Raw genomic sequence first — 72,089 nt, 5'->3', positions numbered from 1 at the left:
TAGATTAAACTTGTCCTCACTTTCTCCTGTGATTCTGCCCTTAAATTCTTTCCTGTGGTGGAGTCAAGAACCTGGTAAGAGGATGAAGTGAGTTGAGGCCGACTATTGCACACCCCCATACCCTACCTCCAGCATCAGATTTATTAGAACAAAATCTTTTTTTTTTTTAGAAAAAATGTAGTGATAGCATAGTTATTAAGCTGAATGCCAAAGAAATTTATGCTTATGTTACCCGTGGTTAGAAAAATGTTAAATTCTTCACAGCTGGTGTCTGCAAGCTTATATGTTTCAAAAAGTGGTAAGGTATGAAAAATGTTCAAATTGCAGGTGAGGCAGGTTTTCCAGATTAGAAAGCTGTGACCAAATTTCAAAAATACCTGTTTCATGTCATAGAGATAAAGCGTTAAGTAAAAGAGCAAGCTTTCAATACTGATATGACTGGCTTGTTTATAAGGATGCTGGCAAACTAACCTATATAATATAAATTACATATAACCCATATAACAACAAATGGTTTTGGTTGATAAAAATTTTGTGACCACAGGCTTGCAGGAATCTAACCCTCTATTTTTACCAGAAGCAAGAGTTTAGTATTGTTATTTCAGTATTTGAAAAGACTTTATGGACCACAATCACCACAAATAATGAGAATTGACTTTCTCTATATGTGATTATATGCATATATGTGTATGCACAAATATTTTGATACATAAATGCATATGTGTGTGTGCGCATATATGGATTAGTGTGCATATACAAAGTTTTCTTTGCTGTGCACTGACAGACCGTAGGAAGACCTCAAAAAAAAAAAAAAAAAAAAATGGAGTCAGGTTGAAATCATTCAGACGCCAACCTAAAAGAGCAGCCAAAACTGAAGAATTGAAATACAAAATAAACCATACCAGACTGTAAGCCATAGAATAAAATTAATATTTATGATTGCATACTATGGCGGGCTGGATCACAGACCCCTCTGCCCCGTCCTGTGCTGGTCATGAGTCAGGTAGTTGAACAAAGATTCCGATGGCTGATAACAGAATAAATATGCATTAGTCTTACTCAAGCTCTGCCGGCCAGCAGTTCAGAGCCACTGTCTCTTATACCAAAAATTACACAATGGCAAGGAGCCAAGGAGTATATGGGTGCGCATGTGCAGTCACACCACTGTTAAATGACTTGTTATAATGAATGTGCTGAATCATACCCAGCCGGATATGAGGTGAGGGGGCATAACTGTACTTACTCCATTTTCTTCACAATACTGTTGTAAATTAATGACTGAATAATTAAATAAAAGGTGGAAAGGGACAATTTTTTCTCATAGAAGAATGCCAATTAATAAATGCAGAAGAAATGAGGGAAATATAAAATCACCATCTTAAAAACACAGTAATAATTACTGCAGGCAACAGGTTTCAAGATGGCGGTGGATGCGGCAGCTGGCGCGGAGTAGCTGAGGTGGAAAAGGCGGCCACTGGACCTCAGGCAGTCGGGAAACTTGTGGACCTTCCTCTTGCCATCTCTTAAGGGAGGACCGCTGCTGCTGGCCGGTCGTGGGGGGTGACCACCACTTTGCCCCCGGCAGGAGAGGCTGCCTCATTTACAGGCAACAGCTTTGAAGTGTGGAGCAGGAAAAGAACTGTTTCTTAGCTGCAAAAGCGAGTCTCGAAACAGGGAACACGGCGCCAGGGCTGCTGTGGATGCAGCCAGGCTCCCGGAGGCCGGGGCCGCGCTGAAGGCGGCAAGCTGCTCTATTCAGGATTCGAGGTTTCAGGCCGGCATTAAAGAAGATTCCTGGGAGTGCCCGAGCCGCACCGCGACTGAACAGCCCGAGGCGGCAGCGGCCGAGAACTCGGAAGGCGACAAACCAGAGACAGAGAGCGAGCACCCGACCTGGCACAACCCTGTGAGTGACCCTTGGCCCAGTTCTGTTCGGGGGGCAAATGCCCACGCGGCTCCCGCCTGCACCACCAGGCCACTCACCGCCCCGGTGCTGCCTCCATTTTCCCAGGTGTGGGCAGTTCCGCCCTGCTCGGCCATCACGGAGACCTCCCACTTGCTTGGCCCAGCACAGGGCTTTCCGGAGCCTGTGAGCCGGCCTCCTCTCCCACTCCCTCCCCAGTTCTCTGGTGGGGCTGGTGGCGTGGGGCGTCCCTGGCCAGTGTTGGGAGGGCAAGGAAGTACGGGCGGGCCGACTGTCACTCCACCACACCCTGGGCTCCGGCCCCCGGTAAACTTCCTGTTACTGGGAGGCAGAAACCATCTCTGCAGCCACCAGTTTGGAAAAAAGCCTAACGAATTTCTGGTTGGGAATAGTGTGGTAGGAGAGTTCCCAGGTCCGCCTGAACCTGCCGGAGAGCAGGCTGCAGGCGGGCGCTAGACTCGGTTTATACCGGGGGGGATACAAAGGTGAACAAGACCCAAGAAAGATCTACACAGTGCTACAAAGGCACCCAGAGAGACTGGTCGTCTGTGCCTAGCAGAAACCTGGTAGACTTCCTGGACGAGGCGGTGCCGAGCAGGGTCTTGAAGGCCCAGCTGATAGACGAGGGGTGCAGAAGACACGCACCAGCCCAGCACAGTGCGCACAGAGTGGGGAGACGTGCGGCCAGGGAGGCGGAGACTCGACAGAAACCACACACCCGGTGGGGTCGCCACTGCACGATCTAACAGCCTGGGCCAGAGCACACGGAACGGGGAGAAGTCCTGCACAGGAAGTGAAAGCTCAACAGAGATCACACACCCTGTGGTATGTGATTCACCAGCCCAGCAGAGTCCAAGCTGACCAGAAAGGTGGCTCCCCGGAGAAGCCCAAGACCAGAGGCAACCACACACACAAGGCACTAGAGGACAACTGAGCAGCCACGGAGGTAGCCATACCAAATTGGCAACCATAGCAACATCCTAGTTAGTCATTAGTCTCAAACCGGTGGACTGTGAAACCCCCTGCCACAATGAATAAACACCAAAAAAAAGACACCAGAAATACAAAAAATCAAGAAAGTACACCACCAAAAATTAATAAATCTCAAACTCTAGATCCTATAGAACAAGAAGCCCTTGAAATAACTGACAAGGAATTTTGAGTGATAATTCTAAGGAAACTGAATGAGATACAAGAAAACTCAGCTAGACATCATGATGAAATGAGGAAAAGTATACAGGATCTGAAAGAGGAAATGTACAAGGAAATCAATGTCCTGAAAAAAAATGTAGCAGAACTTGCTGAACTGAAGAAGTTATTCAGCGAAATAAAAAACACAATGGAGAGTTTAACCAATAGGCTTGTCGAAGTTGAAGAGAGAACCTCTGAACTTGAAGATGGGCTGTTTGAAATAACACAAGCAGACAAAAAGAAAGAAAAAAGAATCAAGGACATGGAAGAAAATCTGAGAGAGATATCAACCTCAAGCGCTCAAATATCCGAGTCATGGGTATTCCAGAAGGGGAGGAAAATGGAGATTCCATTGAAAACATATTCAACAAAATAGTGGCAGAAAAATTCTCAGGTATAGGAAAAATCACAGATCTTCAGATCCAGGAAGCTCAACGATCTCCAAATGTATTCAACCCAAAAAGGCCTTCTCCAAGACATGTCATAGTCAAATTGGCAAAACTCAGAGACAAAGAGAGAATCTTAAAAGCTGCAAGAGAGAAGCGTCAAATCACCTATAAGGGAGCCCCAATCAGATTAACATCAGACTTTTCATCACAAACCCTAAAAGCTAGAAAGGAATGGGATGATATTTTCAAAATACTAAAAGACAATGATTGCCAGCCAAGAATACTCTACCCTGCAAGGCTATCCTTCCGAAATGAAGGGCAAATAGTATATTTCTCAGACAAACAAAAACTGCGGGAGTACACTACCACATGACCACCCTTACAAGAAATCCTCAAGGGAGTACTGGGTTTGGTTCCTGAAAAATAACTACCACTGCCATAAAAACCCAAGAAAAATCTAAACCCGCTAGTATAATAAAAATGGCATTCATGAAGAGAAAACAAGCTAACAAAAACACTATCTACAACCTAAGGAACCAACAAACAAAGAAAGCAAACAGTAAATCAGAAAGCAAGGAACAAAAGAAACCTAAGACACCCAAACAACCAATAAAATGCTAGGAATAAATCAACACCTTTCAATAACAACTCTTAATGTAAAAGGCTTAAATTCCCCAATTAAAAGACACAGACTGGCTGACTGGATCAAAAAACAGGACCCAACTATATGCTGCCTACAAGAGACCCACCTCACCCATAAAGATTCACACAGACTAAGAGTGAAAGGATGGAAAAAGATTTACCATGCAAACAGAAAAGAAAAACGAGCTGGAGTAGCTATTCTTATATCTGACAAAATAGACTTTAAACTAAAAACCATAAAAAGAGACAATGAGGGACACTACTTAATGATAAAAGGACTGATGCATCAAGAAGACATAACAATCATAAATATGTACGCACCCAATGTTGGAGCAGCCAGATTTATAAAACTAACTCTATTGGACCTAAAGAAGGAAATAGACACTAATACCATAATAGCAGGGGACCTGAACACCCCACTGTCAATATTAGACAGATCATCTAGGCAAAGAATCAGTAGAGAAACACAAGATCTAAACAAGACTCTAGACCAATTGGAATTGGCAGATGTCTACAGACCATTCCACCCAATAACTTCAGAATATTCATTCTTCTCATCAGCACATGGATCATTCTCCAGGATAGATCACATATTAGGTCACAAATCAAGTCTCAATAAATTCAAAAAAATTGGAATTATCCCATGTATCTTCTCAGACCACAATGGATTAAAACTAGAAATTAATAACAAACGAAACTCTGGAAACTATACAAACACATGGAAATTAAACAGCATTCTACTTAATGACATATGGGTCCAAGAAGAAATCAAGCAGGAAATCAAAAAATTTATTGAATCTAATGAAAACAATGATACATCATACCAAAACCTGTGGGATACTGCAAAAGCAGTATTGAGGGGAAAATTTATTGCATTAAATTCTCACTTCAGAAGAATAGAAAGATGGCAAGTGAACAACCTAACACTTCACCTTAAAGAACTAGAAAAACAAGAACAATCCAATCCTAAAGTTAGCAGACGGAAAGAAATCATTAAGATCAGAGCAGAACTGAATGAAATTGAAAACCAAAAAACAATTCAAAAGATCAACGAATCAAAAAGTTGGTTTTTTGAAAAGATAAATAAAATTGACAAACCATTAGCATGGCTAACAAAAAAAAGAAGAGAGAAGACTCAAATAACAAAAATTAGAAATGAAAAAGGCGATATTACAACTGATTCATCTGAAATACAAGGAATCATTCGAGACTACTATAAACAACTATACGCCAACAAATTTGAAAATCTGGAGGAAATGGATAAATTTCTGGACACACACAAGCTCCCAAAACTGAACCGTGAAGACGTAGAAAATTTGAACAGACCAATAACAATAAAGGAGATTGAAGCTGTTATCAGAAGGCTCCCAACAAAGAAAAGCCCAGGACCAGATGGATTCACAGCAGAATTTTACCAAACATTCAAACAGGAATTGACACCGATTCTTTACAAACTATTCCAAAAGATTGAAACGGACGCAAAACTCCCAAACTCATTCTATGAAGCAAACATCATCCTGATACCAAAACCAGGTAAAGATATAACCAAAAAAGAAAATTACAGGCCGATATCCTTGATGAATATAGATGCAAAAATCCTCACTAAAATACTAGCAAACAGAATACAGCAACACATACGAAAAATTATTCATCATGATCAAGTGGGATTCATCCCAGGGATGCAAGGTTGGTTCAACATACACAAATCAATAAATGTGATACACCATATTAATAAACTCAAACACAAGGACCATATGATCATCTCTATAGATGCTGAAAAAGCATTTGATAAAGTTCAGCACTCATTCATGACAAAGACCCTCTAAAAGTTAGGTATAGAGGGAAAGTATCTCAACATAATTAAAGCCATATATGCCAAACCCACTGCCAATATCACCCTGAATGGGGAAAAGCTGAAAGCTTTTCCTTTAAGAACAGGCACTAGACAAGGATGCCCACTCTCACCACTCCTATTCAACATAGTGTTGGAAGTACTAGCCAGAGCAATCAGAGAAGAGAAGGAAATAAAGGGCATCCAGATCGGAAAAGATGAAGTCAAACTGTCCCTGTTTGCAGATGACATGATCCTATATATCGGAGAGCCTAAAACCTCTACAAAAAAACTGTTGGAATTGATAAATGATTTCAGCACAGTAGCAGGATACAAAATCAACACACAAAAATCAGTAGCATTTCTTTTCTCCAATAGTGAACATGCAGAAGGAGAAATCAAGAAAGCCTGCCCATTTACAATAGCCACCAAAAAAATAAAATACTTAGGAATTGAGTTAACCAAGGAGGTGAAAAATCTCTACAATGAGAACTACAAACCACTGCTGAGAGAAATTAGAGAGGATACAAGAAGATGGAAAGATATTCCATGCTCTTGGATTGGAAGAATCAACATAGTGAAAATGTCCATACTACCCAAAGTGATATACAAATTCAATGCAATCCCCATCAAAATTCCAAAGACATTTTTCTCAGAAATGGAAAAAACTATTCAGACATTTATATGGAACAATAAAAGACCACGCATAGCCAAAGCAATGATGAGCAAAAAAAATAAAGCTGGAGGCATAACACTACCTGACCTTAAGCTATACTACAAAGCTATAATAACCAAAACAGTATGGTACTGGCATAAAAACAGACACACTGACCAATGGAATAGAATAGAGAATCCAGAAATCAACCCACACACTTACTGCCATCTGATCTTTGACAAAGGCACCAAGCCTATTCACTGGGGAAGGGACTGCCGCTTCAGCAAATGGTGCTGGGAGAACTGGATATCCATATGCAGGAGAATGAAACTAGATCCATACCTCTCACCGTATACTAAAATCAACTCAAAATGGATTAAGGATTTAAAATACACCCTGAAACAATAAAACTTCTTAAAGAAAACATAGGAGAAACACTTCAGGAAATAGGACTGGGCACAGACTTCATGAATACGACACCAAAAGCACGGGCAACCAAAGGAAAAATAAACAAATGGGATTATATCAAACTAAAAAGCTTCTGCACAGCAAAAGAAACAATTAAAAGAGTTAAAAGACAACCAACAGAGTGGGAGAAAATATTTGCAAAATATACATCTGACAAAGGATTAATATCCAGAATATATAAGGAACTCAAACAACTTTACAAGAAGAAAACAAGCAACCCAATTAAAAAATGGGCAAAAGAGCTAAGTAGGCATTTCTCTAAGGAAGATATACAAATGGCCAACAGACATATGAAAAAATGCTCAACGTCACTCAGCATCCGGGAAATGCAAATCAAAACCACACTGAGATACCATCTAACCCCAGTTAGGATGGCTAAAATCCAAAAGACTATGAACGATAAATGCTGGCGAGGCTGTGGAGAAAAAGGAACTCTCATACATTGTTGGTGGGACTGCAAAATGGTGCAGCCTCTATGGAAAATGGTATGGAGGTTCCTCAAACAATTGCAGATAGATCTACCATACGACCCAGCTATCCCACTGTTGGGAATATACCCAGAGGAATGGAAAGCATCAATTCAAAGGTATACCTGTTCCCCAATGTTTATCGCAGCACTCTTTACAATAGCCAAGAGTTGGAACCAGCCCAAATGCCCATCATCAGATGAGTGGATACGGAAAATGTGGTACATCTACACAATGGAATACTACTCAGCTATAAAAACGAATGAAATACTGCCATTTGCAACAACATGGATGGACCTCGAGAGAATTATATTAAGTGAAACAAGTCAGGCACAGAAAGAGAAATACCACATGTTCTCACTTATTGGTGGGAGCTAAAAATTAATATATAAATTCACACACACACACACACACACACACACACACACACACACACAAATACGGGGGGGGGAAGAAGATATAACAACCACAACTATTTGAAGTTGATACGACAAGCAAACAGAAAGGACATTGTTGGGGGGGAGGGGGGAGGGAAAAGGGAGGGAGGTCTTGGTGATGGGGAGCAATAATCAGCTACAATGTATATCGACAAAATAAAATTAAAAATAAATAAATAAATAAATTTTAAACAAAAGAAAAAGAAAAAAAAATAATAATAAATAAATAAATAACTACTGCAGGCAAGATCAGTGTAGGATGCTAAAATTAGAGAGTAAATGTTTAGGAAGAACACGGATATTTGCATACTATCACCCTATTTCCCCCAAAGACAGAGGAACTTTCACAGAATGGAGAAAAATAAGAAACATGCCATCTATTTTTTAAATTTTTTCTCAAAACATATTGATTGTATATATTTATGGTTTATAGAATTATATTTCAATACATGTATACAATGTGTGATGATCTAATCAAGGTAATTAGCATATTCATCATTGCAAAACTTAATAATTTCTTTGTGATAGGAACATTTTATCTCTTCTTGTCTAGTTGTTTAATAACATGTAAGAAATCATTGTTAATAATAGATTCCTGGTTCAACTGTACACACATAGAACTTATTTTTCCTATCTAACTGTAATTTTGTGTTCATTAACAGTCTCTCACTAGCCAACCCTACCCCTTCCCCTTTTTTGCCTCTAATAATTACAGTTCTTCTTTCTCCATTAAACAATCCAACTATTTGTTTGTTTGTTTGTTTGTTTGTCTGTTTGTTTGTTTTATTTTTAGCTCACACTTGCCAGTGAGGACATGTGGTATTTCTCTTTCTGTGCCTTGCTTATTTCACTTAACATAAGTTTCTCCAAGCTCATTCACATTTCTGTGAATGGCAGAATTCCATTCTTTTTTATGGCTGAGTAGTATTCTACTGTGTATATGCCACATTTTCTTTATCCAATCATCTATTGATGGACATTTATTTAGTTTGGTTTCATATCTTGGCTATTTTGAATAGAGCTGCAATAAATACAGTGGTGCAGGCATCCCTTCAACCTGATGATTTCCCTTTCTTTGGGTATATAATCAGTAGTGGGATTGCTGGGTCATATGGTAGATTGTAGCAGAAATCTGTAAATGCCAATTATAACTTTTTGTTTATTCCGTGTATCTAGAGTTGCAGCTAATTGAATTTCCTTGTAAATATTTTATTGAATAAGAAAATTCTTCAGTAAACTCTGAATATTTCTCTTCTTAGGAACTCCATGGATTTTAAAATTCATTGTATTTCAGCATTAACATACACATAGGTAAAATCTCCTGTCACATTTCTTGAAAATTTTATATTTCCACCCAGATAATTAGCTTACTTTATTTGCATCCTCAGAGCAGAGGTATGTGAGAAATGGAACCATGCTAATGGAATATATTTTGTAAGATATTACATCTATTTGATGGAGAAGCTGTTAGGATGTGCTAAAGAATGTTGGTTTGTTTGCTCTAGAAGATGAAATCAAATAAACTGTATACACAAAGCAGAAAAGAATTTATTAATATAGATAAATATTATTTGTGATATTTTCATTTCTCTTTTGCTCTTTGTTTATTGTTTTATGCATATTCATTTTATTAGGTTTTATTCTCAATTTTGTAAAACAAAGACCAATACTAAATATTTATACATTTTAATTCCTTTACTGTGCATATCAGATGACCAACTAATAAATAGTAGCAGTTTAATCACTGGAAAAAAATATGTAATCCCAGGTGTGAACTTCAAAATAAACTAAAATTAAAATACTAACATATGGGTCGTAGTGGATTGAATTGTGTCCCCACCCCAAAACTCCCTGAAGCTTGAATTGTTTCCCCCAAGTTTTATGTGCTGGAAATTTAGCCCCCACTGTGACTGTTAAGAGGGTGGGAAATCCTATTATGGTAATTGAAAGGTAGAGCGTTGAAGAGGTGATTGGATTGTAGGACCATGCAGTAGTGAATGGATTAAAAATAGTGGTCTGCAGAGTGGTTCTGAGGGCTTTAAAAGAAGAGGAGAGTCTGTCTGTCTCTTGCTTTCTCTGCTCTCTCTGCTTCCACCATCTTGCAATGTACTATCACATGGATTTTGGACTTCCCAGCCTCAGAAACTGTAAGCAATAAATGTCGTTTTTCTTTGTAAATCACTCAGTTTCAGGTATTCTATTATAGCAACACAAAATGGACTAATACACGGGTCTTATCGCTAGTAAGTTTTTATGACATGCCATAAGTTTAAGACACTCTTCAATCTTTGATGGGTTTCTTCTTTAAATGTGTATTAAAGGATTTAATTACTTAGTTAAAATTATTTATCTAATCTAGATTTAACAGGTTTAATTACTTATAGTCTGTCATGTATGGACAATCCATTATTGAAAATAATGGTATAACAGCAGATTCTGCTAAAATTTTGAAACACACTAATTGTTATTCTCACTGGAGATAGAGATTATTGTTTAAAATCATTTTTTGTTTTATACTGTATTTGCTTTGGGTACTGTTCTGGATTGGTAGTGCCCTTCAAATATTTATGTCTACCTAGAACCCATGCATATGATCTTATTTGGAAATAGAGTCTTTTCAGATATACATTAAAGCACTTTTCCCCCTTGTCTTTATTTAACAACAGGTACTCCATAGGTATAATTTTAAATAATTTGGCCGGAAGATGTGCATCATAGAAACACCATTGTAACAATGTTTACAATTAAACATAAACATTTTTATGGTATATTATTTGAGTTCTTGACTTTGGTCATATATAAATTCATATAATATACTTTTGAGTCTCATATAGCTATCACGTTTTAATGGCTTTTTTCTTCAGTGTGTACTCTGTATTGCTTAACCCTTTTTAAAAATTGTAGTAATATTATAATTTGCATACCTTTATGTCTTCTAAAGAAAGAGTAAAAATAATCTTCAAATATTTGTTCAGAAAATATTTAGCTTCTTTTTTTAAAATTTATTATGAGCATATTATTATTACAAATCGTGATTTTTTTTTTATGCCCCTTACCTACCCTATCCCTCCCCAAACACCCTGCACACCCCCAACTCCCTTTCCCACCTATCCCCCATCTCTAGTATTCTGAAAGTTCAAGGAGTTGTTTAGGTCTTTCTTGCTTTATTTATTTTCCAAAGAATGGAAAAGTGTATTTGCTTGTTAAAATGCCAGTGGCTAAAGGAAAAAACGATAACACAACATCTGTGGCGGGGTTGGGGTAAACTTCTCTCCCTGCCTCTCAACTGTAATGAATTTTTTTTCTGTTTTTTTTTATTGGTTATGAATATTCATGAGATACAAAGCTGATTGTCACCCCTCGTGCCCAAGATGTGAAGGCCAGACCCATACCTGCAGCATGCCCATTACCACAAATCGTGATTATGCCCCGTGTCCCCCCAACCCAATTATTCCCACCTCCCTCCCCCTCTCCATTTCCCCCACTCCACTTCAAAAGAAAAAAAAGAAAGAAAAAATCCAGCTTCTTAAAATCATTAAAAAATCTAAATTTCCATTTTGTTTGTGCTATTTATATGGCTTATGGAGCTCCTAGATTAAATGTCAACTAAATATGTCTCAAAATAATATTATATATAATGTATTATATATATTTTATATATTAGATATATTATAGACATCTTTTCAGATCAAAGCAGTAAATAATAAGATGACAAGTGCAGGGGAATATTGTTTGCATTAGACTTGGGGATAGGACTGAGATTTTAGAAATAATGTAGAGTTCTCACATTTTTCTGTAAGATGTGAACTATATAAAGAGCTTTTTTTTTTTTAATCATCGCTGTATTCTCAGAATCTAAGAATTAACCCACCACTTAGGAGTCCAAAAAAGAATTACTTAATGAATAAATAGTAGTGATGATGATCATAATCTGGTTTTCTATGCTATCCAGTCAGTGGAAAGATGCAAAACATTAAAGACAAGTCTGACATCTTTTATGATGCAGAATAATGAAGACCTCAGGTTCATTCTAAATCATCATAATGAGTTGTTAACATTTCCCTAAAACAGAAAAAAAAAAAAAAAAAAAGCACAGTTTAGAAACTGCTAATCTCTATTGTTTTGTTATGGAGTTACTTCTGCCGAAGTTATAGATTGTCATGAAAATGTAAATTCTTCTATACCTTCTGCTCTGATTTCAGGCCACTATCACCTAAGTACTTTATTCTACTTTGTATACTAATTTGGACAACTGCTTTGCACTTGGTGTCTTGAGAACACCAATCTCCATGGTGCCTTTTGTTGATTCATTCAACTAATCCCCCTGAGTCCATTGTAAATGGAGCAGATAAATTATGGCTGGCCTGAATAACATTGCTTCTGCACAGAAAGTCATATTATCTTGACCACCAAGCTTGGAAAGACAATACATCAGCCTTCATTTCAACTATAGCATTTAACTTCAGGTCTCAAGATAATACTTCTTTAGGTGGCAATAGGCAGGGTATACTGGAACCTCAGATCCCTAGAGAAATATGGGTTGTGTATAGAAATAGGTTGATGTATGCATTTATCGTAAACATTATAGAGGAGCACTTGGAAATGACATTTATTATTACTTTGGACATTTGGTTACAAATATAAGATGACAGAGGAAAAACAGTTTGCAAAGATTCTCGAAAAATCCCAAAGCACCTATATTTAAACAAATTATTAAACCATTAGAAATGACATTGACTCAACCAGTCATATTTACTATAACAGTAAGTATGTTCTTTCAGAAATATAATTTTTGCTTTTATAGTGTTTTATACAAGTAATTTTAATTATGCACATGAGATATAAATAAAATTAAACCACTCAATTTATATGAAATATTATAAATAGCAGAAAATTTTTAAAATACTACAAGTTAATAGTTTCATGCAACATTTTGTTCATTATAGCATAAATATTTAGTAATTGATAGGACTACATAATTTTCTCTGTTCTTGACTAGATACTGGTAATAATCCTTTGTAATATAATCATTTTAGGAAACCATGGAATAATTTTTGTACAAGGTTTGAAATGATTTATTTGATATGCTTTACTACAGAGAAGTTGTACTTTATGTTTTAGTTTTGTATAATATGAATTTTATACATAGCAAAGATTAGCACTCATCATATAAGAGTAGACTCATGATAGGTAGGTAGTGAATAAAAATATATTCAGTTAGAGTACATATACAATTTTACAAAAGACCATTATAACAGAATATTAATTAAAATTCGAATGTGTTGCAGTACAAACATTGAAATTAGACTGGGACCACCCTCCCATCCATTAAACATCTCAGTATACAGATATCAAGGACACATTACTCTGACTGTAAAAATTTGAATGGGGGAGGAGAAAGAAATGCTTTTTCAAAATAGGATACTTAAAAAAATATTATGAGGAGAGAAACAATGAAAGATCTTCAAAGAGTACCGTGGCATACTGGGAGTGAGTTCCTAAGTGTTCTATTTGAAAAGATTTTAATCACAGGTTTTCAACTCTTTTTGTTTTCAGGGAATATATTTAAACATTCAGAAGGTAGATTCACACTGAAATACATGAGAATACAATGAAGGAAATATTGGAATAGCTAATATGAGGGTACTTCAAAAAGTTCGTGGAAAAATAAAATCAAAAGATGGGAACCTTTCCATAAACTTTTTGAAGTAGCCTAATATATGAGGTAACAGATAACATGGTTTTTAAAGAGCATTTTGTTTCTATGAACTACAAAATCATTTTCTCTCTAAAAGTAAAGGGCAACAATGATTTGTTTTAAGTGTGTGTTTTTTATTACGTTTTTTATTGTATATATTTAGGGTGCACAATGTTATGTTTTGACATATATACAAGTACTAAAACGATTCCTACAGTCAAGCAGATATTACATCCATCACCTTCCATCGTTTTTGTTTTGTTTTGTTTTGCTTTGTTTTGCCTTTGTGGTCAGAGCACCTAAAGTGCATTCTCTTAGAAAATTTTCAGTATAGAATATGTTACAAACTATAGTCCTCATGCTGTGCATTAGATCTCTGTACTTATTTATCCTACATAACTGCAAGTTTTTATCCTTTGAAGACAATGAGATGTATTTTATATCTAGTATATATATAGAGAGAGAGAGAGACAGAGAGACAGAGAGACAGAGAGAGATCCACAATGAAATATTATCCAGTCTTCTAAATGCCATACTGCCATTTGTGACAACCGGAGGGCATTAAGCTAACTGAAATAAGACAGACACAGAAAAACTATTTTTTAAAATGCTTCTTTACTGGTTGCATAGTTTTCTTATTTCTTCACCTATTTTACAGCTAAAATACAGATTACCAATATAAGGGAAGAAAATAATGAGAAATTCCACGGCAGTAACAGAGTTTATCCTTCTTGGGTTGACAAGTGACCCACAATGGCAGGTTGTACTTTTCATATTTCTTCTTGTTACCTACATCCTAAGTGTCACTGGGAACCTGATCATTATTGCCCTCACCCTTTTAGATCCCCATCTGCAGAGTCCCATGTACTTCTTCCTTAGGAATTTCTCATTTCTAGAAATATCTTTCACGTCTGTCTGCATCCCCAGATTCCTTGTCACCATTGTGACTGGTGACAGAACCATTTCCTATAATGACTGTGTGGCTCAATTATTTTTTTTCATCTTCTTGGGGGTGACAGAATTTTATCTTCTGGCTTCCATGTCCTATGACCGCTACGTAGCCATCTGCAAACCTCTTCATTACACAACCATCATGAGCAGCAGATTCTGTATCCTTCTTGTCTTTAGCTCATGGCTTGCAGGATTCCTGATCATCTTTCCACCAGTAATCCTTCTGATGCAGTTGGATTTCTGTGCCTCCAATATAATTGATCACTTTATCTGTGACTCTTCTCCGATTCTGCAGCTTTCTTGCACAAATACTCACTTTCTAGAACTCATGGCATTCTGTTTAGCTGTGGTGACACTCATGGTCACCTTGACATTAGTTATTCTCTCCTACACAAATATCATCCGGACAATTCTGAGAATTCCTTCTGTGAATCAAAGGAAAAAAGCCTTTTCCACTTGTTCCTCCCATATGATAGTTGTCTCCCTCTCTTACGGTAGCTGCATCTTCATGTACATTAAGCCTTCTGCAAGGGAAAGGGTGACTTTAAACAAAGGAGTAGCTGTGCTCAATACCTCAGTGGCTCCTCTCTTGAATCCCTTCATATACACGCTAAGGAATCAGCAAGTGAAGCAAGCCTTCAAGAGCCTGGTTCAGAGGATGGTTTTTTCTTCAAATAAACAAATGTAATTATGTGAAATAGGTAACCCTGAAGGCAAAGCTGAATGAAAAACTCTCTAACCCATCTTTACATAAATTCTTTCTAAACAGTCACATTGAAGTTACATTGAAAGTGCTTGATCTCTTACCTGTGTAAGTAAATTTAAGGTAAATCAATAATCTCTATTTTTTCTATATCAAGGCAATGTAGATCATAAATTTATCTGTAAGATGAAGTTTGCTATTCATTAAGAAGCTTATTACTAAAAATCCCATTCAAATATTAAATTTGTTTTATATGAAATACATAAAATGTATATCTTAATTAATATCTCTAAAATTCATTCTTCAGTGTCACCTGGAAAAACATGTTATAAAACTGAAAGCATCATTAAAATGTCTCCTTGAATTTATCTATAAAGTGTAGTTCAAATGTGTGAAAACATTAAAGAGAAATTTAAGTGAAATGTGCAGTGAGAAATATTATCTCCATTGTTTGAATTGAGTCAGTATTAATTTTTGTATTCGTTTCCCTGGGGGGAAAAAACTAGCAAAGTGGAATAGAGGAAATGACATTTACCTCCTAATATATCCTAAAAAATGGATTATTTAATTAAAATATTTCCCATTTTTGCCAATCTTATTTTAAGAAGAAAACCACGGACTTTAAATGCAAAGTTTTATTCTGATATAATTTATAGATGTGTTCAGATCTTTCAGTTGATACAAAATTGTCTTTCCTGCTGATATAATGAAGAAAATGGCAAATTAAAAATATGGAATGGTTTTATATTGACTCTTCATAGATTGTCTTGAAAATGGTAATATATGAATTGCTAATGTCTTAGTTTTCCTTTATTAGTAAACCTATAATATTATCTTTAGCTTTCCATTGTCTCCTTCACGGGAGTTTCCATCCCCCTCACCCATAACCAAGGAAATGACTTTTGGAGGTATTGGAGAACTGTAAAAAATGTGGTTCAAGCCCAGTTCCTATTGTGAATGAGTCCCTCAACTCCAATTTATTATTAAGAAAATTAGTTGTCTTGGGGGCAGTAGCAATGTGTCTGACTCGATAAAGGGTAAGTGGATTTAACATTGGTTTCTTGATTTTAAGCTTGGGCTGATATAAAAGTTAATGCAAGTCTATAACAGAAATTCTTTTCCTTATAGACAAGAGTGTCCTCTATCTCTTACTATTGTGCTTTTGTGGAATGGCTTACATTTTTTTCCCAAACAGATTCTAATATAATATTACAACAAAATAAAAATTAAGTAGCAATTTTACTTGGTTATTAATTCTTTATTTTGGTAACTTGTAAATAAATGAAACAATGTAAGTTAGCTTTTGTAAGATTATATATAACAAATCAGGAGAAATGAAAAAGTGAAAATCAAGAATGTGGAAAAACAACATGCAAATGTTAGCTAAATAAATCTAAAAAACTGTGTATGTCTATATGATAGATAGGTAATGAGAGAGAGTGAGGTTGAAAAATAAGAGAGTAAGGAAAAGGAGATCCTTTTGATCAACAAAAATTAATAGTCAATAAATGTAAATATATGAAAATGATTATAAATATTTCCAAAAGTAATATTATTCTGCTCTAAGGTGAAATATTATTTTAAAATATAGTAAAACAAAGCCTTGATTGCAATTATAAGGTCTGGTGAGAAAATGTATCAGATAGATTCTAGAGGTTATATTTTTAGAGGCTTTCAAGAAACTATTTATACTGATATTTAGTGTTCACACTGTACTATTTCAAAAAATACTTTTCCTTTAACAATAGGGAAGCTTACATTTATGTAATCCTCACACAAAATACTTCTGTATTATACCCTTTTAAAAATCAGATGAAAATTCCTGTCATATTTTTTTATGACTATTTGTGAGAAACATAAATAATCATTAATTTTTATTGGTGAATAATCATCTTGGAAGTTGATTCTAACAAACCAAGTTAAATGGTTGCTAAAAATAAAAATTTATTAATATATCTATAAATTGGAATTTATTAATTTGTATTCCTGTTGAACATTCTTCAAGTCATAGATGTTAAAAAAAAAAAGCTCTCAGCAGAGCAATAATCATTCATGGACCATTGAATCCCTTAGCATTACAAAAACGTGGTGATTGGTAAAGGAAAAGTTATAGTCATTAAGGTCTTACTGATCATAAAATCAAAGAAGAATCACTCAATCAAATAATTTTCAAAAAGCCTTACTATTTGTTATGTATGTATATAAATCCTCAGAAGGAAAGTGAATTAAATAAATAGATAATAAGAATAGAAGAAGACACCAGTTATTTGTTACTTTGCCTGACATTTCTGCCTTGCTTTTAACCAGTGATTGCACTTAATTAAGTTTCTTCAAATGAGAATAGAGTAAATATCTTAATGTTTTTCTAAGATATTCTATTTATTTGTGTTTCTACAGAAGTCAGACCACATTTATTACTTTTTAGATGCAACTTTGTAATTCAGGAGTAGTGGTGGTATGTTCCAGTCCTCTATAACTACTTTCTATGTTTAAATGTATGCTTTCATAAAAATTCATTTATTTTTCTTTAATTCACATGATGCTAAGGAAAACCTTTAAATACAGTCATATAATAATTCTGCCTTCAGTCGCTCCTGAAATTGAAGTCATTAATGCAGTTTGGTCTGAGGAGAGAGGTAAAAATGGGTGAAAGGACAGGGGAGGAATTGCTTTAGAGCACATAAAGAGTGTTGATTTTGCTACAAATAAGGTTTTTGGCTTGATATACAAATTAAATTAATTACCATTTGAAATAGTGTTTAGAGAACATTGGATGAAACATAGGCTGTTTACCCCTTTATGTGGCCAAAAACACTATTAGGCAAAGTTCCATATGAAAAGAATTACAATTAGGAACCACAAGTGTGTACAAAGTTACTTCAAAAAGTTTGTGGAAATATTCATATTAGTAAGGAAATATGTGAATAGATTTTTTTTTTTTTTTGACCGATAAGGGGATCACAACCCTCAGCATGGTGTGGTCTGCACCACGCTCAGCCAGTGAGCGCACCGGCCATCCCTATATAGGATCCAAACCCGCGGCCTCGGCACTACCAGCACCGCACTCTCCCGAGTGAGCCACGGGGCTGGCCCGTATAGCATATTCAGTTATTGAAATTTTGAATGGTGGTTAACTCTGGGAATAGCTAAAATTAGATCATTTTTAGTACCAACACCTTCTCTCCAATTTCCCATGTTATGCTCCTAGCTGCTATCTGCTGTCAATTTTATCTTCCAGAATATACAGATCCACAAAAGTACTGGTACCTTCTACAGTTTCAACTGGCATTCAACTTTTTACAGTCTTCAATATCTAAAAGTAAAAGAAACAAACAACAATTTACTTAGACAAATTTCAAAAGTTACCAATATTCTTATACTTCTACTATTCTATAAAGAAAGAAAGAAAGTAAAGCATTAAACTCTCTAGAGGTCCCTATATGAAGACATATGCTAGTTTTACACATGCACTTATACATATTTGTATACATACATAAATATATAAATATTTGTATATAAATATACATATTTAATATTTATATGTAAAGCCATACAGACACACACACTCATATACATATATATTTATTGTATGTGCATATGTCTTTAATGCCACACATTAAAATTTAAACTGAATTTTTATGTAGAGGTTTGGGAGCAACATGAATCCATGTGTATATTTTTGAGTAATTTAAAAGTTCAATACAGTGGATCTTTACCTTCTCAGTAGGAGGAGAACCACTTATCTGTGTATACTGAGTCAGATGTGGGCATTACTGTAATAATCACACAAGTTCTCTCCTTGCCCATGCTGAAATCTAACATTAAAAAAAAAATTCTCAGTTTCAGAAATAATTTCTAAAACCACCTTCAAGCAACAACCTGGATTTTCTTTTTATAGTAGTGGGTTCTCATCGAAGGGTATTAAGCAGATAGAAAAATAACTCTGGTTGCAATGCATAGGACATATTGAAGGACAATTAAGATTTTGCAATGATGTAAACAAAAAATGGCAAGATCCAGAACAAAGATAGTATTTTGGATAAGAAATAATAATAAGGAAGCATTTTCAAGAAACTTAAAGTTTTCTTGAGGTGATAGCAGGGTGAAAAAATGAGTCTGTGGGGTAAAGATGAAATCAGTGACATCAGGAAATCTGGTTTAGGAGACTAAACTAGTAAGAACTTCGGGAAGAGAGCAGACTAGAGGTGCCCAGCACATGTTCGATCTGCAGAAGATCAAAACAGGTCCACCGCCACCACCACTGTAGTCACTGGAACCATTGTCCAGTCCCAGAACCATTACCCATTGCAGAACAGCTCCCTGGAGAGCAGCAGTAGTGCAAACTGCCAGTCACTGCAGCCCTGGACTCCACAGACATGAGATAGGCAGCTGCAATCATTATTGCCATTACTGCCACCAAGAGTCAACCCCACTGCTGCCAAGGACTCTGCAGAAGTGAGGGAAATGGCTGCAGCCACTGGCACAGCTGCCACCCCCAAGAAGTAACCTTGCTGCCATCAAGGACACTACAAATGTGAGGGAGACAGTTGCAGCCACCAGCACCACTGCTACACCTATGAGGTAACCCCGCTACCACTGTGGATACCACAGATGCAGGGGAAGCAGTTGCATCTGCCAGAACCTGTGCTGCCCCCAGGAGGTAAGCCTGCTGCTGCTATGGACACTGTAGACACAGTGGAGGCCATTTCAGCTGCTAGTGCTCCTGCCACCCTCACTAGGTAACCCCATTGCTGCCAAGGAGGCAGTTACAGCCACTGACTCCACTGCTGCCACTCTGAGGTAACCCTGCTACTGCTGCAGACACCATAGCTGTGCAGAATGCTGCTATGGACACCACAACCAAGTAGACAGCTGCTGCATTCACCATTGCTGCAGTCAATGCCACCACAGATGCCATCAGGCAGCTATCATCATCATGCAAGCAACCCACAATTCTGGAGCTACTGCTGCCATGTCGGCAGCACAACAAAGCCACCTCCACGACCACCACCACTGCAAGGGCACCCTGCTTCCACAGCAGCAGCCACAGCAGTCACTGCCACTGTGCAGGCAGACTGTAGACCACTCAACTGCATTGACACAAGGAGAGTCACCAGTGGAGCCCAGGGAAGGAGAGTAAGAGAAGAAGCAAAGGCTCTACCAGATGACCAGGCATCAATATAAAGATCCTAAAAATACAAAGAAACAGAGACCACCAAAGGAATACAATAACTCTCAAGTATCAAGCCCCATATGGAAAGAATCCCTTCAAATGACTGAAAAAGAATTCTTAGTAAAAATCTTAAGGATACTCAATGAGATATAAGAAGATACAGTTAGATGATTCCATGAAATGAGTGAAGCTATCCATCAAATGAAGGAGGAAATTTACAGAGACATTAATACTTTAAAAAAGAATGTAACAGAACTCATGGGACTAAAGAAGTCACTCAACAAAATAAAAAAACACAACTGAGAGTTTAAGCAGCAGGTTAGAGCAAGCAGAAGAAAGAATTTCTGATCTTGAAAACAGTCTCTTCAAAATAACTCAGGTGGACAAAGAAAAAAAATTTTTTTTAATTAAGAAAAATCTAAGAGAGATAACAGAAAGTCTTAAGCACACAAACATCCAAATTGTGATTATTCCTGAAGGGAAGGAGAAAGGAAAAAGCATTGAGAAAATATTCAGTGAAATAATACTGGAAAACTTACCAAGTATAAGGAGAGACCATACAAAAAAAACACTTAGAGTGGATAAACAATTACAGTGAAGTTTCAGGATACAAAATCAAGGCACAAAAATTAGTAGCATTTTTACACTTTAACAACAAACTAGCAAAAAAGAAAAAAATCAAGAAAGCTAGGCCATTAAAATAGTCACCAAAAATAATAAAATATCTAGGAGTCAATTTAACCAAGGAGGTGAAAGATCCCTACAATGAGAACTACAAATCACTGTTGAAAGAAATTAAAGAGGACACAAAAAATGGAAAGACATTCCATGCTCTTTGATTGGAATAATTAACATTGTGCAAATGATCATAGTATCCACACCAATCTACAGATTTAATTCAATCCCCATCAAAACACCAATGACAGTCTTTACAGAAATAGAAAAAACAATTCTAACATTCATATAGAACAACGAAAGGTCTCAAATACCCAAAGCAATCCTGAACAACAAAAAAAGCCAAAGGCATTATACTACCTGAATTCAAATTATACTGCAAAGCTATAGTAACTAAAATAACATGGTACTACCATAAAAACAAGCACATGGAACAATGGGACAGAATAGAGAACTTAGAAATCAACCCATATACTTACAGCCAAGTGATCTTTGACAAAGGCACCAAGAACATACTTTGGTGAAAAGACTGCCTCTTCAACAAACGGTGCTGGGAAAACTGGATATCTATATGTAGAAGAATAAAACTAGACCTGTACCTCTTGTCACAAACAAAAATCAACTCAAAGTGGATTAAAGATTTAAATATACACCCTAAAACTATAAAACTCCTAAAAGAAAACATAGGAACTAGGACTGGGCAAAGACTTTATGAATGCAACCCCAAAAGCACAGGCAACAAAAGGAAAAATACATGAATGGGATTATATCAAACTAAAAAGCTACTGCACAGCAAAGGAAATAATCAAGAGAGTGAAAATGCAAACTAGATTGGGAGAAAATACTTGCAAACTATGCATCTGATAAAGGATTTATATCCAGAATATACAAGTAATTCAAACAACTTAACAGTTAAAAAATAAAAAACCCAAATAACCCAATTAAAAAATTGGCAAAGGAGTTGAATAGGCACTTTTCATAGGAAGATCTATGAATGACCAACAGAAACATGATAAAATGCTCAACATCACTCAGCATCAGGGAAATGCAAATCAAAACCATATCGAGATACCATCTCACTCCAGTTAGACTGGCTACTATCAAAAAGATAGAGAATTACAAATGCAGCAAGAATGCAGAGAAAGGGGAACTCTCCTCCACTGTTGGTGGGACTGTTAATTGGTGCAGCCACTATGGAAAACAGTATGGAGGTTCTTCAAACAACTACAGAGAGAGAACTGCCATATGATCCAGCATTCCCACTGCTGGGTACATACCCAAAGGAATGGAAATCATCATGTCTAAGGGATACCTATACTCCCATGTTTATTGCAGTTCTATTTTCAATAGCCGAGTGCTGGAACCAATCTATATGTCCATTGTTGGATGACCAGATAAGGAAAATGTGGTATATTTATACAATGTAATACTACTCTGCCATAAAAAAGAATGAAATACTGCCATTTGCAGCCACATGGATGAACTTAGAGAAAATTATGTTAACTGAAATAAGCCAGGCACAGAAAGAGAAATACCATGTCTTCACTTATAAGTGGGAGCTAAAATAATGATAAAAGTAAGAAAGAAAGATACAACAATCACAATAATATGTTGAACTTTAAAAAAAGAGAGAGAGAGAACAGAATTGTGGTTATTAGATGTGGGAGAGGGGGAAAGGGATAAGGGAAGGGAGGAACTGGTAAAGTGCTACAAAAATTGATCATATTGCATGATGTTGAATATACTAATTATCCTGATTTGAACATCACATATTGCGCATATGTACTGATATTCAATTCTGTACCCCATACATATTCACAAATAACTAAGTTATAATTTAAAAACAGAGAGAAGGACTTAACATATTTTAGGCTTTTTTAATGAAGGCAGGGAATATCAGCAGAAGAGGAGATAGTTGATTCAGACAACCAGTGAGAAAAGACCAATTTTTGTCATATTCTGTTTCAGGATTAGTTAGTGACAAGAAATAAAATATGTGCAAGTATTTTGAATCATATGACTTCAGGGGAGAAATGTTGAGTAATGAATTTATGTACATAAAATTATTTCTTCTAATACTAGCTTATAGCCAGGCTTGAGGTGGAATTTATTATTTTTAAAGACTGAGTCCCATGCAGCAGTGTCACTGTGTATTTGGGAAGATTATTATATTCATCTTTTAAGCTGCTCTAATAGAAAATAAGTTGTTACATATGAATTGTTCCTAAATGCATGTGCTTCTCAGTATTAATAGATTAAAATGGGAAGTGGAGAGAAGGTGCAAAGTTTTTACTATAGGACTGCTCTACTCCTTATGTTGCTGCTTCCTCACCTCTTTAAATACTGAACAAAGAATTGATTTCTTGCATAATAAAAGAGAGTCTTCCATAAGCTCACCAAAGCCACTTTCTATCATGGAGGCTAGATACAACATATAAATTATATAATCTGAACACATCATCAGGTTTGGAACAAAATTATGCAGTCAATTCCTATAGACATTAAAGATGATAAAGATGTATTATGAAAAACTGTATGCTCCCAAACTTGAAACTTTAGATGAAATGGACAAATTTCTTGAAAGACAAAAACTGCCAAAATTCACCCAAAGAAATGAAATAATCTGAATAAGTCTTTATCTATTAAATAAATTTAATCAATCACTAACCACCTTCCAAAAAGAAAGTACCAGGTCCAGATGATTTCACTGGTGAATTCTACCAGAGATAAAGAATAAGTTATTTCTTTCAGAAAATAAAAGAAGAGAGAATACTTCTTTATTCCAAGAGCCTATCATTATCCTAATACCAAAACAACAAAATATCCTAGTACCCTAAGTCATTACAAGAAAGGAAATCTACCAGCAAATATCTTTCATGAACATAGAGATAAAATTTCTTCACAAAACAACTAGCAAATGACAATGTATTGTAGTATTCTGGAAGAGGCTCTGGGGGAAAAAAAAGGAAGTATGAATAAACTATAAATTATGAACTTTAGTTCATAATAATGTATCAATACTGGCTTACTAATTATATAGAATATACAAAATTAATATAATAAGTTAATAATAGGGAAATTGTGTGAGGGGTATGTAGGAACTCTCTGTACTATCTTCACTATTTTTCTGTAAGACTAAAACTGTCCTAGAATTTAATGTTTATCAGTAAAAAAAAAAATCTTGATGGGAATCTTGATAGGAATTTTGTTAAATTTCTAAATACATTTGTTGAATATTGACATTTTAACAAATGTGTCTTCTACAGTGTCACCATATCATGACTTTCTGTTTGTTACGTTTAGATGTTTGGGGGTTTTAATATTATTGTTTATGATTTTTAATTACTATTATTTATGAAGAAAAAATGTATTTCTTACAGTTTTAGAGGCTGTGAAGTCCAAGGTCCAGAGGACATATCTGGTGAGGGCCTTGTCTTGGTGGCGACTATCTACAGAGTCCTGCATGACCCAGGGGATCACATAGCAAGGACTGAGGAAGAAGGTGTTCCAAGTGTGTTCATGTGCTCTCTTTGTAAAGCCACAAGTCCACATCCATGATAACCTATTAATCCATTAACCCATTATTCCATGACTGGATTAATTCATTTATGGTGGCATAGGCTTCATGATCCAATCTCCTTTTAAAAGCTCTACCTTTCAAATACTGTATTGGAGATTAAGTTCCAACATGAGCTTTGGAGGGGACAAACATTAGCCCATAGCATTATGGTTACCCTCAGTCATCAGAGATTTTAGATTACTCTAGTGATACTTGGGATTATTATTGTGATTATTATGTGGGACATTTTGCCAGAGAGTTTTTCTGAATATTTGTCTCCACTTGGGTTTCATGTTTGACTCTTCTTTTTTCCACTGTTCCTGAAGATCTGTCTTTTGCAGCTCTTCTGGCTATATTTTACTATTGTGAGTACTCAATGCATGTGAGCATTGTGCGGGGTGGGGTTGCAGAGAAAGAAGGTATTCTCTGATGTTCTAATTAAACCTCATTCTTTGGGAAGTAATATGAACCTCAGTGTCAGCATTTGGCCTTCACAAGTGTGCCTCTTACCCAGATGTAGTGCTGAATCTAGTGTGTATTTCTAACCCTTTTCCAGAGGTGCAGATCTTCACCCCAGCTCCTTTCTGGAGAACTGCATAGATTTCTATCAGTGCCCTCAGGCTACAGTTTTGTGCCTCTTCTCTCTGAAGTTTGAGGCTTTTGTTTCTTAATGGAGATATAGGACATGGATCTTGCCGAGTTTCATTGGTGGCTGGCATTCCTCTCCCACAGCAGTTGCCCTGAAGCTAGCTACACTTTTGTTGCTCTTACTTTAAGATTTAGTTTTGTCCCACGGGGGTGTAGGGAATGGATCTGAGGGGTGATTGAGCAGTGGCTGCTGTTCCCTTCTCCCCTGCTCAGGATTCTCTGGGCAAACTTGCGGAAGAGAATCCAAACCCCTTTCTGTTTGTTACCCCAAATGACTCCACACTCTCCTATTACCCCTCATTTGGGAATTTATCAAAAGTTTCTAGCTGAATGCTCAATCTTTTTATAAGCTTATATCGATTTGAGGTGATTTCTGCCAAATAAGCAAATAGGGAGGTCCTGTTTCTCCCTGCTAGTACTTGCTTTTCTCTAGAATTAGGATTAGTTGTTTGCTCTGAAAATCTCAGTTCTTTCATGGGTTTAGGAAAAGTCATTCATGTCTAGTTTATCAACTTTTTGTCTTGTTATAAAAATGGTAATTATGTTCCTTCCATCTTTCTAAATCTATTAGCTAACAGAAAGTCTCAATTATTATTTTTAATCATTCTTAGTCATCTCAAGTAGTATCCCTCGAGACCAGACCATGGGATCAAAAAAAATTCTGTTTAAGTGTGGAGTGCATTCCTTAGTATTATCTCTAGGGATGTTTTCCCTTCGATTTTCCTAAGGAAAAATACTCCATATTCACTTAAATTTATTCAAGTGAAATGTATGTGACTTACTACTGAATCAAGCTTCTTTCCAGGAAAATGACAGAAATAATGAGAGACAATAGCCGCAGATAACCCTCTCTTCATTACAGTAATTCAGAGAGAAATATAATTGTAGATTTTTTTATTAAATTGCAACATATATCGGATCTCACAGTTTTGTAATATGATATATTTGTCTGCCATCCTTCAGTTATCAATTATCAGACTACCTCCCTCTTGTAGTTACACAGATACATACACTTGACAAAATGTATTAAACTGTACACTTAAAATAAGTGCATCTTATATGTAATTTACATCTCATTTAAAATAACTATAAGGAGGCATTAAAAATGGAGAGGAGGCATTTCAATCATATGATCAAGTGTTTGGTGTATAAGAAAAATAGTAACAATGTAGTCTATTGTATTAGACTTTTTCTTTTATAAGTTATACAGTGTTTTTTGTGTGTGTATATTCAATACTATATTTTCAGATTCTGAAATGAATAATAAATATTTACTGAATAAATAAATGTATCACTCAATTTTATGGTGACACTAAACAGGAGTAATTCTTCCAATATTGTTTCTGTTTGTCCTCAAATTCACCTCCAGCGAACGATAACTAATATTTTTTGGACTTTCTTGTAAAAAAGGCAGTGCATTATTTCCATCTGTATAATTTTCCTACTTAAACAGAGCCTATACAGTCTAACGCATAAAGGAGTGATGTAGACACGGGCACTTTGAGTCACACTAGTAACGGGAAAAATGCCCCAATATTATATTTCATGGCTTTAAATACACAGCTTGCTTTATTAAATTTCCAGTTTAAATAGAAGGGAGATGATCTGCAGAAATGATAACTCAGGAAATTTTAGTTAAAGAGCACAAAGTAAACATTGTAGACTATTTCCTCTCCTTGTGAAAATCCATAGAAAAGTGTTATTTAAAAAATAATAAATAAATAACAGGCCCACACATTGAAGAAGAGTGCATTAGTGGGGCCAATATTGGATGAAGTACTTCCATAACTTTGGGAAATGAAAAGATAGAGAAGTGTTAATTGCTATATTTAGGTAGAAAATGCTGCAACTTTTTAGATTTTAAAAAGAAGCTAGTTAAAATTGTTCAGAAGTCTCTATGTCCTTAAGTTTAGAAAACTATAGACAAATAGTTATGATGAAAATGCTCACAATCAAGAAACGTACACACATACATACACAGAATGCAAAGAATTTCACTCAAGGATTTTGAAACAAGCCCCGCTAACTTATAGTAAGGTGGGTTTGTAATTAGAAAATAGTCAAATATAAAAAAGAGAGAAGAAATAAAAATAATAATTCTCAGCATGAAATCTATGAAGAAATCACCTCAAGAAATTGAGTCTACCTGAAAATAGTAGATAAATAGGTCAAAACGTCCCCATCTTATATCCCCAAATTCAGAGGATAGGTTTTTTGTTTTGCTGTTTCATAAATAAGAAAGTTAACAGTCATTTTTCTACCCCCAAAGGTTCTGATATGTGAAACAGAGTGATGTTTTAGTACATGATAAAGTATTTCCAATACATACAGCCATGCTTTTACAAAAAGACTAAAAGAAGTGTATATTGTGTGGTGAGAAGTTGTGGTAATTTATTGGATTTTGATAGATATAACACATACACACATGAGATTTGGGGGAAAAAATATTGGGCATATACCATGTTGATGATTCTATTTTTTTATTGATTTCTTTAGTTCAGAAAAATCAAGTAAACAGACAGAGGGGATAGTGAAAATGTCACACAGAAATAAGTAGTAATGGGAGCTGTATATAATACTCTGTCTTAGTGAGGGAGAAACAGAAATTCTCAGATAAAGAAAAGCTAAATAGTCACTAGGAGACCTGCCCTACAGGAAATGCTAATGGAGTGAATAAAGGGGTAAATGTTTCAGGTCAAAGGGAAAGGACACTAGTTAGAAACTCAAAGCCATATGAAGAAATAAAGATCTCTGGTTAAGATAAATACATAGGTAAATATAAAAGCTAGTATTACCATATTTTTTGGTTTGTAATTCTTCTTTTTCCCTATATTAATTAAAAGATAAATGCATAAACAATAATGATAAATCTATTTACACAATGTGTAAAAAAAAATTCTCTGCCTTAAAATATATACCTTTAGAGATTTGGCTGTGTCAAAAGAGGAAATAAAAAAACAATATAAAGAAAAAACTGGAATTGGAAACCTACAAAAAATGAGAATAAAAAATATATGGAAAATAACTGTCATCAAATACACTAAAAAAATAGAAAAGAAAGGAAGAAAAAGAAAAAAAGAAATGAAGGAAGGAAGGAAGGAAGTTAGCTTGAGAGATCACCTGGCAAGCTCAATACCGTAATGTAGATAGATGGAGAGACATAGATAATTATATATATATATATATATATATATATATATAGTTATATTAAAAGAGAAATATGAAGCCATGAAAAAAAAACAATCTAATTACAGCAATAATAAAAAAATAGAAACAAGAATATAAAAAAAACTAAAGGAAAGATGGGTAATATAAGAAAGCTCTACAAAGATACAAACTAAAATGTGTTTATAAGTTAAATTCATAAAAATTCATAAATCTGATGTTGAAGCAAATCAAAGCTGTGATTAAGAGAACAAACATTAAAAGCTCTTACAAAACTCAGAACATTTTTTAAATGACAAAAAAATTAATACATGTAGAAAATAAAAAATGGAGAGTTCAAAATGTAGAACTTAATTATCACTCCAGAAGAGAAAGTAAGCAGTACAAAGGAAGAGAAAACACAGATAATTACCTGCAAGAATGGATTATAAAAGCAAAATAAACTTACAAATATAGATAGAAAGATAAATGATAGAATAGATAAGTAGGTGATAGACATAGATATACATATAAATATCGTATGTTAAACTATGATAAACAATGTGTAATAGTTAAACACAGAAATTAAAGATAAAGATAAATATTATTAGACTGAGTTGGAAAAGGTAATTAAAAAGAACCGTTTGTAACCTCAATTAAAATACAAATAGCATTCTGTGTGTGTGTGTGTGACCGGTAAGGGGATCGCAACCCTTGGCTTGGTGTTGCTTGCACTGCACTCAGCCAGTGAGCACAGGGGCCATTCCTATATAGGATCCGAACCCGCGGTGGGAGTGCCGCTGCGCTCCCAAGGCCGCACTCTCCAGAGTGAGCCACAGGGTCGGCCCCAAATAGCATTCCTGTAAGTAGAGAACATGTCTTATTGTTTAACAAAAAACATGAAGCTATCCAAAAATACTTCTGACAATGTGTATTAACGAAGATGTCAAAACTAACAATTTTTTTAAAGTTAAAGATACAAAAATTGTAGAGATGACATTTATCGAATATAATTGAGCATCACTTTGTGCCATATGTGTGCTAGGCTTTGAGAATAGTGTGTTGAACAAATTATAACCCTTACTTTCACTGAGCTTACATTGTATGTGTGAAAAAATAATAAACAATTAAACAAATTTTATTAATATATATAAAGACAAGTTAATCAAGGTAAAGGAAGAATACGGAATGGCTGTTTGAGAAATTAAATTTAAAACATTAAATGCCATGGTTTACTCATCAGATTGTCTATATATATGTCTTTGTTGTGATCATGTGAAGACAAATGAACTCACGCATACTGAATAAAAGTGGCTCTTAAGAGAGAGTAGTTTCTTAAGAGGTTTAGAAAAAGGTAATTATTCAGAGCATAACATCCAGAATATAACAGAAGGAATTGCAGAGAGAGAATAGGGCATTCATAAAGATACACTAGTGATAGAAAATATGTCACACTGCAATATGTAAAATAGTTAGGTATAAGTTAAAATATATATTGGGAAAATCTCAAGCATAGGACTTAGTGTGTTCTTAGAGTTATACAGGGCCAATCTTCTCTGACTCCTAGGATAGCTTTGTCAATATTTTAAGATAGCTATTATCTATCCTCAAGTTTTTCCAGATGAATGCCAATGCATTCACATAAAAAGTCAACATTTCTTAGTTGTTTCTTGCATAGGATTTGAATTTTAAAACCTAGATACAAAGTTAAGATCTAATATTTACTTGCTTATGACATTGGGATAATCTATCTAGGCTCATTAAAAGAGCTTCCAGTACACAGCCCTCTTTTCTAAATGAAAAAAACCCCTTCAATTTACACTAGTATAGAGATTTGGGGAATTTTTAAGATATCATTATTAAGCCCAAACATGAATACTGCTATTTAGGTTCATTATTATGTTTCTGGAAAAATCACGTATTTTGGTAAATTTCTAACATTATGTGGTATAAGAAAGAAACCTTTCCTAGAGATTTATAAAATCAAATAAGTTAAGATCTAAAGAATTCACAAGTGATCTATATTCTGGGCATATCTATGCTAGAAAAACATAGAGTTATTAGATTTCAAAAATGAATTCATAGTGGAATATTTTGAGGATGAGCAAAATCAGAGAAGTAAGTTGAAAGAATGAAATGATTACAGCAATGAATAAGAAAATATCATGGATACAGATAATGCCATTAAAAGGATAAAAATCCAGGAGTTGATTAAATGGCTATTATGGGTAACTTCAGTTACTATTATAATATAAAAATTAAATAAACGGATATGTCAAAAGGGTAGCTGATATAGGCTATAATTTTCAATAAGCTCTAGTAGTATCTTTTATAAAAGCTAAAGCTATTATTTCAAAGTAGTGAAAATACATTTTTTTACGACAATACCTTTCAGGGATTTTTTCACTTGCTTATTTCTTAGGGTATATATAAAAAGATTTAATACAGGTGCAGCTGAAGTGCTGAACAGTGCTACCTTTGTTTTTTTTTTTTTTTTTTTTTAATTTTATTTTGTCGATATACATTGTAGCTGATTATTGCTCCCCATCACCAAAACCTCCCTCCCTTCTCCCTCCCCCCCTCCCCCCCAACAATGTCCTTTCTGTTTGCTTGTTGTATCAACTTCAAATAATTGTGGTTGTTACATCTTCTTCCCCCCCCCCGGTTTGTGTGTATGTGTGTGTGTGAATTTATATATTAATTTTTAGCTCCCTCCAATAAGTGAGAACAGGTGGTATTTCTCTTTCTGTGCCTGACTTGTTTCACTTAATATAATTCTCTCAAGGTCCATCCATGTTGTTGCAAATGGCAGTATTTCATTCGTTTTTATAGCTGAGTAGTATTCCATTGTGTAGATGTACCACATTTTCCGTATCCACTCATCTGATGATGGGCATTTCGGCTGGTTCCAACTCTTGGCTATTGTAAAGAGTGCTGCGATGAACATTGGGGAACAGGTATACCTTCGACTTGATGATTTCCATTCCTCTGGGTATATTCCCAACAGTGGGATGGCTGGGTCGTATGGTAGATCTATTTGCAATTGTTTAAGGAACCTCCATACCATTTTCCATAGAGGCTGCACCATTTTGCAGTCCCACCAACAATGTATGAGAGTTCCTTTTTCTCCGCAGCCTCGCCAGCATTTATCGTTCATAGTCTTTTGGATTTTAGCCATCCTAACTGGGGTTAGATGGTATCTCAATGTGGTTTTGATTTGCATTTCCCGGATGCTGAGTGATGTTGAGCATTTTTTCATATGTCTGTTGGCCATTTGGATATCTTCCTTAGAGAAATGCCTACTTAGCTCTTTTGCCCATTTTTTAATTGGGTTGCTTGTTTTCTTCTTGTAAAGTTGTTTGAGTTCCTTATATATTCTGGATATTAAGCCTTTGTCAGATGTATATTTTGCAAATATTTTCTCCCACTCTGTTGGTTGTCTTTTAACTCTTTTAATTGTTTCTTTTGCTGTGCAGAAGCTTTTTAGTTTGATATAATCCCATTTGTTTATTTTTCCTTTGGTTGCCCGTGCTTTTGGGGTCGTATTCATGAAGTCTGTGCCCAGTCCTATTTCCTGAAGTGTTTCCCCTATGTTTTCTTTAAGAAGTTTTATTGTCTCAGGGTGTATATTTAAATCCTTAATCCATTTTGAGTTGATTTTAGTATACAGTGAGAGGTATGGATCTAGTTTCATTCTCCTGCATATGGATATCCAGTTATCCCAGCACCACTTGCTGAAGAGGCAGTCCCTTCCCCAGTGAATAGGCTTGGTGCCTTTGTCAAAGATCAGATGGCAGTAAGTGTGTGGGTTGATTTCTGGATTCTCTATTCTATTCCATTGGTCAGTGTGTCTGTTTTTATGCCAGTACCATACTGTTTTGGTTATTATAGCTTTGTAGTATAGCTTAAAGTCAGGTAGTGTTATGCCTCCAGCTTTATTTTTTTTGCTGAGCATTGCTTTGGCTATGCGTGGTCTTTTATTGTTCCATATAAATGTCTGAATAGTTTTTTCCATTTCTGAGAAAAATGTCTTTGGAATTTTGATGGGGATTGCATTGAATTTGTATATCACTTTGGGTAGTATGGACATTTTCACTATGTTGATTCTTCCAATCCAAGAGCATGGAATATCTTTCCATCTTCTTGTATCCTCTCTAATTTCTCTCAGCAGTGGTTTGTAGTTCTCATTATAGAGATTTTTCATCTCCTTGGTTAACTCAATTCCTAAGTATTTTATTTTTTTGGTGGCTATTGTAAATGGGCAGGCTTTCTTGATTTCTCCTTCTGCATGTTCACTATTGGAGAAAAGAAATGCTACTGATTTTTGTGTGTTGATTTTGTATCCTGCTACTGTGCTGAAATCATTTATCAATTCCAACAGTTTTTTTGTAGAGGTTTTAGGCTCTCCGATATATAGGATCATGTCATCTGCAAACAGGGACAGTTTGACTTCATCTTTTCCAATCTGGATGCCCTTTATTTCCTTCTCTTCTCTGATTGCTCTGGCTAGTACTTCCAACACTATGTTGAATAGGAGTGGTGAGAGTGGGCATCCTTGTCTAGTGCCTGTTCTTAAAGGAAAAGCTTTCAGCTTTTCCCCATTCAGGATGATATTGGCAGTGGGTTTGTCATATATGGCTTTAATTATGTTGAGATACTTTCCCTCTATACCTAACTTATAGAGGGTCTTTGTCATGAATGAGTGCTGAACTTTATCAAATGCTTTTTCAGCATCTATAGAGATGATCATATGGTCCTTGTGTTTGAGTTTATTAATATGGTGTATCACATTTATTGATTTGCGTATGTTGAACCAACCTTGCATCCCTGGGATGAATCCCACTTGATCGTGATGAATAATTTTTCGTATGTGTTGCTGTATTCTGTTTGCTAGTATTTTAGTGAGGATTTTTGCATCTATATTCATCAAGGATATCGGCCTGTAATTTTCTTTTTTGGTTATATCTTTACCTGGTTTTGGTATCAGGATGATGTTTGCTTCATAGAATGAGTTTGGGAGATTTCCGTCCATTTCAATCTTTTGGAATAGTTTGTAAAGAATCGGTGTCAATTCCTCTTTGAATGTTTGGTAAAATTCTGCTGTGAATCCATCTGGTCCTGGGCTTTTCTTTGTTGGGAGCCTTCTGATAACAGCTTCAATCTCCTTCATTGTTATTGGTCTGTTCAAATTTTCTACGTCTTCACGGTTCAGTTTTGGGAGCTTGTGTGTGTCCAGAAATTTATCCATTTCCTCCAGATTTTCAAATTTGTTGGCGTATAGTTGTTTGTAGTAGTCTCGAATGATTCCTTGTATTTCAGATGAATCAGTTGTAATATCGCCTTTTTCATTTCTAATTTTTGTTATTTGAGTCTTTTCTCTTCTTTTTTTTGTTAGCCATGCTAATGGTTTGTCAATTTTATTTATCTTTTCAAAAAACCAACTTTTTGATTCGTTGATCTTTTGAATTGTTTTTTGGTTTTCAATTTCATTCAGTTCTGCTCTGATCTTAATGATTTCTTTCCGTTTGCTAACTTTAGGATTGGATTGTTCTTGTTTTTCTAGTTCTTTAAGGTGAAGTGTTAGGTTGTTCACTTGCCATCTTTCCATTCTTCTGAAGTGAGCATTTAATGCAATAAATTTTCCCCTCAATACTGCTTTTGCAGTATCCCACAGGTTTTGGTATGATGTATCATTGTTTTCATTAGTTTCAATAAACTTTTTGATTTCCTGCTTGATTTCTTCTTGGACCCATATGTCATTAAGTAGAATGCTGTTTAATTTCCATGTGTTTGTATAGTTTCCAGAGTTTTGTTTGTTATTAATTTCTAGTTTTAATCCATTGTGGTCTGAGAAGATACATGGGATAATTCCAATTTTTTTGAATTTATTGAGACTTGATTTGTGACCTAATATGTGATCTATCCTGGAGAATGATCCATGTGCAGATGAGAAGAATGAATATTCTGAGGTTGTTGGGTGGAATGTTCTGTAGATATCTGCCAATTCCAATTGGTCTAGAGTCTTGTTTAGATCTTGTGTTTCTCTACTGATTCTTTGTCTAGATGATCTGTCTAATATTGACAGTGGAGTGTTCAGGTCCCCTGCTATTATGGTATTAGTGTCTATTTCCTTCTTTAGGTCTAATAGAGTTTGTTTTATAAATCTGGCTGCTCCAACATTGGGTGCGTACATATTTATGATTGTTATGTCTTCTTGATGGATCAGTCCTTTTATCATTAAGTAGTGTCCCTCATTGTCTCTTTTTATGGTTTTTAGTTTAAAGTCTATTTTGTCAGATATAAGAATAGCCACTCCAGCTCGTTTTTCTTTTCTGTTTCCATGGTAAATCTTTTTCCATCCTTTCACTCTTAGTCTGTGTGAATCTTTATGGGTGAGGTGGGTCTCTTGTAGGCAGCATATAGTTGGGTCCTGCTTTTTGATCCAGTCAGCCAGTCTGTGTCTTTTAATTGGGGAATTTAAGCCTTTAACATTAAGAGTTGTTATTGAAAGGTGTTGATTTATTCCTAGCATTTTATTGGTTGTTTGGTTGTCTTAGGTGTCTTTTGTTCCTTGCTTTCTGATTTACTGTTTGGTTTCTTTGTTTGTTGGTTCCTTAGGTTGTAGATAGTGTTTTTGTTAGCTTGTTTTCTCTTCATGAATGCCATTTTTATTGTACTAGCGGGTTTAGATTTTTCTTAGGTTTTTATGGCAGTGGTAGTTATTTTTCAGGAACCAAACCCAGTACTCCCTTGAGGATTTCTTGTAAGGGTGGTCTTGTGGTAGTGAACTCCCGCAGTTTTTGTTTGTCTGAGAAATATACTATTTGCCCCTCATTTCGGAAGGATAGCCTTGCAGGGTAGAGTATTCTTGGCTGGCAATCTTTGTCTTTTAGTATTTTGAAAATATCATCCCATTCCTTTCTAACTTTTAGGGTTTGTGATGAAAAGTCTGATGTTAACCTGATTGGGGCTCCCTTATAGGTGATTTGACGCTTCTCTCTTGCAGCTTTTAAGATTCTCTCTTTGTCTCTGAGTTTTGCCAATTTGACTATGACATGTCTTGGAGAAGGCCTTTTTGGGTTGAATACGTTTGGAGATCGTTGAGCTTCCTGGATCTGAAGATCTGTGATTTTTCCTATACCTGGGAAGTTTTCTGCCACTATTTTGTTGAATATGTTTTCAATGGAATCTCCATTTTCCTCCCCTTCTGGAATACCCATGACTCGGATATTTGAGCGCTTGAGGTTGTCTGATATCTCTCTCAGATTTTCTTCCATGTCCTTGATTCTTTTTTCTTTCTTTTTGTCTGCTTGTGTTATTTCAAACAGCCCATCTTCAAGTTCAGAGGTTCTCTCTTCAACTTCGACAAGCCTGCTGGTTAAACTCTCCGTTGTGTTTTTTATTTCGCTGAATAACTTCTTCAGTTCAGCAAGTTCTGCTACATTTTTTTTCAGGACATTGATTTCCTTGTATATTTCCTCTTTCAGATCCTGTATACTTTTCTTCATTTCATCATGATGTCTAGCTGAGTTTTCTTGTATCTCATTCAGTTTCCTTAGAATTATCACTCGAAATTCCTTGTCAGTTATTTCAAGGGCTTCTTGTTCTATAGGATCTAGAGTATGAGATTTATTAACTTTTGGTGGTGTACTTTCTTGATTTTTTGTATTTCTGGTGTCTTTTTTTTGGTGTTTATTCATTGTGGCAGGGGGTTTCACAGTCCACCGGTTTGAGACTAATGACTAACTAGGATGTTGCTGTGGTTGCCAATTTGGTATGGCTCCCGCCGTGACTGCTCAGTTGGCCTCTATTGTCTTGTGTGTGTGGTTGCCTCTGGTCTTGGGCTTCTCCGGGGATCCACCTTTCTGGTCAGCTTGTACTCTGCTGGGCTGGTGGATCACGTACCACAGGGTGTGTGATCTCTGTTGAGCTTTCACTTTCTGTACATGACTTCTCCCCATTCCGTGTGCTCTGGCCCAGGCTGTTAGATCGTGCAGTGGCGACCCCACCGGGTGTGTGGTCTCTGTCGAGTCTCCACCTCCCTGGCCGCACGTCTCCCCCCTCTGTGCACACTGTGCTGGGCTGGGGTGTGTCTTCTGCACCCCTCGTCTATCAGCTGGGCCTTCAAGACCCTGCTCAGCACCGCCTCGCCCAGGAAGTCTACCAGGTTTCTGCTAGGCACAGACGACCGGTCTCTCTGGGTGCCTTTGTAGCACTGTGTAGATCTTTCTCGGGTCTTGTTCACCTTTGTATCCCCCCAGTATAAACCAAGTCTAGTGCCCGCCTGCAGCCTGGTCTCCGGCAGGTTCAAGCGGACCTGGGAACTCTCCTACCGCACTATTCCCAACCAGAAATTCGTTAGGCTTTTTTCCAAACTGGTGGTCGCAGAGATGGTATCTGCCTCCCAGTAACAGGAAGTTTACCGGGGCCGGAGTCCAGGGTGTGGTGGAGTGACAGTCGGCCTGCCCGTACTTCCTAGCCCTCCCAACACTGGTCGGGACACCCCACACCCCCAGCCCCGCCAGAGAACCGCGGAGGGAGTGGGAGAGGAGGCCGGCCCGCAGGGTCCGGAAAGCCCCGCGCCAGGCCAAGCAAATGGGCTCAGTGATGGCTGAGCAGGGCGGAGCTGCCCGCACCTGGGAAAATGGAGGCAGCACCGGGGCAGTGAGTGGCCTGGTGGTGCAGGCAGGAGCCGCGTGGGCATCCACCCCCCGAACAGAGCTGTGCCAGGGATCACTCACAGTGCTGTGCCAGGTCCGGCGCTCGCTCTGTCTCTGGTTTGTTGCCTTCCGTGTTCTCGGCGCTGCCGCCTCGGGCTGTTCAGTCGCGGCGCCGCTCGGGCGCTCCCAGGAATCTTCTTTAATGCCGGCCTGAAACCTCGAATCCTGAATAGGGCAGCTGGCCGCCTTCAGTGCGGCCCCAGCCTCCGGGATCCTGGCTGCATCCACAGCAGCCCTGGCGCCGTGTTCCCTGTTTCAAGACTCGCTTTTGCAGCTAAGAATCAGTTCTTTTCCTGCTCCACACTTCAAAGCTGTTGCCTGTAAATGAGGCAGCCTCTCCTGCTGGGGGCAAAGTGGCGTTGAGCCCCCACGACCGGCCAGCAGCAGCAGTCCTCCCTTAAGAGATGGCTAGAGGAAGGTCCACAAGTTTCCCTGCTGCCTGAGGCCCAGTGGCCACCTTTTCCACCTCAGCTACTCCGTGCCAGCCGCCGCAGCCGCCGCCATCTTGAAACTCTCGAACAGTGCTACCTTTGGATAAACCTATTCTTTCCTCTGCAGAAGGTTTAATACACATAAAAATGGAGCCTCTATAAGAGATAGAGACAACAATTATATGTGAACAACAAGTAGAAAAAGACTTCTGCTGGGCAGAAGAGATCCTCAGAATTGTTCTTATTATATTTGCATAAAAGAACATTACCAGTGCCAGTGTAACCAGGAGTGTGATAATGACTAAAACAAAACTTAATAGTTCTGTGACCCATGTGTCTGTGCAAGTGAGTTTCAGGACAGGAGAATAGTCACAGCCAAAGTGGCCAATAACATTGGCATCACAGAATTCCAGCCTCAGGCCCATCTAGGAGAGATTGCTAACAAACCAGCCAACCAAGAAGCAACAACCAGCTGATTGCAAACTCTGTTGCTCATAATGGTTGCATAACGAGGGGGGTTGCAGATGTCCACATAGCAGTCATAGAACACATCAGCCAACAGGAAAAACTCTGATACACCCAAGAAAATGACCAAAAATAATTGTGTCATACAAACATCATGGGAAATAGTTTTATCCATAGTCAGTATGCTGACCAGGAATCTAGGGATGCAGACAGATGTCAATGAGATTTCTAAAAAGGAAAAGTTCCAAAAAAAGAAATACATGGGTGTTTTGAGGTGGGAATCCAGCAAGATGAGCAGGATAATAATCAAATTTCCAGTGACACTCAATAAATATGTTAGAAATAGAAAAATAAAAATGACAATTTGCCAGTTTGGGTCATCTGTCAGTCCTAGAGAAAGAATGTTGTCAGCATTGTATGTTTTCTCATGTTTAATTTTTTCTGAATTTCATCAGACCTGGAAAAAAAAAATCTGTGTTTAAAAAGGCTTCACTGAATATAAATTTAAAAGTAATATGAAGAACCAAGTAACTCAATTGAAATGCATATGCTTTTTTCCTTCTATGGTTTTAACCATTTTACCAAGCGTCAGAACTCCAGGCTTAATCCCACTTATTTTATTTCCTTGTTAGATACTCACTGTCTTAATTCTCTGTCCTGATCTCTTTTACTTTGGGAAAGAATAGCTTTATTATTTAATAAGTATTTGCATGTCTCTCTGGTTTAAAGTTTTGCTCAAGATAGTAAGACATGCATCCTGTAACCTTACTGAATCCAAAAGGAAATGTGTCTCTTTTTTTTTAATTAGCTTGGTTAATCCCTCTATTGTTAAAATAATCTGTTTCTTTCAGCAAGATATATCTTTTCTGCACACTTCTACATTTTAAAAACCTACTCAGGACTGCATTTTTGTGATTAATCTTATTCAATTGGTTATTTTCTGATGATATTTTGGTTTTGTCTTTGAGTTCTTTGGTACTGCCAATTAGAGCATTTCCAATGGAAAGATCATTTATGAATTTAGTACTATGTAAATCTCAAAATTAGTATATAAATATCAAGTTGAAATTTTACATAGTATTTAGAATTAGTTTACTCAATTTTGAGTAATTTTTCAACTTCATGAGTAGCTTTATCAATGTAAGAAATATTTTGGTAATATTAAATTACCCAACCCTCTACTAAATATAAAGAAATATGTACCAGTCAAATTTTTTAATAAAACCTGTTGAGAATCATTGTTTATGGTGTCCAAACAAATTCAGACACTCTTTCAGACATATACATTGAATTTTTAATCATGAGTTATACAACTATTTTGTTTTTCTAATTCTGAATTTAATGAGTTTAATCTGGATTATATAGAAATTACTGTGTACACAAAGCAACAAAATATTGAAAATACTTACTTTCTATGAATTCCACAGGAATTTTGTTTGCTGAATGTTGGGAAAATAGAATGGTTTGGTCAGGGTCCTCGCCTTGGGTCCCATTGGGTGTGGTTTTAGCACATCCATTGTAAGCAAATTGTATGTGCGTGTGTGTGGAGTTAGGGCGCATGTGCAGCAATGTATCTTTTTGTTTTGTTGCTGTTCTTGTGTTCTTGGGGGAGAGAGAGAGAGAGAGAGAATAGTTATAGTGAAGCAGGTGGGTGGGTGTCTGCCTTGGGCGTCCGCCGAGTGCAGCCATGCTTTCCAACCTATGGCTCCAAGGACCTTTTGGCCGGTTACCTAGCTCATAGACCTGCATGTGAGGGGTCTGATGACCCAGCCTGGCATGTGAAGGGTTTGTGACCCAGTCTGTGAATGGGCTTGAGGGGTCTGTGAGCTCCAGACCCAGCCCTAGCTCAGCAATTGGCCCGGTTGGTGCAGGATTACCGGTAAAAGAGCCCAACAACTGGTGTGGTCATGGAGCTAGACAAATGGCTTCATGAACAGGATAGTAGCTCTGCAGTTGGCACTGTGAGAAGGATTCCAGGACTTATCCTAGCCAGACGAATTGGCGTAGCCAGCAGGATTATGCCACAAATTGGCATAGTCTGCATCAGGATTCTGAGCAGGTACAGGAGCCGAAAGCCCTTGGAAGAAGGAGGAAATGTGGCTGTCCTTGAGCATGTGGTACCCAGTGACCACTTTTCTGCTGACTGGAGCCTGGCTATTACTCACTACACTGAAAACTGATCAATATTTGTGGCAGAAAGCAGAGTTGTTGGAAGCACAGATAAATGTCCTGGAAGATGACGTGCAGTGATTGGCCACTCCTGCCTCTCACACCAGGGAAGATGACCAACCCAGTGGTGAGTTGGGGAAAACTGTGTGTCTCCAGGCATGACCTGTTGTGCACAAGAAATTGAGATAGTAAAGCAGCAGAAACAGGGAGAGCCGCTGGCAGCTGCAATTATGTGACCTAGGGATGGATGGTGTAACATGTTCAAGAGACTATGTAGTAAACACATGTTATGTTTGTCTGAAGGCAAATGGCTTGGAGGGTGCCACTTAAACCCGATGGCCATCCAGGTGCCTTAAAACCCAAGAGAAGAGTGCCACATGCAGATGGGCAGATGGCCTAAGGACGGGTGCCCCTGCAGAATTTCAAGTATGTTTTCACCTGGTTTGAAAAGGTGGAAAAGTTAGTCTCCATTACTACCTTCCTGTCTCTGAGGCAGTGGTTACAGGAGATCCACAGATATGCCCAGGGGCAAGGCAGCCACTCCTTGATGGACTGGGCAAATGCAGCTGTTTGAACTGTGTGGGCAAATGCTGCTGAACTGCCCAAGACTAAGTGAGTATCTGGTGTAAGCTGAGCTGACTAAAGTAATTCAAAAGCCAGAATGTAAAAGAGAAGCAGAGCATAAAGATTTGGAAAATTTGCAGCCTGGCCATGCAGTAAAAAAGCAGAGAGCAGGAGAAAAAAACATTGCAAGGGTGAAGAAGATAAACTGTTTGCTAAAGACATTATCTTGGCTGTGAGGCAGCCAGATACTAAGAGCCAAAACAATGAGGGAAAATGCCCCAAAGGCATTTGAGAAGTCTGGATGGGTGCCCTACCCATCACAGGCCCTGAGAGCATTTGAGAAGTTTGGGAGAGCACCCCTCCCATCCTAGGAGAACTGAGTTTGTTCTGGAGTGCAGACCTGAGGTGTCATTGCCCTCAGCAAACTGCTCCCTGCATCTCAGCCACTTTAGCTGGAGTAATCCTGCCTCAGCACCTCTGACGATAAAAGCCGAAAACCTTGGTGGCATTCACGTTGTGTTAAGTTTGCAGACCAAGCAGTATGTGAAAGCAGTGGAGGCATGGCAGTCTCCACCTAGATTTCGGAAGATGTATGGAAAAGCTGGGTGACTCAGGCAGAGACCTAATGCAGGGGTGGAGCCACTGCAGAGGTCATCTTTGGAGCAATGTGGAGCAGAAAAGTGGAGTTGGAGCCCCCACAGAGAATCCCCACTGAGGAGATGTCTAGTGGAGCTAGGATGGTGGAACTGCCACCAGGCGCCCAGAACCGTGGAGCTGCTGGCAGTGTGCAGTGCCAGCCTGGAAAAGCTGCAGGCACCAGGGCAGCTCAATGGGCTGCACTTGGTGAAGCTGTAGGAGTGAGGTTGCCCAATGCTTTAGGGGTCCAAGTGCCCCAGTGTGCTTAACATTTGCCCTGTTTGGGTTTTGGATTTGTTTGGGGTCTATTTTTCCTTTCTATTCCTCACATTTGGAATGGGAATATGTACCCAATGTCTCTTCCACCATTGTATCTTGGAAGTAGATAAATTTGGTTTTGTTTTTACAGGTTCACAGCTGGAAGGACTTTTGCTTTTGGTCTCAGAAGAGACTTTGGACTTTGGACATTTGAGTTGGTGTTGCAACAAGCTAAAGACTTTTGGGACTGGGGTGGAATGTGTAATGTGTGAATGTAAGGGTAATTTATCCTCATTAAGAGAATGTTGTGGAAGATTCTGAACACATAGATTGTACGGCAAGGACCCTGAAGGGGTGGATTGCTGAGAAAATAGAATGGTTTGGTCAAGGCCCTCGCCTCAGGTCCCATTGGGTGTGGTTTTAGCACATCCATTGCAAGCAAATTTGTGTGTGTGTGTGTGTGTGTGTGTGTGTGTGTGTGTGTGTGTGTGTGTGTGTGTGTGGAGTTAGTGCGCATGTGCAGCAATGTATCTTTTTAGTTTTGTTGCTATTCTTCTGTTCTTCAGAGGGGGAGAGAGAGAGAGAGAGGAGTTTTAGTGAAGCAGGTGGGCAGGCATCTGCCTCGGGCATCGCCTAGTGCAGCCATGCTTTCCAACCTATGGCTCCAAGGACCTTTTGGCCAGTTGCCTAGCTCATAGACCTGCATTTGAGGGGTCTGGTGAACCAGCCTGGCATGTGAAGGGTTTGTGACCCAGTCTGTGAATGGGCTTGAGGGGTCTGTGAGCTCCAGACCCAGCCCTAACTCGGCAATTGGCCCAGTCAGTGCAGGATTGCCAGCAGATAAAAGGACCCGACAACTGGCGTGGTTGTAGAGCTAGATGATTGGCATCATGAACAGGATAGTAGCTCTGCAGTTGGCACTGTGAGCAGGATTCCGGGCCTTAGCCTAACTGGACACTGATGCATTGTGAAATTTTTCTTCTGTATCATAAATCAAAAGTGTAATAAAAAATAATTTTTCCAAAAAATATGTATTTCTTTCTAACCCTTAGTTTTTCTTTCCTTCCTCACTCTCAACAGAGACCTTGTTCATATTAAAATTCAGGGATATTTAATAACAAACATAACATTTGGGGGGGTTTCTCTCTCTCCCCCCTCCCCACACCCCCATCAGCATACATGTGACATTTTTTAACATGTTTTCTGATTTGCCTACAAATAAAACGAATAATGTCTGGGTTCAACCTGACTTCAAATCTGGAAATCTAGATTATTTATTAGAATCAAAATAGTACTGTTTTTTGTTTGTTTGTTTTTTAATACTTCCAGTTACTCTCTAGAGTTTCTCATCCTCTCTTGAATAAAAAAGGTTTTGTCTCCAAATTGCTATAGATTTAACTTTGCTTTTTAATAATAAAGGGTGTATTTACTTAGAACTGATATAGGGCCCTGGAGATTCTTGTGGAGAAGATACTAATCGACTATTTTCATCATTAACTTTAAAAACAAAAACAAAATACAAAAGTTAAATAAGAGTCTATAGGAAAACCTGAAATGTCGATGTTAAAATGGAGTCTAATTCCTATAGCAGTATTAAAATGTTTATTTTTATTTTTATTTTTTTAATTTTATTTTGTCGATATACATTGTAGCTGATTATTGCTCCCCATCACCAAAACCTCCCTCCCTTCTCCCTCCCCCTCCCCCCAACAATGTCCTTTCTGTTTGCTTGTCGTATCATCTTCAAATAATTGTGGTTGTTATATCTTCTTCCCCCCCCCCGTTTGTGTGTGTGTGTGTGTGTGTGTGTGAATTTATATATTAATTTTTAGCTTGGAATTGATAAATGATTTCAGCACAGTAGCAGGATACAAAATCAACACACAAAAATCAGTAGCATTTCTTTTCTCCAATAGTGAACATGCAGAAGGAGAAATCAAGAAAGTCTGCCCATTAACAATAGCCACCAAAAAAATACTATACTTAGGAATTGAGTTAACCAAGGATGTGAAAAATCTCTATAATGAGAACTACAAACCACTGCTGAGAGAAATTAGAGAGGATACAAGAAGATGGAAAGCTATTCCATGCTCTTGGATTGGAAGAATCAACATAGTGAAAATGTCCATACTACCCAAAGTGATATACAAATTCAACGCAATCCCCATCAAAATTCCAAAGACATTTTTCTCAGAAATGGAAAAAACTATCCAGACATTTATATGGAACAATAAAAGACCACGCATAGCCAAAGCAATGCTCAGCAAAAAAAATAAAGCTGGAGGCATAACACTACCTGACTTTAAGCTATACTACAAAGCTATAATAACCAAAACAGTATGGTACTGGCATAAAAACAGACACACTGACCAATGGAATAGAATAGAGAATCCAGAAATCAACCCACACACTTACTGCCATCTGATCTTTGACAAAGGCACCAAGCCTATTCACTGGGGAAGGGACTGCCTCTTCAGCAAGTGGTGCTGGGATAACTGGATATCCATATGCAGGAGAATGAAACTAGATCCATACCTCTCACCGTATACTAAAACCAACTCAAAATGGATTAAGGATTTAAATATACACCCTGAGACAATAAAACTTCTTAAAGAAAACATAGGAGAAACACTTCAGGAAATAGGACTGGGCACAGACTTCATGAATACGACCCCAAAAGCACAGGCAACCAAAGGAAAAATAAACAAATGGGATTATATCAAACTAAAAGAATTAAAATGTTTATATTTTTCAAAATGTTTGGGCTAAGACTGGTCCAAAGAAAGAAGAAAACTGGAGCTCTTTCACTCTCCATTCCAAAAGAAGAATTAAGACGAAAATGTTGACATTTGTCTAATGACAAAATTGTCTGTAACCTCTATTTCACTGAATATTAATAAAGTGATTTATAATATGTGGGGTGTTTTGAAGTCAACCATACTTATCTTCCCCATACAACCTCATAGCATAAAATATTTATTATATATTAATATAGTGGCCGGGAAAACAATAGCATAACTGACTTTTTAGAAAGTAACTAGTGAAAAAAGAATAATGAAATAAATCCCTCTAGAGGAAAACACATCTTGATTTTTGTGTACATGTCCTCTAAACCATGGAGATAGTTTATTCTTAAATTAAATATAATCCAAGATTACAGGAAAATAAGAAAAGTAAACTTTTTATGTTCATTTTTAAAAATTGTAGTTAAAATGTGTAAGAATTGATTTAAAGAAAGCAACTTGAATTGGTAAAAAAAGAATATCAGTAATTGATTAAGTATTTATGTATGGTAAGATATTTTCTTTGTAGATGGCTAATTATATTTTTTAAAATGTCTAAAACATAAATACTAAATTAATTTTTTAAAGTTTCACTTTTTATGTATTTATACATCCTCCTCGTAAGGGCTTTGAAAACAACAGAGAAGGATGGAACACTTGTTAGCGTTTGATAAAGGAAGTGAATCTATTATAAGTGATGTGGAATAAAACAGTTTTTAAAGAAAATAGATTTTTAGATCATGTATAATTGTGTGTCTGATGAAGAGATATATGGAAGATCGTTGCTCTCAGTGGTACTCCTGACTCCTAACGCTTTTTGCAGAAAGCAAGTCAGGCAGTTTGGAAGAAAGCCAGATGTAAAGCAGGGGACATCTCACTTTTAACAAAAGATCGCTACAGAAGCAATGAGGACTAGAGAGACGAAAATTCCAAGCAGAAAAAACACCTCCAGGAATGACACCAATATCTACAGGTATTTTCCCCAGAATCATTTGCTATATTTGACCTTTGGTTATGGATGAGAACTTGAGCTTGGCCCTGGTAGAAGATTGTTTCTGTAGATAGAGAAATCAAGAAAATCATTGTCAATACAGCACAGTTGGGATGAAAAATAGGAAAATTGTTGGACTTTGAATAAATGGCCAATTTTACCACTGAAAGCCCTTCCACAATTCTAAAGATGTATGGAATTGGAGACTAAAGATTTAAGCAGATCCATCAGTCTCTCCTTCTCAAGATATTTGCCAAATTTTGAAGATGAATATAGCAGGAGTTTGAAGACATAATCTCTGCATTTCTGAAATGCCTACAGAAATACCTACAGACTCTCGGGGCTTAGAAGACAAATTTACCTCACCCCCACCCCAAGGTATTAATTGGAATCTTTGCAAAACTACACACTAGAGATAAAATTGAACCAAAGATAGGTTGATTCTATCTAAATAAATCCAGCTTCAATTCAACATAATTGTAGTTTGGATTAAGTAACTAGTCTCATTTTTCTCTGGATATCATTGAAAATAATAACTTTCAGAAGCATAGAAGAATTTTTTGAAATATTTCTTCGTAGTCAACACAAATAAGTGAGAAAAATATAGGATTATAAGACAAGTAAAAGACAATAAAAATAAAACCACAGATGATCCAAATATGAGATTTAGGACTAAATGATGATAAATTTATTATTATTTATATTGTTCAAGGGAAATGAACAAATGGACAAAATAATTAAAATATTGAGATTGTGATAGATTCAAAATCTACATGAAGGAATCAATAAACTTAATAGAATTAAACAGTATAATATCTAAATTAAGAACACAGTAAATAATTTTAATAGCAGTTAAAGACTGGAAGTATAAACTGGAAGACAGGTAAATAATAAATATTCAAAATAAAAGAATAAGAAAATGGAGATAAGATGCATGTGGAACACAGTCAAAAATTCTACTATATATGTAAATTGACATCTCAGAAGAGAAGCAAGAATACAGGGAAAAAGCAATTTTCTAATGTGCTAAAAGATATCCACCCAATGAATCAAGAAACTCAGTGAAAAAAAAAAAAAACACTTTAGACAAATTAAATTTAACAGCATTGAATTAAGCAAAGAACAATTCACAAATCCGCTACCAGCCAGAATAGGTTCAGAGTGACTCTGGGGCTGCCACTTGGTCAGCTAAGATTTACAGACAGAAAAAGAGAAAGTGACACACAGAAAACAGAAGTGAGGTACAGAAACAGCTGGATTGGTTACAGCTGGCCGTTTGCCTTATTTGAACATCGTTTGAGCAGTTGCTACCTGTACTTTGGCTGAATCTTGGCTACTTATTACAAAAATAATTTATACTCTGTTTGCACATCAAGTTAGGTTACAAGAGTAGGTTACAGTCTGTTTACACAAGTTAGATTATAGTTCACTATACCTGAAGAAACCTTCAGGCCAAAATTAATAATGCCTTATTCTTTCCCACCTCCTAATTTTGTTAATAGTAACTCTTATTGTCAGTGTCTATCAGGAAAGCTGATGGCAAAGACTGGGGTAGTGCAGTTTTCAGTGTGTGATCCCCAACATCACAGAGCTAAGTATTAAATGCTGGGTTTAGAGGTGAAAGGTAATGAATATTAGTATATTTTCCATTCCAACATTTGCCGTGATCTTCTTTCTTTATATTCATTATTATAGATATGCTTATTTGACTACTTTGAACCAGTAATTTAAGTACTTACAAATAGAAACATACAATAGCTTCATTTTCCACCTTATTTTCTTCCTAGCAGTTACTCTTTAGTCAATCTGCATTTGACATGTGCTGGGAAAGAGAAATAATTTTGTTTTAAGCCATTGAAATTTTGATGTTGTTTGTTAATGAACACACATGATTCTAAGGCTGAAAATATTTTGAATCCAACATCCATTAAAAAAAACACACTGTGAAAAGGAGGAAAAAAATGAGAATCAAACAATTCAGTAGCTGAAAATAAGGGACCAGAACCCAAATTATCTAGTAGAGAAAATTAGAAAAATATAATAGCATGGTACATAAACTTTACTTGCTTATTTTCTAATGTGAAAGAAATAACAACACTTAAGTTCTGCAGATAATCAGTTTCATGAGTCTTATGTTTATATTATACTTTCTCAATTGTTATTGTATCTTCATGATGTACCTATCTACAACTATATTTAGCCTAAAATAGGTACTAATTTTTCTATTAACAAATAAAACATTTGAATGGCACATTTTATATCTTTGTGGCCCTTTCCTTATGCTATTTTCTGCTTCTTCACATGTTTACATGTAATTGGATCACATTATCTTTTGAACATTTATTTTAGGTTAAAATAAAATAATACTGACAATATAAAATCCAAAATAATTCTAAGGTTGTCATTTCCTCACTGTTATTTGCATTATACACCTCTCTAATATTTCCTGTTTAAAAAAAGCATCTTTCTGAAGGATACTTAATTAAAATTATTCAACTTAACTTGGGGATGTCCTCATCACTGCTATCTCTCTCTAGAGACATTTTAATTCTCTCTTCCTGTAAAAATCTCCTGTGAATATGTTGAGGAAGAAGAAAAACAGATAAAAAGAGAATGCTTGTTTTGTAGCAAATATTTTTAAAAACTTCTATTGCTGGAAGGTGAAGAAAGAAAAAAAAATAACAACCCATCTTTCTTTCACAAGAGTTATTGAGATTCGAGCAAAATATATTAGTAGGTTAGGTTGCCCTAGTACTCAGGGTCAAGAATTTGTAATTTTTGTGAAATTTTGGGAAAAAGAGATAGTAAATGCCTGGCCTTGGATTGCACAACTTGGGATACTCCTCTTACGTTTTGAAGGTATTCTGTTCCAACAATTTTCATTCGTATGCCATGAAGCTCACCTTTTTTCTGTAGCTATTGTTTCTTGATTGTCATTCATGATTCAAGCCCTGTCCTTATGAATTAAGAACTACATTTAATTAACAAGCAAAATATACAACTTTATCACCTCTATTTGCCTGTTTCACTATAAAGTATTGCCTGATTCTTGACAAAGATCTCACATTTTTCTTTTCTTTTTCCTTCTTTTTTATTCCTTCTTTTTTCCCTACCTCCATCCCTTCTTTCCTCCCTTCCTTCCTTTTGTTTTCTTTGAGTTTTACCCACATTCGCAGAAAGCTTGATCTCTGGTTCTGAATTCCTGCTCTCTAATCAGTTGCAAACTGTTCATTTGGTGCTGTCTTTCCTATGTCCACAGTCTCTAGCTTTACTCCTAAAAAACAAATTAGTACCAGAGACACTGTTACCCAATTAAAAATTTTGTAATAGAACTGGGTTTCAGAATTTCAGACTTTTGCCACTGACTCAGACATCCAGATTTCTCATCATGTCATTAACTCTTTCCTAGATCATCAGTTGCAGGGCCTCTTGGATACCTTGCTATGGTCTAGTTGTAGCACCTTCTACCAGCAACTGGGTAGTCAGTGCCTCACCCACTTCAGGAATAGTTTTTCTATTGGATTCATTCCTACAATATGTTCCATCTCACTGTATAAACCAGGATCATCTAGCCAAATTTCACCTACATATTAAAAAAATGTGTTATTATGTAAGAAAATCAAAAGCAGAAATAGGTTGGGAAGTCTATGAAATGTTCCAAAAGAAAAGCATAGCATGTCGATGCTTAATTAAAGTAAAGCAAAAGAGCATTTGTATTTGAGCAGTCAAACTGTTACCATATGGGATTATATAATTGTAAGTATATTTTTCATTTCTTGACTCATTTATTTTTTCCATTTAATAACAAATTAATAACTTAAATCATTTAACTTGGGCTTTTAGAATCTCTTCTATAAAGTGATAAATTATTAACTCAGAAAGGAAATTTTGAAAAGTTTTTAAAACTTTGAAAAATTCTTTGTTTCCTTAAGATTACATAAAAATTAGTTTAGATGGTCCTGATTTGTTTGTTAAGTTATTAAAACTTTATATAGACAAGACTGAAACTAAGTGTCTTGAAAAATTATTAAAAATAACTGTAAAAAAACAAACTTCAAAATGTTTTATTTTCAGAAAATCAGAACATGTGGTTATTGAGATAGTTATCTTAATAACGATAAAATATCTTACATTTTAAAGTTTCCTACCTAGTTTTCACACATATATGATCAAGTTTTTTGAAAAAGTAAAACACATTTAGTAAGTATATTTCTTATACAGTTGCATTTATTAGTTCCTTCAAGTGACACGCTCCATATTAAATGGCTGGTAATCCACAAGGCAGATGGTAGACATAGATTTTTTTGGTCATGGTAAACATATATTTTCAGAATTCAGTAAACTTAGTATCCCTGTACTCACTAAATCATTGTTTCTTGTTTTCATTTATAGACCTGGAAGAAGTCAACAATAAGAGATGAAAAATCAAACATCTGTGTACGAGTTCATTCTTCTGGGATTAACAGATGATCCAAAGCTAAATACTTTGATTTTTGTATTTCTATTTTTTACATATATACTGAGTGTAACTGGAAACCTTATCATTATTACCCTCACTCTTATAGATTCACACCTCAAAACGCCCATGTATTTCTTTCTCAGGAATTTCTCTTTCCTTGAAATCTCATTCACAACAGTTTGTATTCCTAGATTTCTAGTCAGCATTGCAACAGGGGATCTGACCATTTCCTATAATTCTTGTATGGCTCAGGTGTTTTTCTTCATACTCCTTGGTTCAACAGAATTCTTTCTTTTGACTGCTATGTCCTATGATCGTTACGTAGCTATCTGTAAACCATTGCATTATACAACAATAATGAGCAAAAGAATCTGCATCCAGCTCGTAGTTAGTTCTTGGCTGGCTGGATTTCTCATTATCTTTCCACCTGTGATTATGGGGCTTCAGTTGGATTTCTGTGACTCCAACATCATTGACCACTTCTCCTGTGACTCTTCTCCTATGTTACTGATCTCCTGCACAGACACAGCATTCTTAGAGCTCATGGGATTTCTCCTGGCAACGATCACTCTCATGGCGACATTAACATTAGTGATTCTTTCCTATACATTCATCCTTAAGACAATTCTGAAAATCCCCTCTGCTGAGCAAAGGAAAAAGGCCTTTTCCACTTGTTCCTCACACATGATTGTTGTCTCCATTTCTTACGGAAGCTGTATTTTTATGTATGTCAAAACATCAGCAAAAGAAGGAGTGGCTTTGACCAAGGGTATAGCAGTGCTCAATACTTCTGTTGCCCCAGTGCTAAATCCTTTTATTTACTCCCTAAGGAACCAGCAAGTAAAACAGTCCTTTAAGAACTTAGTCAAAAAATATTTCTCAAATCAATTTTAACCATAAAGAAATTCATAGCCTGAAGTTGCAATGGAATCTTAAGTGTAACACAATATTAACATTGTTCTGTTTCTCCATCCACTACTATATTTAACTTTCTTTCCCTCAGGCTTTGCGTTACACTTCTCACTGTGTAATGGAGATGAAAAAAGGATTACTCAAGGCACCATGAATGCGTTAAGAAGCCCAAAATGCTCTGTATCCCAGATAAAACTGGGTACAGCAGCCATTGTAAAGAAAAGGAAGTTTCACAAGAAAATTCCATTGATTCAATCATTACAAAAGGACACAAGGACATGAGCAGTGCATCAAGAGTTATCTATGGCTAAGTATAGCTTAAGCAATGGAAACTAGTAACATCAGTAAAATTAAACAATCGTTGAAGAACTTTCCCTTCAGGCACCAAACAAAAGCTAAATAAAAGTTATCATTAAGCAATTCTGAAAAATACTCTTCCCAGTGCATAAGCACAGATACTAACATAAGCTCTTCTGAGAGGTAAAGTCTTCTACCTCTAGTATATTTCTATTTCTTTTGTATCTCCTGTGGTTTTTGCATAGCAAATGTTGACCTATGATACTTGGTGCATATGTGTGATATCTTCATTGTGAATTTCATTCTTTAATATTATAACGTATCTTGCTTAACGCTTTTTTGACCAAAATTCTAAAATTACTACAAGTCTGGTTTTGATATGTCGGGCCTCAAAACCCTCACCAGAAAGCATCTTAAATGAGCTACACTGATGGTTGCTCCTTTCTGTTCCTTTCTGCTAATTTTGCTGATGCTGAGCCTAGAGCTCATCTAAAGTTCCTTTGGGAAGAACCTGGCTTACCTTTAGTTTCCTGAGATCCAATTTCCTCTCTTTTCATTTTTCTGGCAATTCAAGCCCATATGCTTTCTATCTCCCAGGTAGTTCTCAGAATTTCTGGTACACTGATGATGATATCTTAAGTTGTTTTTTGGTGTTGGTATGGTTTTATTCTTTTTAAAAATATTGGTATTTTTATGCATATTGGAGGATGTGGGATTAAGCATAGTTACATTGTCCACACCTTTACATAAACCTTTCTTAGAAGAGGTTGTTAAATACAACTCTGTATTATAAGAACAAAAAATAAAACTGCTTAGTATTAATCTATTTACTTTGTTTCTGACTTCTTCCACAAGCAATGCATGAACACATGAAATTTACTTTCAGAACACTTTTCTTTAATATTCCTTTGAATACTCAGTGCTGGGGTTCTCTTTTCTCCACATTAAAAATAATGAGTCCTTCCAACAAGTGCTTATAGAAACAGGGTTATACATAATCAAAAACAGCTAAAAATTAACAAATTCAGTCTGAAAATATGAATGTTTAAAACATCCATATGATATTTCCATCTGTATGTCTCAGCAAAAAAAATGACTACATCTGCTTGTAGAAAGTGTTCTGCTAAATTGATTGTAACTTCAGTTAGAATTAGAATGTATATTAAAATCTCTTCATAGGCATCAGAGAGCTGAATTTTCCAGCTGTTCCAGGATGATATATTTGTTTCTCTCTTTCTTTGACAAGGCTTTTTATTTTTCCAATAGTTGCTTTGGAGATTCTATGTAAATCTGAGTTTGCTTTGAATCTGTTGTGTGGATATGACCCAAGGAATGTGGTAGTCACTAGAGTCCAGATCCTTCAATGCATATGGACAGAGAAAAATAATGAACTGTTAAAAGTTTAATAACTAGTTAAAAAAAGTACACAGACATAATATAAATTTTACCAGTACAATTTATAAATAATAATAAAACATACAATGAACTTTATTATAAATTCCATCTACCCAGTTGATTTTCACGGAATGTTTTCATTGATTTTTGCCAAACTTAAAGTCTAAAAGCAAACCATGTTTGCAATTCAAAAATCAAGTTGTATTTTAAACTGCTAATTCTTTCTCCTATATATTTATTGTCATTGAATCTAATAATTAATGAGTTTTGAATAGTTATTACATGAATATAAAATATAATTTATTTTAAAATTATGACTTTGTTTAATAACTGTCAACCAACAGTTCTAAAAACACTGAGGCACTAACCTGTATACTCAAAATTCAGAACAGAATGGGATATATTAGGTCATTGACTAAAATTTTATTAACCTGACACCTCTGTTTTCAGTATGCATGTTAAAGCAATTTCCCTCTTATTTGTCTTTAGTAACATATTCACCTAAATGTACACTTATCAATAGTATTTTGACCTGCAGATAACAATTTCATGTGTAATATTATAACAAAATGTTTATAAAATGTGAACATATTTAAGCTCTTGGTTTTCATCGTTGATAATTTAAAATGATCTACTTTGAACTTAAAATCTCTGTTATACCTTAACAGTTTCTTTCTTTATATGCACTTAGTTTAATTATATAATTTTAATAACTTTATGTTATAACATGTTTTATGGAGCTTCTGGATTAAATAGCAACTAAATACGTCTCAAAATAACAACTGTAAAGAGGGTATTATATATATCTTTTTATTTCAAAGCATTAAGCAATAGGTTGACATGTGTAGGAAAACTGTTTGTATTCAATATGAGGAACATATTCTGAGACTTTATGATTATGTTGTCTTCTAACACTCTTCCAAAAAATGTAAGAACTATGCACATAGCTATCTTTATCATTACTATATTCCCAGGACCTAAGGGTGAATCCAACACATAACAAATATAAAAGAAAATAAAGATCTCACGAATAAATATTAAAGAATTATGTCAGGTGAGTGTGCATCTAGGCTTTTATGGCAAGTAACTAAACCTGAACAAACAAGTACGCCAATGTATATCACAGCTCTATTTACAATAGCCAAGAGTTGGAACAAACCTAAATGTCCACTGATGGATGACTGGATAAGGAAAATGTGGTATACGAACTCAATGGAATACTACTCTGTCATCGGGGGAAAAGAATGAAATTCTGCCATTCACAGCAACATGGATAAACACAGAGAAAATCATGTTAAGTGAAATAAGCCAGGCACAGAAAAAGAAAATGTCATGTCCTTACTCATAAGTGGGAGCTAAAAAACATGAATAAATAAATGAAAGAAAGATACCACAATCAAAATAATTTGTGGAACTTTCAAAAGGAGAGAACAGAACTAAGACCACCAGAGGTGGTAAGGGACAGGGGGGTAGCAAGAAATTGATAAAGGGTCACAAAAAATGACTACATTGTGTAATGTTGGATACACTAATTATCTTAATTTGAGCATCACATATTGCACACGGGTATGGATATTCAATGCTGTACTCCACAGATATGTACAATCTATTATGTTTCAATATAAAACAAACAAAATTTGGCTCATTCAAAACAAATCTTGAATGTTATACTATTCTCATTCATCATGGCTCAAGAAAAGAATACCCCGGATTGTGAAGACATGCTACATTGGTCTGGAAATGAGATTAGTAAGAACACTTGCAGTTTACCAAAATACAATTAGTACTAAATTAAAATACTACTTTATATAATGGAGGGTAGACTTATGATAGGAAGTTGGTAAATAAAAAAAATATATATATATGTTCGGAAAGAGTAGGTTTACAGTCTCATAAGACCCTTACAATCATTACAACAGATTATTACCTAAAACTAGAATGTATTGCATTACAAACAATAGAATTAGAATTGAAATCCCTCCCAGCCATTAAACATCTCTGTATACCATTTGCAAGGACAGATTACCAAATAAATGACTGAGTTATTTCCATTTATTTAAAAAATTTAAATGGGGGAGGTAAAATAAATGCTCATTCAAAATTAAAATATGAAGGGAAAGCAAAACAAAATATTAAAGAAGTATTGAAATTTGCTGGTAAGTGAGCTCAAAATTTTATAGGACATGTTTTAATCTCAGAAGTTTTTCTTTTATCTTTTTTTCAAGGAATATTTTGAACGTTCAAAAGAAGGATATATACTGAAACATAAGAATACAATGAAGAAAATATGTGAATAATGAATTAATATGTGAACTAATAAGTAACAGTTTTTTAAAGTATTTTGTTCTATGTACTGCAACATTATTTTTCTCTTAAAGTAAAAGGCAGTGATGTTTTTTTAAAGTTTGTTTTTGTGTTTGTGGTGTGTGTGTGTGTGTGTGTGTGTGTGTGTGTGTGTGTGTGTGTGTGTGCGCGCTTAAGTTTTTTTGCTGGTGTCATAGCTTTCTTATTTCTTCACCTATTTCACAGCTGAAATACAGAATACCTATATAAAGGAAAAAATAATGAGAAATTCCACAGCAGTAACAGAGTTTCTTTCTTGGATTGACAAGTGACCCAGAGTGTCAAGCTCTGCTTTTCAAATTCCTTTTTCTTACCTACATGCTAAGTGTGACTGGGAACCTGATCATTATCTCCCTCACCCTTTCAGGTCCACATCTGCAGACTCCTGTTTACTTCTTCCCTCAGAACTTCTGATTCCAAGAAATATCATTCATATCTCTCTGCATCCCCAGATTCCTTGTTATCACTGTGATGGCAGACCATTTCTTCTAATGATTGTATGGTTTTTTGTTTGTTTGTTTGTTTGTTTGTTTGTTTGTTTTTAATCTTCTTGGGTTTTATCTTCTGGCTGCCATGTCCTTTGACTGCTACATGACTCCCTAGGAGTACCCTAGAAATGATAGATAAATTATTTATACCTTAGTTTTTCTTTATTAGAAAACCTATAATACTGCCTTTATTTTTCCATCATCCCTTTCACAGTAGTTTCCAACACCCCTCCACCATATCCAAAAAAATGACTTTTTGAGAAATTTGAGAATTGCAAAAAATGAGTTCATACCTAGTTCTCACAATTAATGAGTTCCTCAAAACCACTGTGTCATTAATAAAATTGATTATCTCTGGTCAACAGCTGAGAGTTTGAATATATACAAGGAAAGTGGATTTGATTTTGGTATCTTGATTTTTACCTGGGTCTGATAATCTAGGTTAATGTAAATAGCTCTAGATATTCTAACTCCCAGACAATAGTTTTTCTTATTGTTCCAAGAGGAGAGTCTCCTTAATGTTCACCTACTTCTTACCATTGTGCTTTCACGGAATGACTTACATATTTTATCAACCTGATTCTAACATAATACCAACATAAAACTATGATTGATTATTTTATCTATAAATTCCTTACTGTAATACACAATTTATAAAGAAATGAAACAATGCAAGTCTTTTTATGAGACCATAATATGTAAGTGGAAATGTGAAAAGAGAAAGTCAGGAGTTTGGAAAAAAAAAAAAAAAACATGCAAATGTTAATTAAATGAATATACAGACAGAACTTGATATGTTGGTACCACCTGCAAATTATCTGCATTACACTCGTGAGAAAGCAAGACACATTCAGTAGAAACCATACTAGGAGTACCCATTCAACCATTCTGTTTTTCACTTTCAGTACAGTATTCAATAAATTACATGAGATATTCAACACTTTGTTATAAAATAGGCTTTGTGTTAGATGACTTTGTCCGACTGTAGGCTAATGTAAATGTCCTGAGCATGTTAAAAGTAGGCTAGGCTAACCTATGATGTTCAGTAGGTTAGGTGTATTAAATGTATTTTGATCTATGAAATTTTCCATTTCTGTTGGTTTATTAAGAAGTAATCCCATCATGAGTCAAGAAGCATCTTTGTACATATGACATATGTATATGCTATATATATAATTTAGATGATAGGTGGATAGATACATAAAAAAAAAGAGGGTAAGAAAAATTCTGTACTCTTAATCAATGACAACTTATCTGAAGAAATAGATTCTAATAGGCAATAAGTGGAAATAAGTAAAAATCAGTATAAATCTCTTTGGAGCAAAATTGTTAGGAAATGTATTCATTTCTAAGGGTTGCTGTAACACAGTACCAGAAATCAGGTGACTTTAACCTTTCATTTAAATATGTCTCATTGTAGATATTTCTGAGTTTATCTTACCTGAAGTTCACTGAGCATCTTAGAGTGTAGATTCATGTCTTTCTTCTAGTTTGGAAAGTTTAAGTATTTTTCTTCAAATATCTCTCTCCCTCCATACATCCCCCCCCCCAGACTTCCTATAATGCATATTTTGGTACACTTGATGGTTTAAGTCTCATAGGCTCTGTTGATTTTTCCTCATTCTTTTTCTGTCTCCTCTTCTGACTGGATAATTTCAATTGTCCCATCTTCAAGATTGCTGATTCTTTCTTCCGCTTACTAAAATCTGCTGTTGGAGCCCTTGAAATATTTTTATTGCAGCTATTGAACTGTTCAGCTTTAGAATCTCTATTCTATTTTTTTTTTTTTTTTTTTTTTTTTTTTTTGTCTTTTTCATGACCGGCACTCAGCCAGTGAGTGTACCAGCCATGCCTATACAGGATCCGAACCTGCGGCGGGAGTGTCGCCGCGCTCCCAGTGCCACACTCTCCCAAGTGCGCCACGGGCTCGGCCCTCTATTCTATTTTTTAATAATTTTTATCTTTAATCGCTTTCTTTATTCATTCACCATTTTCTTGGTCTCTTTAAGTTCTTTGTCCATGATTTTCTTGAGCTCTTTGAACATATTTAAGACAGTTGATTTGAAACCTTTATTTAGTATATGTAACATTTGCACTTTCTCAGAGACAGTTTTTGTCCATTTCCTTCTCCATCAGTGTGAATGGGCCATATTCTCCTATTTCTTCATAAGCCTTGTCACTTTTGTTTTTGTTTTTGCTTTTGTTTTGTTTTGTTTTTGTTTTTGTTTTTTTTTGAAAACTAGACATTTTGAGTACTATAATGTGGTAACTCTGGAAATCAGACTATTTGCTTTCACCAGGTTTTGCTATTCTTTCTTGCTGAGTGCTGTAATCATTCATTTATTTAGTGACTTTACTATTTTTGCTAAGACTGTATTTCTTGTCATGTAATTGCTGAAGTCTCTGTTCTGTTATCTCAATAGTCAACCAGTGACCTGATAGAGACTTCTTTAAATGCCTAGAGCCAAAAAGAGATGGAAAAAATGAACTCTCCTGGTCTTTGCAGTTTGGCTATGAGCTGGGGCACTTCTTCAATGCTAAGTCATTCTGCCTAACACTCTGCCTTAGCCTTCTCCTCCTGCTTGCATGAAGCCCAGGGGTCTTTTCCAAACATGTTTCTGGCCCAGGGCATGTATGAAGCTGCTTCAAAAAGTTCACGGAAAATATGTATTATGAAAAAATTGCATAGATTTCAAAAATTTGTGCACCAAAATAAACTTTAACTAATGTGTTATGACATGTCTGAATAGTATCAAGTTTGAGGCACTAAGACGGATAAGACTTCAGTTTGAAAAGAGCTCCTATTGGAGCAACTTGAATTCTGCTAAAATTGAAGCAAGAACAAACATCAAATTTATGGTGAAGCTTGGGTAAAAGAATGGTGAAGTCATTGATGCTTTACAAAAAGTTATGGGAACAATTCCCCAAGGAAATCAGCAATTTACAAATGGATAAGCCATTTTAAGAAGGAAAGAGATGCTATTAAAGATGAAGCCTGCAGTGGCAGACCATTCACAACAATTTGGGAAGAAAAAATTTATCTTTTTTATACACTATTTGAAGAGGACTGATGATTAACAGCAGAAACAATAGCCAACATGATAGACATCTCAATTGGTTCAGCTTACACAATTCTGACAGAAAAATTAAAGTGAAGCGAACTTTCTACTTAACGGGTGCCAAAACTCTTACACCCAGAAAAGCCACAGATAAGAGCAGAGCTTTCCATGGAAATTTTAAACAAGTGGGATCAAGATTCTGAAGCATTTCTTCAAAGAATTGTAACAGGAAATGAAGCATGGCTTTACCAATACAATTCTGAAAACAAAGCACAATCAAAGCGCTGGACACAAGGGTGGAAGTGGTCCAGTCAGAGCAAAAGCAGACCTGTCAAGAGCAAAGGCCATGGCAAGAGTTTTTAAGAATGCTTAAGGTATTTTGTTTGCTGACTTCCTGGAGGAACAAAGAATGATAATATCTGCTTATTGTGAGAGTGTTTGGAGAAAGTCAGCCAAAGCTTTAGCAGTAAAATGCCCAGGGAAGAGTCCAGAATCCAATGACAAGGGCAATTTTATGAGAATTTCAATGAAAAACTATTAGGCATCCACCTTACAGACCTGATTTGGCTCCTTCTGACTTCTTTTTGTTTCTTAATTGCATTAGGCCGTTTCTGTTGCTTGTAAAAAAAAAATACTCAGAACTGGGTAATTTGTAACAAAACAAAATTTATTGCTTACAGCTTCTAAGACTGGAAAGTCCAAAGACAAGGGAACACATCTGGTAAAGGCCTTGGTGGTGGTGACAATGACCCAGGGGTCTCACATGGCAGAAATGGCAGAGCAGAGAGAGAAACAAACCTCCTCATTTACTCTTTTAAATGTCACCAGAACCACTCCCTTTATTCCAAGAATGGATCAATCCATTCACAAAGGTGCAGTCCTCACAATCCAATCACCTCTCCAAGGCCCCCCCTTTCAACTACCACAATAGGATTTCCCACCCTCTTAACACTGTCATAGTGGGAACCAAGCCTCTAACACATTAAACTTTTGGGGGGACCCAATTCAATCCATAATACTAATCTTTAAAACATCTTTAATAAGCACCCATTTTTCTTCAGTTAATAATGTAAAAAAGGCTGCATTGACATGATTAAATTCTCAGGACTATATGCCTGATTTCATTGCTTACAAAAGTGTGTTGAACTTAATGGAGCTTATGTTGAAAACATAAAGTTTATATTTTTTATTCATATATTTTAATTCCATTTTCCCACAAACCTTCGAAGTCCCTTTGTATGTTTCACTCCTGCTTCCATGGTATATAAGGTGGCCCTACTGAGGCCTTTGTATCCCAAGAAGCTTCATCCAGCCTCTTCTTTCCCTGGCTTTGGAATATATCCTCTGCTTGCCACATTTATTGTCCTTTGCCTCAGGCAGCTATGAGAAATGTATACCTTTAAATCTTTTGACAGCCACCACTACTGCCTAGAAAGCCACTGTATCTCCAGGAGGATAAAACAGAGGTCAGGCTCTGCACCAGTCCCTTTGGGAACCTCCGGACTGGTGAAATATGCACAATAATATTTTAAGAACAAGTTTGTATTAGCCCTTGGCACCCACAAGCCACACCAGGTATGCAGGATGCCATCCCTATGGCTGCCACTATCCTAGGGAATGAGGAATCGTAAGAAGGTAAGTACACCACCATAACGTTTTCTTGCCAAAACTTAGCCACCTTTTTTCTCCATTAAGCACTCCTTTTTTCTGCTGTAAGTTTTTTACTACATCCCAGATTTCCCCCCAAAAAATTGATTCTGCAAGTTTTGCCAACTGAGTGGGTTTCTTCTGTGAGAGGACAGATCCTTTGCATTCCCTACTCTGTTATTTTCTGTCAGCCAGAGTATAAATTTTTAATTTTAATGGTGTCCAATTAACCATTTTTTTTCTTTTATGAATTGTTCATGAATTAGTGACCTAAAATAATGGACAAAAGTGCTCCTTCCAGTTGGATATTTTTCAAAGATTCAGTTTTATATGCTTTTTAAAATGTGAGTCAAAAATAAAGAAAAGTAATAGAAAGAAAGCAAAAAAAAAAAAATTCGGTTAAGTAATACCAGGTATATTCATGGTCTAGATGTGAGGAATTCTTTCGCTCATATTGGTGTAAAGGTAATTTTTACAGGTAGACTCAAGCTACTAGGTTTCTCCTGGTCTTTACCACTGCCTGATTATGTGAGAGCACTCTTTACCATAATCATGACCACAGCCCCACAAATGTTCCCTGTTATTCAAAGTCACAAGTACTGCTTTAGCTCTGATTGGCAGAGTAGAGCATGCCATGTGGTCTGGCATTCCCATAACCATTAATTGAAGCCTGAAATCCATTATGCTGATGACCAAACTCACACATACCATAAATTACCCAACAATGGGTCACACATCTTTTCTCCCTAAATCCACAAATGTCAGGTATTTATTTTAAGAGATCTATATACTTTGTTAAATAACTCAATTAAAAATGTGTGGTCTTCCCCCAACGAACCTCAGTACACCCAGAAAACTAGTTCTTCATTCTTGCTTGTGCTATCGAATCTCTAGGTTAACATTTCTTTTGGGCCCCCAATTACATTGCATCCTCATAATTTATGTTCTCTCATTGAAATTCACTAGAAAGTTAAGTTGAGTCTCTTTTCATTTAAAATAATAATCAAAATGATAATTTGAAAAAAAATAAACAAGAGATCTTTATTTCATCAGTTTTTCCCTTTGCTTCATACAAAGTTTAACATTATAGGTACAATTCTATATTCCTCCAAAACCTAATGGCCCCCAAAGGAACCCAATTAAAGTGTTGCCAAAATAAATTGTGCTGTAGACACACTTGTTTTTCTGTCTCCTGGGAGGTTTCTATTATGTTTCCCTCAAAAACAAACACTTCTCTAACATTACATTGAAAAAGCTGTAAAATGTGTCTGTGTATTTCTTTTGGAGAAAGCGTTTTGGAGAAACTATTTCAAGGGACAATGTCAGAAAAATGAAACACATAACATTTACATTCCGAAAAGAAATGTGGAAGTATGTTGCTTGGAATTTCTCATCCTCACAGATTAGATTTTGGATTGAGAAATGGGTGGTTTATGACAAGGAGGAAGCTGGACAAATTAATAATTGGGTTTCTGTATAAAAGTGAATTAGTTTGATAAAAGGTGTAAAAATGTAGAAACCCTTTTTAATCTAACCAGAAAAATATTTAGTTTTAAACTATGACTTGAATCCATCAAGGACTAACAAAAAAGTGAGTAAATTTTTTTCTTTATCCACTTCACTAATTTATTTTTCTAAATCATGTTAACAATTACTCTCTTTGAAATGTATCACAAAGGCATTTTGTCAATTCTTCCATTATTTTCTCTGCCACAATCTTTCTAAATTTTCACAGCTCAATTTAGAAATGTACTATACCTGCCTCAAGAAAGAGTTAGGCAGCATTTCCCAAGCAAAAAACCTCAGCTGGTATGACTTAATACAGTCATACTGGATAGGATGCATTACCCCATGCCATTGTCACCTGCACCCTTCCTAATGCCTCACACTTTGACTCTGTTCATGAAATCAGACTACCCTCATTGTTCACTCGAGCATTGCCAAGCTGGTTTCTCTCAAACTAGTACTGCAGTAAATCATGTTGAGCAACCCAGGTAGACATCTTCAGGACTTTGACTATTTACCTCACTGAGATTCTAAAACTCTTATTACTTAAAATTTCCATTTTGTTGGCACACTCCACTACTGCTATCTGTATTAGTCAGAATTAACTAATACAGAGTAATTGATGCATGAATGCAGAGCTTATCCCATAGAACTAAAACAAACCTCTGAATCTTGAGGTCAGTACTGATCAGGGTTGCATAACATTATCCAATCATTAATTAATTCTTTCCTTTGCCAAATAAAATTAAACCTGAGTCTGGGTTAAACACTGGAAATAGTGCAGTAGAAGACAAAAGAGAATGTTACCCTATCTGCATATACTACATATGTGCTCTTGGGAGAGTGACATAACTGCTCTATACATCAATTTCCTCATCTGAAAAATTAGTCTGTTAATAGAGCCTATCAGGAGGATTGTTGAGCCTATCTGGAGGGTAAAGGTTATATAGATCTTTTTAAAAACAAGAAGAAGAGGAAGAGGAGGAGGTAAAGTGAGGAGAAGGAGAAAATAAAATTTATTATATTTTATGTGATATGATTATATTGTTGTATTATCTTTCTTCTAATATATTTCTTTTTTTATCACATTCCTGAAGAACAAGAAATTTATCAAAGTATGATTTTTCAAAGCAGAGCTTGATAAACAACTCTTTGAAATAATATATTTAGTCTTAATGGGAATTAACTAATTTATTTTATTATTGATATGATTGACTACATTTGAGAAATCCAATAGGAACTTTTATACTGTGGCCGTGTTTACTAATAAGGGTTGACATTGAGTTGGTGTCAACTTCAGTCTGAGAGGAGCTATTAGGGTCAATTTTGCATGAAGGCAAGAAGGGATGGATTTCAATAAGACTTTCCCATAAATACAGTATTTTGGTTTTTTGCTTATGAAAAGAAATTAAAAATCACTAGAAAAAGATTAAATTATGACTCGAAACTAAGTTTTCCAATGACAAAATTAGCATTTGTATTTTATGACTGCTAAATTTTCAAAATTACTATGTATTTCAATAACATTTAATCTTCCCCAAGCACAATGAAATAAGGTAAGCATGTCATCACTACCCATTTTTATAACTTTAAAAAAAAACTGTGTTTTAACTGAGAAATAAAAATTATACAGCAGGGGATTATCAAAGCTGAGATTTAGAATCTGTTTTTTAATTAATAAAGCACAGATTAATCGTTTTTCTACTAAACAAATTCTGATACGAGCTTGCAGTTCCGAAGGTTAGCTATTTTGCCACTTGTCAGATGCTTCTGTGACAGTTCTTTATGAAGAATGACAGCACTACAAGTGTATTTGAAATCAAATCATGAATTGACATTCACTCCTTTTTTTTGATTTACAGATCTATAAGAATTCAGAGCTTAGCCATGCCAAATAAGACATCAGTTAGGGAATTCATTCTGCTGGGACTTACAGACGATCCAGAGTTACAAGTTATGTTATTCTCTTTTATGTTGATGACATACTTATTGAGTGTAAGTGGAAATGTGACCATAATTGCATTAACACTATTGAATATTCACTTGAAAACTCCCATGTATTTCTTCCTCAGGAATTTCTCTTTCTTAGAAATTTCATTTACAACAGTCTGCATTCCTAGATTTCTTGTCAGCATTGCTACGGGAGACATAAGCATTTCCTATAATGGTTGCATGGCACAAGTATTTTTTTTAATCCTTCTGGGATCAACAGAGTTTTTTCTTCTGGCTGCCATGTCCTATGATCGCTATGTGGCTATCTGCAAACCTCTACATTACACAGCTATCATGAGTAACAAAGTCTGCAGCCAACTTGTAATCAGCTCCTGGCTAGCTGGTTTTCTCATTATTTTTCCCCCAGTTATTATGGGCCTCCAACTGGATTTCTGTGACTCCAACATCATTGACCACTTCACCTGTGATTCTTCTCCTATGCTGGTAATTGCTTGCACAGACACAAAGTTTCTAGAACTTATGGCATTTTTCTTAGCAGTATTCACACTCGTGGTAACTTTGGCCTTGGTGATTCTCTCCTACACACTCATCCTTAGAACAATTCTGAAGATCCCCTCTGCCCGGCAGAGGAAAAAGGCCTTTTCCACTTGTTCCTCCCATATGATTGTGGTTTCCATTTCTTATGGGAGTTGCATTTTTATGTATGTAAAAACATCTGCAAAAGAAGGTGTGGCTCTGAGCAAAGGTGTAGCAGTACTGAATACCTCTGTTGCTCCCATGCTGAATCCCTTTATTTACACCTTAAGGAACCAGCAGGTGAAACAGGCCTTTAAGGACTTCACCAAAAAAATGTTATCATCAAACAAGCACTAATCATTATGAAATCTGTAGCTGAAACCACAAATAAGCCATAAACAAATACAAATTGTTCTTCTAGGTAATAGATATACACAAAGGAATAAAGCATACAAAGGTTTGTACCATTGCAGAGCCTACTTTTAGTAATAGAATATACACATTAAACAGCCAATATAATAGAAAAGTAGTAGTAAGTGATAAATGCTTTGTAAAAAGGAAATGCAATATAGACAGGTGGTGATGGGTAGAATTCAAATTAAATAGCCTAGTCAAAGACGTCAGAGTAATTTTAAAGGTCTCTTTTTTAAGTTATTTTCTACATTTGAACATATTTTCCTTTATTCTTAATCTTTTCTTTTTTTATGTAATTTTCCCATCTTATGTTCATCTATTTCACATCAAGCATATTGAGATTGTGAAGTGTAACTCTAAAATAAGTATTAGTCTTTGTTTTAAAATGATTTATAGCCTATTTAAATTCTACCTGAAAACAAATAATCCTAAAGAAAATTCACAACAATCCACAGTTAATGAATGGGATGGAACCTAACTCCAAAGCTTAGAAAACTGTGCTTTGTGATTATGTCAAAGAAAAGTCTCTGTCTTTACCTTACTCTTATTTTATTCTATTTAGTCAGATTTTCAGAATATGAACAGAAAAAAAAAATAGCGGAGAAACAATAATCTTCTGTAAAAATAAGCTATTTAAAGTTGTCCAGGTTACTGTTTCATCAACTCTGTTCTAAGAAAAATATTTATCGACATTTTTTCAGATAATACACCTCCTGTTAAACAAAAAATGGAATGAGAGAGGCTGGAGCCATTGAGGAGGGTGATTTTTTTCAATTAAGTGCTATAAGCAGAGTTACTGGAAATGACTGCTTTTACATGAAATGTAGTGACTTTATATTTTGTGACATTTCATATTAGTATAAAATTTCACCATCCAATAATAGATGGAGGTAGGAGATCATAAAAACACAGTCCATAATGTTACTCAAAATTAATGCAAAATTTATACACACTTATTTAACATGCACATAATGATCACAGAACACAATTTTATTGGTGCCCAAATAAATAAGGACAGTTCAAAGACAAATTAAACACCTTTGCAGTTTTCAAATAGTCACTATAAGTAGTACACACTGTTTAGTTAGTAGGAATGGAAATATGGGAAATAACTGTGAAATTCAGAACTTTGAAAATTAAAAAATAAAAATTTAACTTGTAAAAAACAAAAAAAAGATATATAAAAATGAATAGAAAAGAAAATAGTAAGATTGATACATAGGCTAATTTTTTAAAACATTAGCAATTCCAATATCATAAAAAATGGGAGACTGAAACACAAAATTTATAAAGTTATACTACTCCTAATATTAATAAAATAGTAAAATTGTGTAATTATGTGCTACTAAGGTAATAATGGTACTATTTGCAATTATGTAGAAACACTTAAATTTTTTAGGAAAAATTACTAATTAACAAATATTTGTAAAGCAACAGATAACCTAAATATATATTTTAATTATGAAAAGAATTATTTAAAAATACAAAGTTCTAAGACCTGTGTCTACAAAACATTCTTGAGATTTTACTAATATTCCATTCATTTAAATGATATCCTATTATAAATATTTATAAGCTCTAAAATAGTTGAAAAATGATTCACCTCATAGTATATAAAATACCCACAACCAGCATGCATGTACCCTGTCTAAAATCCTACTGTAATAAATCAATACTATAAATAAAAGATATTAGTAAAAGATGAGAAACACAAAGACACTTGATTATTAAAAAACTTTGGAATACAATGTATTGTGTTATCTTTTAAATAGGCCAGATGAGAAAAATACTTACAATATCTCAAAAATATGAAAAAACCTCTTAGTTCACACAAATATGAAGGTAACTTTCTCAAATTCATAAAGAAAGTATATATTAAATGTACAATTAAAATTTTACTTAAAGGTGAAACTGATATTATTCATATTAATAAGAAAAATTATAATGCCACACTCCCCACTATGTATTAATTAGTTCAGAGATGTCTGCTCTAGATACATTTAGCCAGTGCCAAAACGTACAATACAGAAGCAAAATGTATAAATATTCAAAATGAGAAGACAAATATATAATTTTTTTCAGATATTATCTGTGAATACTTCCAGATAAGTATAAAAATCACTGAAAACTATAGGACATTTATGAAATAAATTGAAGTGACAAATAAATTGAAAGAGACACTGTGTTCATGAATTGGAAGAATTAATATTGTTAAAATGTCATACTACCCAAAGTGAACTCAGATTCAATGCAATTCCTATTATAATTCCAATGGCATTTTTCACAGAAATAGTAAAAAATGTATAAAATTGGTACAAAACTGCAAATGACCCTGAATAGCTAAACCAATGACAGAACAAATCTGGAGACATCACATTTCATGATTTCAAACTATATTATAGAGCTATAGTAATCGAAATAGTATGGTACTGGAATAAAAACTGACACATAGAAAAGTGGGACAGAATAGAGAGCCTAGAAATAAACCACATATATAAGGTCAACTAATCTTTGATAAGGGTGCCAAGAATTCACAATGGGGAAGAAATAGTCTCTTCAATAAATAGCATTAGGTAAACTGGATAGCCACATGCAAAAGAATAAAATTGGGCCCTTTATCTTACACCATATACAAGTACAAAACTTACCTCAAAATGAATTAAAGACTTAACTGTAAGACCTGAAACCATAAAACTCTTATAAGGAAACATCTCCTTGACATTGGTCTTAGCAGTGATTATTTTTATGACAACAAAAGCAGAGGCAACAAAACAAAAATGAACTAATGGGAGTGTATTAAACTTAAAAGCTTCTGCACAGCAAAGAAAACAATTAAAAAAAATGAACAGGCAACCTATGGAATGGGAGAAAATATTTACAAGCTATATACCTGAAAAGGGATTAATATTGAAAATAAATAAGGTACTCCTACAAGTCAATAGACATAAAAGTAACTCAGTTTTTTAAAATGGGCAAAGGATCTGAATAAACATTTTTCCAAAGAAGACATATAAATAACCAACAGGAATATAAAAAAGTTTTCCCCATCACTAATCTTAAGGAAAATGCAAGCCAAAACCATGGTGAGATATCACCTCATGTCTGTTTGAATGGCTATCATCAAAAAGACAAGAAGATAAAAAGTGTTGGTGAGGGTGTTGGGCAAAGAGAACCCTTGCACATTGTTGGGAATGTAAATTGGTACAACTATTATAGAAAACACTATAAAGGCTACTCAGGAAAAAAACTACCATACAATCTATCAATCTCAGTTCTGAGTATATATCCAAAAGAAATGAAATTTGTATTCTAAAGAGATAACTTTATCCCCATGTTGATTGCAGCATTATTCACATTAACCAAGATGTGAGAACAACCTATTGACAAATGAATGGATAAAGAAAATGTTACACACACGTACATGCACACATACTCTGAAATATTCTGCTGTAAAAAAGAAATTCTGCCATTTGTGACAACATGGGTGAATCAGGACAGCATTAAATTCTAAGTGAAATAAGTCAGACACAGAAAGATAAATACTGTATGATCTCACTTATATGTCCAATCTAAAAATGTCAAACTCATAGCAGCAGAGAGGAGAATGGTGGTTTCCCACAACCCACTGGGAGGAGGTGGTAAAGAAAATGCAGAAGTGTAGGTCAAAAGGTAAAAACTTTCGGTTATAAAATGAATAAGGTCTGAGGACCTAATGTACAGCATGATGACTGTAATTAGTAATATTGTACCATTTACTTGAAATTTACTATTAGAGTAGATCTTAAGTGTCCTCACCACACATACACACACACAAAATAGATAAATGTGATAATGAACATATTAATATATTTGATTGTGGTAATCATTTCACAATGTAAGATCATCATATTGCATAGATTAAATATGCAAATATACAATATTTATTTGTTAATTATGCTGCAATAAAGGTGGAAAAAATAATTAATTTTTATTTAAATACTTGGTAGATTTTACCAGTACAGTAATCTGTGTTTGGCTTTTCAATCTCTTTACTTACTATATCTAGATTCAGTCTATTTCTTACATGTCAAATCAGCTTTTCTTCATTTTTGAGTCAGTTTTGGTGATTTGTGTATCTCCAAGAGTTTGTTCATTTTATCTGTTTACTAGTTTGTTGACATATATTAGTTATAATCCTTTTTATTTTGTAAGTACTGCTGTTATATACCCTCTTTCATTCTTGATTTTAGTATTTTGAGTCCTTTCTTTTTATCTCTTGTTCAGTCTGGCTACAGGTTTGTCAGTTCTGCAAATATTTTCAAAGAACCAATTTCTGATTTTTTAGATTTTTATTGTTGATTTTCTACTTTCTATTCCATTAATTTCTGCTATAATCTTTATTACTGGCTGCCTTCTGCTTACTGCTGGTTTAAAATGCTCTCTTTTTCTTTAGTGTGTTAAGGTGAAAGTTTAGGTTCTTGATTTGAGATTTTTCTTTTTTAACATAGGTGTTTATTGGTATAAATCTTCTTCTAAGCAGTGCTTTAGCTGTATCCTATAAGTATTGGTATGTTTTGTCCATATTTATTTTTATTCACTGAAAATTATTTTAGAATTTTCCTTATGATTTCTTTATGGATTCTTTGGTCATTTAGAAGTGTATTACTTAATTTCAACATGTTTGTACACTTTTCAAATTTCCCATTCGTGATCTCTAACTTAATATCTTTGTGGTTGAAGAACATACCTGTGGGGAAAATAGTTTAGTTAGGCCCCCTCAAGTAAGGTCCAATTGGGGGTAGTGCAGCACATTCTTTGTAAACAAGCTGTGTGTGGGTGGAGTTAGTGCACATGTGCACCCATGTATCTTTTTAGTTTGTTGCTATTCTTGTGTGTCCTTGAGTTTGTAAAGCAGTGGCTTGCTGGCAGAGTTCACATCTAAAAACAGAGCATGTTTACTTTGCTGGCAGCTGCTCACTTTTTATTTCAACTTTGGTAGCAGTTTCTCTTTGGACTGCCTAACTCTTAGATGTGTGTGTGCTCAATAAAGACTATTATTCCTTCAACCAAGGCTCCAAGGAACTTTTTCCTGTTACGTAATAACTCTCAAGCTCTAGATCCTATAGAACAAGAAGCCCTTGAAATGTCTGACAAGGATTTACAAGTGATATTTCTAAGAGAACTGAATGAGATACAGGAAAACTCAGCTAGACAACATGATGGAAGGAGGAAAAGTATACAGGATCTGAAAGAAGAAATGTACAAGGAAATCAATGCCCTGAAAAAGAATGTAGCAGAGCTTGATGAACTGAAGAATTCATTCAGCGAAATAAAAAACACAACGGAGAGTTTAACCAGCAGGTTTGTGGAAGTTGAGGAGAGAACCTATGAACTTGAAGATAGGCTGTTTGAAATAACACAGGCAGACAAAAAAGAGAAAGAAGAATCAAAGGCATTGAAGAAAATCTGAGAGAGATATAAGACAACCTTAAGCGCTCAAATATCCAAGTCATGGGTATTCCTGAAGGGGAGGAAAAAGGAGATTGCATTGAAAACATATTCAACAAAATAGTGGCAGAAAAATTCCCATGTATAGGAAAAATCACAAATCTTCAGATTCAGGAAGCTCAAACATCCCCAAATGTATTCAAATCAAAAAGGTCTTCTCCAAGACATGTTATACTCAAATTGGCAAAACACAACGACAATGAGAGAATCTTAAAAGCTGCAAGAGAAAAGCATCAAGTCACCTATAAGGGAGCCCCAATCAGACTAACATCAGACTTTTCATCACAAACCCTAAAAGCCAGAAAGGAATGGGATGATATATTCAAAACACTAAAAGACAGAGATTGCCAGCCAAGAATACCTCTACCCTGCAAGGCTATCCTTTTGAAATGAGGGCAAATAGTATATTTCTCAGACAAACAAAAACTGTGGGAGTTCACCACCACACGACCACACTTACAAGAAATTCTCAAGGGAGTACTGGGTTTGGTTCCTGAAAAATAACTACCACCAACATAAAAACCCAAGAAAAATCAAAATGCACTAGTATAATAAAAATGGCATTCATGAAGAGAAAACAAACAAACAAAAAGGCTATCTACAACCCAAGGAACCAGCAAATACAGAAAACAAACAGTAAATCAGAAAGCAAGGAACAAAAGACACCTAAGACAACCAAACAATAATCAATAAAATGTTAGGAATTAATCAACACTTTTCAGTAACAACTCTTAATGTAAAAGGCTTAAATTCCCCAATCAAAGGATACAGACTGGCTGACTGTATTAAAAAGGAGGACCCAACTATATGCTGCCTTCAAGAGACCCAACTCACCCATAAAGGCTCACATAGACTAAGAGTGAAAGGATGGAAAAAGATTTACCAAGCAAACAGAAAAGAAAAATAGGCTGGAGTACCTATTCTTATATCTGATAAAATAGACTTTAGAATAAAACCCATAAAAAGAGACAATAAGGGACACTACATAATGATAAAAGGATTGATCCATCAAGAAGACATGACAATCATAAGTATATTTGCACCCAATGTTGGAGCAGCCAGATTTATAAAACAAACTCTATTAGACCTAAAGAAGGAAATAGACACTAATACCATAATAGCAGGGGACCTGAACACCCCACTCTCGATATTGGACAGATAATCTAGGCAAAGAATCAACAGAGAAACACAAGTTCTAAATAATGCTCTAGACCAACTGGACTTGGCAGATATCTACAGAACATTCCATCCAACAACCTCAGAATATTCATTCTTCTCATCAACACATGGATCATTCTCCAGGATAGATCACATATTAGGTCACAAACCAAGTCTCAATAAATTCAAAAAAATTGGAATTATACCATGTATTTTTTCAAACCACAATGGATTAAAATTAGAAATCAATAACAAATGAAATTCTAGAAACTATACAAACACATTGAAATTAAACAGCATTTACTTAATGACATATGGGTCCAAGAAAAAATCAAGCAGGAAATCAAAAAATTTATTGAAACTAATGAAAATAATGATACATCATTCCAAAACTTGTGGGATATGGCAAAAGCAGTACTAAGTGGGAAATTTATTGCATTAAATACTCACTTCAGAGGAATGGAAAGATGGCAACTGAACAACTTAACACTGCACCTTAAAGAACTAGAAAAACAAGAACGATCCAAACCTAAAGTTAGCAGATAGAAAGAAATCATTAAGGTCATAGCAGAACTAAATGACATTGAAACCCAAAAAAACAATACAAAACATCAATGAAACAAAAAGTTGGTTTTTTGAAAAGACAAATAAAATTGACAAACCATTAGCATGGCTAACAAAAAAAAGAAGAGAGAAGATTCAAATAACAAAAATTAGAAATGAAAAAGGTGATATTACAACTGATTCATCTGAAATACAAGGAATCATTCGAGACTTCTATAAACAACTATATGCCAACAAATTTGAAAATCTGGAGGAGATGGGTAAATTTCTGGACATACACACAAGCTCCCAAAACTGAGCCAAGAAGATGTAGAAAATC

General features: G+C 35.5%; 4 protein-coding genes across 4 annotated transcripts; 3 read left to right on the top strand and 1 right to left on the bottom strand.

Annotated features, from left to right (window-relative positions):
* The first annotated feature begins 14,378 nt into the window (after positions 1-14,378).
* On the top strand, positions 14,379-15,341 carry LOC134391687 (olfactory receptor 6C75). The gene has a single exon (XM_063115665.1). The coding sequence runs from the start codon at positions 14,397-14,399 to the stop codon at positions 15,339-15,341; it is 945 nt and encodes a 314-aa protein (XP_062971735.1). The 5' UTR covers positions 14,379-14,396.
* Positions 15,342-20,091: 4,750 nt separating this feature from the next.
* Positions 20,092-41,413, bottom strand: LOC134391686 (olfactory receptor 6C76-like). The gene is given in 5 exon segments (XM_063115664.1): positions 20,092-20,382; positions 30,936-31,031; positions 37,796-38,133; positions 38,136-38,612; positions 41,305-41,413. Coding segments are annotated over 5 exon segments (1,311 nt in total).
* Positions 41,414-49,989: 8,576 nt separating this feature from the next.
* Positions 49,990-53,326, top strand: LOC134391685 (olfactory receptor 6C76-like). Its single transcript, XM_063115663.1, has 2 exons — positions 49,990-50,904; positions 53,285-53,326. The coding sequence occupies exons 1-2, from the start codon at positions 49,990-49,992 to the stop codon at positions 53,324-53,326; spliced, it is 957 nt and encodes a 318-aa protein (XP_062971733.1).
* A 10,239-nt stretch (positions 53,327-63,565) lies between these two features.
* Positions 63,566-64,504, top strand: LOC134360430 (olfactory receptor 6C65). Its single transcript, XM_063074796.1, has one exon. The coding sequence runs from the start codon at positions 63,566-63,568 to the stop codon at positions 64,502-64,504; it is 939 nt and encodes a 312-aa protein (XP_062930866.1).
* Positions 64,505-72,089: the final 7,585 nt, after the last annotated feature.

Source organism: Cynocephalus volans, chromosome 12 (assembly GCF_027409185.1).
Source record: "Cynocephalus volans isolate mCynVol1 chromosome 12, mCynVol1.pri, whole genome shotgun sequence".
In the NCBI taxonomy this organism is placed as follows: Eukaryota; Metazoa; Chordata; class Mammalia; order Dermoptera; family Cynocephalidae; genus Cynocephalus; species Cynocephalus volans.
Note: the sequence above shows the minus strand (reverse complement) of the source record. Positions and strands in the feature narration are given on the sequence as shown.

What these genes read in the sequence shown, in the direction of transcription:
- LOC134391687 (XM_063115665.1), top strand. Translation starts at nt 14,397, where the DNA reads ATGAGAAATTCCACGGCAGTAACAGAGTTTATCCTTCTTGGGTTGACA.
- LOC134391685 (XM_063115663.1), top strand. Translation starts at nt 49,990, where the DNA reads ATGAAAAATCAAACATCTGTGTACGAGTTCATTCTTCTGGGATTAACA. An exon ending in TTAAGAACTTAGTCAAAAAA is followed by an intron (nt 50,905 to 53,284) that starts TATTTCTCAAAT and finishes TGAACTTAAAAT; the next exon opens with CTCTGTTATACCTTAACAGT.
- LOC134360430 (XM_063074796.1), top strand. Translation starts at nt 63,566, where the DNA reads ATGCCAAATAAGACATCAGTTAGGGAATTCATTCTGCTGGGACTTACA.